This window comes from Lycorma delicatula, chromosome 1, assembly GCF_047948215.1.
Source record: "Lycorma delicatula isolate Av1 chromosome 1, ASM4794821v1, whole genome shotgun sequence".
Taxonomy (NCBI): domain Eukaryota; kingdom Metazoa; phylum Arthropoda; class Insecta; order Hemiptera; family Fulgoridae; genus Lycorma; species Lycorma delicatula.
In genome coordinates this window covers 107,547,492-107,619,580 of record NC_134455.1, presented here as the reverse complement: position 1 = coordinate 107,619,580, position 72,089 = coordinate 107,547,492, and the positions used below count along the sequence as shown (strand labels likewise).

At 33.0% G+C, this 72,089-nt stretch overlaps 1 long non-coding RNA gene across 1 annotated transcript; it reads right to left on the bottom strand.

Annotated features, from left to right (window-relative positions):
• Positions 1-19,584: 19,584 nt before the first annotated feature.
• Positions 19,585-56,449, bottom strand: LOC142318156 (uncharacterized). The gene is made up of 3 exons (XR_012754836.1): positions 56,334-56,449; positions 33,794-33,963; positions 19,585-19,872 (listed from the first exon to the last, which is right to left on the bottom strand). It is a non-coding gene; the product is annotated as an uncharacterized LOC142318156 (long non-coding RNA).
• Between the last annotated feature and the right edge of the window lie 15,640 nt (positions 56,450-72,089).

Here is a 72,089-nt window from a genome sequence, read left to right as displayed (position 1 = left end):
CCAGTGTTAAAATTGCTTCTCATTCAGGTATATGGGAGAAACAACATGAGAAGGTTTGGCATTCATCTGACGGAAAGAAGTCAGCAAGAGATGGCAAGAAGTTATGAATATACACATTTAAGGTAAGAACATTTCTGCAGGTGAAATGATAAACAAAATGAGCATAATTGGGGAAAGTAAAGTGATATGTCAAAAAAAGTGAGGTTAATAGTAGCGATGTTACAGTATATTATTTTGGATATAAAAAAGAAAAAAAGAGCATAGGAACTGTTATAAACCAAGAGGTAGAAAAATGTGAAAAAGCATGATTATTAGTAATGATAACTTAAGTGCTATTAAGACAGGACTGAATCCATAGGATTTGCTTTTATACAAGTTAAGTGTATATTATCATTATATTAGAGTAATATGTATATTAATGTAACATAATGTATATTAAAATATATAATACTCATGCCAATCAGTAACTGTGAAAATGATGAAATTAAAGTATTGTATCAACAGAGAGAAAATTATAGAAAAGAAGATTGCACTGTAAAATAATAATTGGAATTGGAATTTTGTGATCAGGAAAGGATTGAAAAACAATCAGTGGGAGAGTATGAACTGTGTTCACAGAATGTAAGGGGGAATGACATATTGAGTTTTCAAGAAAAATAAAATTTTTGTAGCATATGTTGGTTTAGTAATAATAAAAAAAATGTACACAAGGAAATCATCAGGAGATGAAAACAAAAATCAAATTGACTATATAATTACAAAACAAAGATTCAGAAGTGCAATAAAAAAATATATGTAGATTGAAAAGAGCTGGCATAAATTGTGATCATGTTCTTCTGGTGGAAGAAATAAAGGTAATATTAAAAATAGTTAAAAAGAGTAAAAAAGTAACTAAATGGAAAGTGGAAGAAATAATAAAATTAAAATTTGACAAGGAGCTAGTTGGAGGTAAGTCAGCAAATTTATGAAGGAAAGACATACACAAAGCTATAGTGCAAGAGAATTTTAGGTGAATATTAAAGATGCCATAAAAGCAGCAGCAGAACAAACAATTTTCTTCACTAATACAATAATAAAAAAATCCATGAATTGCTAGAGGTAAAATACTGGAAGGCAAAAGAAAATACAAATATAAGAGGCTTTTTTGAAACAAAAAGATTAAATAATGGATTAAGAAGTGTAACCCAAAAATCAAAGGGGAAATACTCAGATTAGCTTGCAGACAAATGCTCATAGAGAGCATTTAGAAAGAACAGTATGAACTAATCACTATCAAAATACACATTTCAATGTTCATTTCCTTCTTGGTTCTTCAGGTGTATTCTTCCTTATCAAGTTACTATTTAAATAATAAGCTGATTATATACCATGCATGGCTACAATGGCAACAATTATCTACAGAATAAAATGGGATACAAATGAGCTGAAGGGTTTTTTACTCAACTATAGACTGCGTATATTTTACTTTTTGTCTCCTACTCTTGGATTTTTCTTGTGAAATGGCAGTTATATTAATTTAGGAAAACTTTATAATCCTAGATTACAAAACCTTTCCTACTCCATATTAAATTATTAGTTATCTATGGGTATGTACAGCTGTCCCGTGAAAAACATTCCTGACTGGGAATAGCTATTACATTAACCACTGAATTAGTCAAAAATATAACAGTCTTTTATTTTATGAAAAGTGGCTACCTTTTAAAATAAAACCCAGATTGTTATATTGTGGAATATTCCTGCCAAGCTAGAATTTTATTTGATGATGTTTACTTTAAAAAACATTTAATATATTACTTTCTATTAATGCTCTAAGTAAATGATACATAATTTACTTCATTTTATTTTACTTAAAAATTGTGAATATTAATCTTGATAATTATATTTGTAAAAAATTAAAAAGATATTAAATTTTTTAATTATTCATTAATATAAAATATAGTATTTGCAAATAGTAAAACTGAAGTGAGAGGAATGTTCTAAAAGAGACTTCTGCAGTTTTAAATAAAAATTTATTACCTAAAATATTCTATTTTTCTTGTGATGTCATCAGTGACTCAGGTTATTGCCATTCAGCATATTTTTAAATATTCATTCCTTATTTATAAAAAAAAAGAATTAATGTATAAAGTCTAATAACATAACTTATTAATTTGGATTCCTTCACAAAACAGCCAATTCAATAACAAAATACAGTTTCAGCTGAAGTGCAATATTAACCTTCTTCTAATCCCTTTATTAGCTTCTTTTATTATCCATTCTACTAACTGATTGTTTCCTAAACTTATTTGGCCCAGTGCTGATTATTTTATAGATAAAAAATTACTCAGTTCCTCCTTAAATATCTACGTCTCTTTAAGTACACTAATGGACTGAGGTAGTGGTACATTTGTGTTATTTTATGTACATTTTTTCTACTTAAATCTTTCAAGATAGTAAAAAAAAGATGTTGCAAATAAGAGACATTTCAGTTTAAAATGATGTCTCACGCAGTATTTGAAACATGTACAACGATTTTTTTAAAAGTTTCTTATCTCTCCTCTTTCTTATTCTTTCACTTCCCCACCCAATGTCACCTGAGGCTACTATTACCTCCTTGCGTCATTTCAGTATCCATCAGGGATGATATAATATCACCCACTTTGGTTATTGCTGTTTAATACATTTGTTACAGTATTTTTTTCTAATTCACATCTCTTTCCTACTTAAATTCCCCATTATCTAGTTTAATGTTTTCACTACTGCTTTACAGGTTGCCTGTATCTTGTTAGCTTTCTCTGCTTCTATTGATTTTTGTCAGCCATTGACAGAACTATTTCTGAATTTTATATTCAATTGGTGGTGCTAGTCACCCAGATCTGATATAAATTTAATCCTTCTAACATCAGAATTTAATCTTTAGAATTATTCAATATAACATAAACAAAAAAAGGAGTGCAAAAAAAAATACGTCTGCTGCACAGAGAAATCAAAGGAGAATAGGATGGCTCACAGTATATGCTTATACAAGACATACATAACCAGTACCGCAGCGAACATATTAATCTATTTTTTCTTCTGTTTTCAACAGAAGAAATTATATTTTTAAATATTTTAGAAGAACTTATTTCAATGAAAAAACAATAATTACTTGTATAGTTAGGTGAAATTACAAATTTTTTCAATCTGATATTGTCCTGTAATTATAAAAAAATTGATGAACACTGAAATCTATCTATGCAATGCTTCATAAATAATTTGCAAGTATATTTGAAAAAATCACTGATGTTTATAGTTCACTACCCTGCCTAATCCAGACAATTAAACAGTTTACAGTGTTAGTGTAGTAATATATAAGGTCTCTGGAAGCATACAATGATAAATATCATTATGATTTAATGCATCTGTTGTTTGCAATATCAAAACAAATATCAAGTAGCTGAGCCTTTATCACTTTTGGAATTAAGCCCTTTCTACTCTATTAAATGAAGGTTTGTAGTATTATACAAATGCTAACTTTCAATACTGTTACTATAAAATTTTTTTTTTCTTCAGTCATTTGACTAGTTTTATGCAACTCTCTAAGATTCCTTATCTATCTACATACTCCTCCAACATCAAAGCGACTATTTCAGGATGCCGTAAGATGTGGCCTATCAGTATGTCTCTTCTTTTATCTGTGTTTTTCTAAATACTTATTTCTTCATCAATTTGCTGTAAAACCTCTTCATTTTTCACTTTATCCATCCATCCGATTTTTAACATTCTCCTGTAGCACCAAATTTCAAAAGCTTTTCTTCTTAGGTACTCCGATCGTCCAAAGTTTCACTTCCATATAAAGCTAGGCTCCTAACATATACGAGGGTTATTTTTTTTTCAAGGTCCGATCGGTCACGAAATTAAAACTACAGTGAAAATAAAAAAATATTTTATTTGTTACAATTAAGTACTTACTTGTAACAAATAAAAAATTTGCGTAACTATGTAAGTACATAGTTTCGCTATTTCTCTACATAGTCGCCACTCCGATTTAGACATTTGCCGTAGCGTGGTACCAAATTTCAAATACCCTCGTCATAGAACGGAGCCGCCTGTATTTTCAGCCATGTTTCTACGCTGGTCTGCAGCTTGATGTCTGTGCCAAAATGTTGTTCCTCCTAGCCAGTTTCTCCTACCCACGTTTCATGTGACCAAAGAGGTGAAAATCGGTTGGAGCCGAGTCCGGCCTGTATGGTGGGTGATCAAACACTTCCCAACGAAAACGCTGCAGGAGTTTCTTTATTACAGCTGCAGTGTGCGACCGAGCATTGTCATGTGGAGAAAGACAATGCCTGATGACAACATTCCTCACCGCTTATTCTGAATTGCCCTTCGTAGACGTTGAACAGTCACGCAGTAAGAGGCTGCAGTGATGGTCGTGCCACGTTCCATGAATTCCACCAAGAGAACTCCATTCCGGTCCCAGAACACAGTAGCCATACACTTTCTGTTGAAGGTTCGCTTGAACTTCTTTGGTTTACTGGGAGAATGAGAATGCATCCAATGTTTGGATTGTTCTTTTGTTTCTTCAGTTTCGAACTGGATCCATGTCTCGTCCCCTGTGACAGTTTTGATCAAAAAATCTTCTCCTTCATTGTGGTAGCGTTGGAGAAACGTTAGGAAGGCGTCCATTCTCATTGTTTTGTGATAGTCGGACAGCATCTTGGGGACCCATCTCGCAAACAGTTTGCGGTACTGAAGTCTCTCACTCACAATGGTGTGGAGAGCTGACCTAGAAATTTCAGGAAACAAATCACTCAATACAGAAATTGTGAACCGACGATTTTCTCGAATTGCCTCATCCACTCGCTCAACGAGATCATCGGTTCACACTCGCTTCCTTCCCTTACTGCCTGCATCATGAACATCTACATGTCCTCCTTTAAAGTTCCTGCACCATTGTCGCACTTTGCTGTCACTCATTGAAGTTTCACCGTACACATTACTTATTCGTCGATGAATTTCAGCTGCACATTACACACCTCAGCTTGAAGAAATCTGATTGCCGCACGCACTTCACAGTTGGCGGGAGATACTGTTGTTGTAGACATGTTTACGTGCTAGCTGCGTGTTTACAACTAAACGAAGTGACGCGGCGTTATTGAAGGCCATACTAGAGACGCTACGCAACACATATGCGCAAAGGTTCATACGATTATTGCGCGGGTTTTTATTTCGCAACCGATCTGACACTGAAAAAAATATTCCTCGTACTTTTAAAAACGTTTTCCTGATGTTTAAATTAATTTTTGATGTAAACAAATTATATTTCTGACTTAAAGCTCATTTGGCTTTTTAATGGTTTTCCAACTTTGAGATATCTTTGTGGAAATGTTCGCCTTGTTTATGATTTACTGCCCCAAGGTTTGTCAGAATGAATTCCTGATGAGAAAGCAGGAAATGTACCTTTAGTAACATATTATATCCCATAGCTCTGTATGAATTTATCAGTTTATGTACATATTCTGGTAATTTTGTAATTTTTGGACACCTAGAAAATTTTTACAAGTATCTTTAAACATGGCCCAAACAGTGAATTCTACATCAGCCAACACAAAATTAAACATTTCATCTCTGACCAGTTTCCTTATTTGTGGACCAAAAAAATTCTCTTCAGTGATCAAGAATCCTTGACTGTCCTTAACAGCTTTTTCAAAAAAAATTTGTAAATTCCAGTTTGATAAGAAGGACGGTAAAAATATCTTGTCTGATGTAAATAGAGACTCAATTCATGTTTTTTTTCATCAAGAGTTAAGTTCTAACATTGTTCCACTGTTTTACTACATAATTCTGATCCTTAACTCAGCTGCTCCATTCACAAATAAGTTGGCAGTTAGGATATATAAAATACCCAAATGCAGGCTTAACAAAAAAGCTATTACTTTTAAATTCCCACACACATTCCAAAATGTTTTTTATTATTTACCTTCTCAATATCAGTTTTCATAACATCAAATGTTTTTCATATTAATTCCATAATAGATTGGTACAGAAAGATATTTGTTACTATTGTAAATCAGAAATGCTTTAATTTACACTTGAAGGGATCAACGAAAAGGCACCACTCCTGAGGTTATGAACTTGTCCTGATTTTAACATAATTTCATCAATATTTGTACAGTAAACTTAAGTAATTTTCTTCAGCAAGTATTGAGAAAAATCTTTCTGTTGGCATTGATAGCTTAAGATTTTTGTATTTTTTTAAAGTAAACTCCAACCTTGCAATCTTACCATAAAAGTTCAGCTTGATTTTTTTATAAGTTTAGATCTCTTGTCAAGTAATTTAACTCACTTTGTGTTATAAGATGTGGCTCACTGAATTGTAATTCAAAGTCTGAATCACGATTGTCTTCTTCCATAATGTCCACTTCTTCATCACTATTTTCACAAAATAAATTTTTAGGAACCTTGGGAACTGGAATGGATTCACTGTGAGGTACTGGTCTGAGTGCAGATGGCAATGAAGTATGAAGTATAGTCTGTTTAGACTTTTTAGAAACTCCAGACACATTAGTTAAACAGAAATAACAAATCAGTTAACTGATTTTCAATTTTGGTTCATGCCAAACCATAGGCCACCATATGGCCTTTCGTATGCCTTTTAGCCATCCTCTTAAGTTGACTGCACAGTTACAATAAATGTTATATGAGGAGCCGATGTCACATCCTGATCACTGATCACTAATTTTATAGTCAAAATACAATTTATATGCTTTTCTAATTAAATGTGTAATAATATTTTTCTTATGTGATTTTATAATGAACTCATCACACATATAAAAGAAACCGTCCGAATCATTTATGCACTGTCAAGGCATTATGAGACTTCACTGTTCACTCACTTAATACAGTTATCACTCTGACTGAAGGGATTATACTATTAAAAGCAGTAGGCTAGCAAGGCCAACAAGCTTTCTGTTGTTTCAAATTGTACATTCATGATGAATCTTGTTCAATAGAGAGGTTTGCTTCAACAGAGAGAGCTGATATCATGATATGTGATGTTTGTGTTACAACTTCAAGTTACTGTTTCACAATCAATAACTGATTAATGGAGTTAAATATATACTGAGTATATAAATATAAAGTAATCATATAAAATATAAAACATATTTTATCATCATGCATCATATAATATCACCTAATATTCCAAATCTAAATTTTGGAATTTTTCAGAAATATAGTGATGAAAAATTCTGACTTTAGATTTGTTTTCAGCATTAAAAAACAGATTGTTTTCCCGTATCACATGTTAAGAATAAAAAAATTGTGTATGTCAGTGTAAGTAATATAAAAAAAGTAAAATAAGAAAGTTTAATTTATGTAGCTGTCTAGAAAATGCATGGTTAATGTGCATTTGTATATTACCTAGTTAGAACATCAGTTCTTAGATATTACCTAAATATAAAATGTAAAAACATAAATTATGTTATAAATTTCATCTTGTCACAAGAAATTAAATAAATTATTTGTAAGTTTAAAAAAAGTATTTGCTTTATGAACATATGCCTGCACAGTGAGAAAGAGGTATGGTAGTATTGAATTTGATCAAATATCTAATGCCCTTGGTATCCTATAATTTAATTAATAACTACACAGCAATATTTTGTAAACTTCATCCCAAGAATTATTCCTCTCTCAGTTAGTTGTACAACATAGTAAAACAAAACTTATTGAATTATAACTTATAATTGGTCAGAATAATAGTTTTACATTTTATACATTATAGTTTATTTGTCAGAACATAAGGTCTTTTTATCTTTTTCCTGTTTAGTCTCTGGTAATTACCGTTCAGATAATACTCAGAGGATGAATGAGGATGATATGTATGAGTGTAAATGAAGTGTCTTGTACAGTCTCAGTTCAACCATTCCTGAGATGGGTGGTTAATTGAAAACCCAACCACCAAAGAACACCGGTATCCACGATCTAGTATTCAAATCCGTGTAAAAATAACTGACTTTACTAGGACTTGAACGCTGGAATTTTTGACTTCCAAATCAGCTGATTTGGGAAGATGTGTACCACTAGACCAACTCGGGGTTAGAAAATAAGTGCCTATCATGTTCCATATCTGAGTTTTAGGCAACCAGATATAAAATGCAAATTACAACTAAAAATACCATTGGAATTCTTATAAATAGGAAACATTCAATGCGTAATACTGTACTAAAGAATCGGCTAGAGTATTCTAACTGACAGCAATAAACTGTGTTCGTCAACTTTCATAAACCAGAAAATCAGTACATAACTGGCATTGCAGTCTCTTAATCATATGAAAGTATGTATGAGATGTTATTGCTGTCAGACCAATTTCTGCTATTATCCATACTTACTCTTAAATGTCAGAGGTAATTCATGAATGTTAGATTCTTTACATAAACATCAGTTATATAAGAGATGGTAGAGATAATATTAGATTCAATAACTGAAAGATATATATATTCTTTTTATTAAACCTGTAAAACATGTTAGTCATAAATTAGAAAAAAGTGATGTAACTATCCTCCCAACTGGTTTTTTCTTTGATGGTTTCTCATGTTGTCCTTTGATAATGTCATCATTATCCTTCTCTTATCTGTTATGTAGTCATATTTATTTATTTTCAAGCATTATGCTGTTTGCTTACATGTTGCAGGCTGGTTTTAATTTTCTAGGCTAAGCATTCCATTCTAGTTTTATATATAAGGAGTTTTTATTTTTAGAAGTAAATCAAGATATAAAATAAAGCATCACTCTGGTTCAAAACATTTCATGTACTAAAAGAAGTGGTAATTCACTCTCAATCTTTATTCTTGCTCTTGAGACCTGAGCATAAACTTTTATAAGTTTTCAGAAAATCCAAAGATTCTCACAATATCTTGTAGACTGTCAAAATATGCTACACAATCCTACTTAGAATTTTACTAAAAAGAAAAAGAGATTTGATAATTAAGTGTTTTGCAAGAAACCATAATTTCCTCTCAGAAGTCAGAGTCTCTGGGAGAAATGAAGGGTGACCAGAAACCATCAGTAAAACATAAACTAAAGGAATCCTATAGCATTTACAATTTTGTAGATGTAAAACAACTGAAAATTAAAAATATAAAATTTGTATTGTTTTCATTTAAAATATCAGGAATTATCTCTTGGTATATCAACAGCAAAGAAGATTGATACCAGTAATCTTAGAAATTTATTGGTAGCTGGAGAAATTAAGAACAGTTATTGTGGCATTAAAAAATAATTTATGTAATAATATGTGAGATCAAAATAACACAAAAATGAACAGCAACTGTATTGTGTTTGGAAAACGACTTAGCGTATCATGAAAATAAAGTAATCAATTAAGTGATAATTTAGATTGAACATTAAAGTATTCATTAAGTATAAGAATACATTAACATCAGTATATTATTCCTTTTTTATCATTTAATTTTAATTCAAAATTAAAAACTTTTCTTTTGATTTATTTGCTTGTTTTTATTTTTACTTTCCCATCTAGTGCTAAAACAGAGCTATAGCTTTAGAAGGGAAAGTACTGTAATCTGTCCAATTTGGGCATATGCAGTTTTCGCCGGATCTTGACATTTTGACAACTAAGGAACCCAAAATACCAGATGGAAATTTTGTTGATGTTTGTGTGTGTGTGTGTGTATGTGTTCAGTGTTGTACATTATAGCTCCAGAACTACTGGACTGATTTTGATCAAACTTGGTCAGATTACTTCTATATATTGATGGCACTAAATTTTTAACTTAAAAAGTCAAGGAGATGAGGCTATAGAGCAAGGTCACCCTCAGTATCTTGAAATTTACCTAATTAAGGTTTTATTTTTCTTAGGCACATTTGTTAAAAATTTAAAAAAAATAATATTTGCAAAAATTTTTTGCAAAACCGCAACTCCACCCTAAAAAATGCTCTAAACTAGTGGCTAAGTTGGTATACTGTATCAATAGTCCTGTCACAACAATGAGTGTAGCACTCCTTGTGCTACAGATGTACTAGTGTAGCACTTGCTTGTGCTACACTTGTATTAGTGTAGCACTGACATGCTAAATTAAGTTTTGTGTGTGTGCATGTGTAAGCCATGTGATGGGAATGTTCTAAAACTGTGTTGTCAATTTTTTATAAATCATTTTGTATGTATTTAATTTTTTTGTTATATAAATGTAACTGTGCTTGGAATATTCACACACTTTTAATATGTTTTTAAAAATAATTTTTTATCAAAGTAAAATAATTTAGTTAATAGTAAGATTTTGTTGGTCAGTTGAAAGGAAACACAATCAAATCCAACCCAAAGCATCTAGACAGAACCAAACATGTTCATTACTTCCCAGCAAAATCAAATATGTAATACCAAATTACAGGTGAACTAAAAAATAAAGCTATCTCTTAACTTTGATTAACAGTGATGAATCACAAATAAAATAAAAAAGTATTTTTTGTAGTTTTTCCCTATAAGTGTTCAAGCACCTTTCACCATTGACACTTATCCAACTGATTGGAGACTTTATTCCATACTTTAACCCACATGTTTGGAGTAATGGAAGTGACAGCTGCTTCAAACTTATAGCTCAAACCAGAGAGATCAGTAGGTAGCAGAGGCACATACCTCAGGTACCTCGCACTACTTTGTATATGAATACAAGATCCTTTATAAAACCCTAAAGAAAAAATCACATAGGATCAGACTGAGTCAATATCTAAGTTGTGCCAATCTTATTGCATTCATTTCTACCTAAACAAAGAACTGGGGTAAGATTTGCATTTTTAGTGAAGTTGTCTAACCTTTATTATTCCGCTTTCTTTCATTCCCAAAATAGTTTTAAATTTATAATTTGGATTAGATATTAAATTATCATAATACAACCAGCTTCTTTGCTACCTTACTTAACATTTTTTATATCCCAGCAACATCCTGAAAAGACTGTATCAAAAAAAAGATTTAGACACTAAATTTAATTTGTCTGATGGTAATACTGCAATTTTTTAGACTCAACCTAGTAGGGAAATAATGAGTTTCTGGATGTTTTTGTCCAAATCTGCATGAATGCTAAAACAAAGAAATGACTACTGCAAGTTATTTCTTGATTCCACAATGATGGTAAGGTGCTATTTTGACAATGAGGTAAAAGATCTACTACTTTTTGCATAGAAAAGATCCAGAGAAGATTATAACCTCTAGATAAAGAGAACAGGAGTCAGGAATTTAAGTGAAGAATCTTCAGTTAACAAGAGATTAAAAGAGCTTGGGCCTACATTTTCTTGAAGGTCAAATTTTTTCTTACACTGAAAGTAAAAGTAGGTTTCTCCCAATAATGATTCTTCTTTACTAACAAACAGTTCATGAAGGGCATCGGCATTGCAGCTAAGTAAGCCTTATTCTACTATGAAGCCAAGAATTGATTCAGCTTTCTGATGTAGGGGAGATTGTAAGACAAACAGCTGAGATCAACAAGAATACATGATGCTACACTTAATATTTAGTGTTTTCTTGTTGATATCCAACTTACATGTTCACATATTAGTAGTAATATTCCTTTATAGTAAATTTGCATTAATTTCTAAATGAGACCACATCAATCAGAATAATGTACCTGTACAGTAATAAATTTTTATACCTACAGGTGAAACAGAAATTGAGAGATATAATAAAGGACAAGGAACATTACATGTTAGGTATAAATAGAACTATAGGAAGAAGAACAGGCGCAGAAAGAGTTAAACTGGCACAACTGATATGGAAGAATAACTGGAAAGTGAAAATGAAGAGGTCATATGATAAGGTGTAAAGAAGACAAGCAATGTAGAAAAATATTGGAGCGTTACCTACATTTCATGTATTATCTACATCAAAAGAAAGAGATATACCAACAAAACAATGGGAAATTATAATATAAGAAATAGGTTGAAGATTTACTGGATGAAGGCAGCTCTTTAGATTAATGTTTGTAAACTGTTTTAACTTATTACTACTGTTTATGGCTCATCTTTTAATATACTTATAAGCTGAAAGTATTAAAAATTTGTTTCAATTTTTAAAATTAAAAAATTTCAATTTATAAAAAATCTACAAATAAAGTGATTCTTTTTTGATCTGACTTATTTTTTTGTACAGTTTCTTTGTGGTTATAACTTGAAATACAAATAAATCTTGTTTTAACATTACTAAATTTTCTAATGTCTTTTTTCTTTACAAAAATTTACCTTAAACATTCAGTATTTAAAAAAAAAACAACAATTCTTTCCATTCCTCTACAACACTGTCAGACCACTAAAATTTAAAACTAACTGTAAACCTAACTCATAAGTCTACACTATTGTGATTATAAGCTGCTGATTTCTTAACATAATTCATATATTATCGTTCTTTGTCTGACTTGTACAATTAGTTAGGAAAAGATTACTTGTTAGTTGAATTAAGCTACTACAATAAGTTTGTTTTCTGTTCCTATTTTATACGAAGAATTATCTTTAAAGTTTTTAATCATACAATTTAGTTCAAGGATCATATATGATATCCAAACAGTATTATGCACACTAATTAATACAACTAATTAAAATCACTAATTAATATCCAGCCACTGCAATTTTACCATTTACATACCTCTTGGTATGTGATAAATACCCACCAGGTTGGTCTAGTGGTTATGACATCGCAAATCAGCTGATTTCAAAGTCGAGAGTTCTAAGGTTCTAAGGTTCCTAGTAAAAGGTAAAAGTAGCCACTTTTATATGGATTTGAATAGTAGATAATGGATGTCAGTGCTCTTTGATGGTTGAGCTTTCAATTAATCTCAGGAATGGTTGACCTGAAACTGTACAAGACTACATTTCATTTATATTGATACACATCATCCTCATTCGTCTTCTGAAGTAATACCTTATGGTGGTTCTGGAGGCTAAACATAAAAAGAGAGTGGTATGTGATAAATGTCATTTCTCTATCACAGTTACTGCAGTTCTGCCATTAAGAACTAGCAGGTCAAAAAAAAAATCCTAGTATATTTGTGATTACTTGTATTTACTATTTTGTACTTTGAAATTCTATCTATGGACATGAATTTTTTCAAGTCAGAAACTGGTTATTGTGAATGATCTACTATTCCTCAATCCTTACGTTTGTAACACTGATTAATACTGAAACAATAGCTGTATGTTTCCAGAATAACATTTTAGATTTACAAAATCTTAATACCATGAGCTACAATTTAAGTACATTGGTAGTAAAAAAACAAATTATCAGAATTATTTTTATTACAATCAAAGTAAAATTATCAACTGACTTATTCAATCTTGATGTAATATTTACTTTACTGATTGCATCCAAAGTAAGTATACCACTTCCAGCTCTTCCAAAGTGGAAGGTTTTAGTAACAAAACTCCTGCATAAATTAAAATACTTTATTACTTTATCTTCTACAATAAACTTTTCTGCCAGGCCAAGTATTTCAAAATCTTGAATAAAATTACTAAAATTCTTATCAAAAAAATCCCGATTTTAAACCTCAAACGTTGTAATAAACAATGTTAAGATTACATTCTACAATAAACTTCACACTATATTTTGAATACGTGTTGCTGATAAGTTTATGATGCCATCAGTAGGATATTCTTGATTTGGTGAATGGCATTGCATTGATTTTCTGGTTGAAGATCCTTCTACCATCCTGTTCAGAATCATATTATTAGTATCCAAAACTTAACAAAATTGTGGCTTTCCATTCTTCCAATTTTAAATTTCAAATAGTAAATCAATACCATTCAGTCATTGGGCAATAATGGCACCGTTATCTTCAAACACCCAGTGGATATACTTGATTAATCTGTATGTTGGGTCTGTGGGCCTGGTATCTAATAATTTATACAAAATTAATTTGCTAATAATAATAATAAAGTCTGATAATAATTCAAGTAAAGTTTGCAATTTGTACTTTATATTCCGAACACTAAAAAATCATTGTATGTCTAATTTTACAATCTGATTTAATGACAATTTATTTAGTACTCTTTTTCAAAGATTCAATTTTATATTTTTTATAATTAAATATTTTCTAGTCATACTTATAAATTTATTGAATACTTCATGGCAAAGTGATTAAACATTTTTTTTCAATTCATCTTTCACAATTTTACAATCTCCTGTCTATTCTTTGATCCAACAAGTTTGTCAGGTGAGCTTCACATCCAACTATGTGCTGGTCCCCATCACTCATAAGATAATCATATCAATTTTTTCCTCATAAATCACATTGAGAAAACATAAAAATAAATAAATGATAAATTAAATTTATATTTGGTAGTTCAAATCTAACCATGCACAGCTATATTCCATTAATAACTTTTGTTTATGCAGTTATTCCTGAAAAAAATCACATAAATTATATTACATGTAATACTTTGGATACAAGGATACAATAAACTAGATAATCATAATTATGTTTTTAAAAAATATTAAAATATTAAATTAATAAATAACAAAATATGAAAATACTTGACATTTATATGAACATTATTTATTCATCATAAAATCTATCTTGCAACCAATGAAGCAGTAAGTATAAATTAACAACCTTCTTAGAATGCAGATGGAGTTGTGAAGGGATATTTACAAATACCATTCTTCTGTCTTTTATCACATACTTGTGTAGGCAATGTAGACAGAATATTTCATTTAAAATGATCCAGTATGCAATGAAAATTTTTGTTCTTCAAAAATAAGGAAGGTATTATACACCAGGGAGTTTAATATGTGAGTAAATACAACATTATTTATAATTATTATGATGAAATAATAAAAAATAAAGTTTTCTCTTATTTATGGAAACTGTAAATAAATTACACTTTCATGAAATATATTAATAAAGTCAAAAATAGAAAATGGCCAGAAACTGTTAATAAAAAAAAAAATTAATTTAATCCTAAATTTAACCAACTACTTAATTATTAATTAATTTTTATAAGTAGCTAATTAGGAGTTGATAAAAAAAAAACTTATACTATGCAGAATAATCTAAGAGAATCTTACCAATTTTCAATTCAGACTACCTACCATTGACTAATATGAGTAATGTAGGGTAGAATAAAATACAAATTTATTTCAAGAAAAAATACTAACATTATAAAGTAATGTAATGTCAACTAGGAATATAAAATAATCAAATTTCTTTATCATTTGTAATAATTATTTAGAAACATTGTATTAAGTCCTTGTGAGCAATCTGATTTGGGAAATTTAATGCTCCACTTTTTAATTGTTTTAACAATATTTAATAATTTGTAAATATAGGTACAAATACTCTTTATTTAATGTCTTGTAAGTATTGCTTATTAATTATTATTATTATTTTATCACTGTCAGTTCTTCTTTTATTTAGGCAAGGCATATAGTTTCTTTTATACCAATTTCTCAGCATCAACTGATGATAGATTCTTAACCATTTCTGTATTATCGTTTGTTTTCAAGACAGAAGAGATTAATAAAAAATTGTTTATATAATGGATTATTACTCAAAGTACTGCTCAATGAAGATCAGTGTTTGTGACCTAAAATATCCTGTGAAAGTATTGCAACAGATTACAAACAGGATTGAGGAGCTGACTTATTTCAAGGAACTTGCTAATGGAGCATTACCTGCCATTCAGAGAGACTGCAATAAGCCCTCCTATGATTCTATCTTACTTGCGGCCTGCAAGTAAGTGGTCTTGACACTACCATTTTAAAGTGAATCAAGTTCACTTTATTCTGGAGGGCTGTTTAGTTAAATCAATCTGGAGTGAAGGTTTTGGTGGAGTGAAGGTTTGAATGGTTAGAGAGAGATTGCAGTTTGGAATGCTATCTCCCTCTTATGGAACCTTGTTGTGGATCATTTTTGTCAAAATGAACAAATGGTGATGTACAATTCCTACAAATTATACACACAAAATGATACTGCTTATGTTGCCATTTCATTTAAAAATAAATTCTTCTAGTACAACAAAGAAAGAAGCTTTAAAATTTATTATTGATTGGGGATAGACAAATAGAATAATTTGAGAAATTAACCTATTGATTAATTTTGAGATAACTGTTCTGGTATCATCCCCCCTGAAAAAGACTATGATGATATTTATATTACCATTCAGTTCACAAAGACAAGAGCCTTTGAGAGATCAGGTATTAAGTATCAGTTATATATGTATTTGTGTTACATACTGATCACTACATTTGGAGCACTTGTTTCGACAAATGTATCAAAAAGGTGAGATGGTTTTTTTTTTGGAGGTTAATGCAGCATTGGTAAATACTGGGCTTGAAGCTACCAATCAGTATTACTTTATAATAGTTGATGTCTACTTGCTATTTGCAGAGGCTTAAGTGTTAAAAAGTAAAAAACATAAAAATTGTGTAGTGAAGTAAAAAGTTAATGGTGAATTCAAAAGGTACTTTTTTTTTATAAAAGAGTAGTTTTTGTCATATGTAGTGTTAATTTGGGAAGTTTTATTCATATTAATAAAAAGTAAAAGAATAATTAATGTAAAAGAAGGGAATTAAAAAATAGAATATATTATTTATTTGATATATAATTTTTTTTTATTCATCCACAAGAAAGTTTATGTAATTATTAAGCAGATTAAGTAGTAAAAAAATCAGTATAACCTCATTTGGACTATAAGCAGTGAGATGAAAACCAAAATTCCTATTATGTATTCTAGGATCATTTAAATGTAATAACAAAATATAAAAAAATAATTTAGTCACTAGATAAATAAATCTTTAGTAATTTCATATTTCATAATAAATAAGATTTCTAAAAAAATAATGTCTTGTATATTCTAACAAATGAAATTGTGCATTATGCAGGTTCCTTAATAATTAATGAATATATTAAAAAAAATATGTTCATCCAAAGAAATTAAATTTCAAAAATTAATATTATATTATTTGTCTTATTTTATAATTAAAAACACTGTATTTCTGGCACTTAGAGACATAATATATTTTTTAATATTATCTCCCTAATTTAATATTTTTTCTTGATATTAATTTCATTAAGTGCTTCAAAATGTTACAAACAATTGAGTTGCAAATATTTAAAAATTATTTCAATGCCAAAAAAATAAAAAAGTTGTATTAGTACAGGTGTTAGCTTTGTGTAGCAGATTGTGGTTATTTGTGAGGATCAGAGATTTCAAGAAAAAATATTAGGTTGAAATTAAATATAAATAAGTAATTAAATAAATTAAAATAAATATAAATAAAAACATAAACAAATATTTTCTCATTCAATATGTGTACTTCAGTGTACAGCAGAGTTGAAGACCAGCGATTATTAAATCTGTTCTGTGATCCTCAAAGATTCATTGTGGAGTAGAAAGGATTAAGGATAAGGGAAGAAGATTGATATGGAGACTGCTCACATGAAATAAGAAAAACAAACAAATCCACCTAAAAGAGTGGTTCTTTCTAGGTAGTGGTTACCAACACCCCCATGATTCCTTGGGAGATGGAGATCTTTATGCAGGAAGTGTGAAACACATTCTTAGGTATCAATTATTTTGAGTTGATCGGCTAAAATATATCTGAATTAAGATGCTTTTCCTTTCACATACCAAAGAGATACCCATGGATAGCTCATGGTTTCTTCAATAAAACCCTCATCCATTCCTAGAATTGAGGCATCTGGAAGAATCAGACCCTTTAGAAACTTTATTATAGAAAGGGAATAATAAAAATCGGGTTTGCCAAAGAAAAATACCAGTAACAGTGTCACAGTTTTTATTATAAAAATTAACTGCATTGTATTTATAATATTATATTTTTTAATTTGATATTTTCAAATATGTTGGTATACTTAATTTTAATAAATTAAAATTTAAAGTTTGTGTTTGAAATTGTTAAGAAGGTAAGAAAATTAATTCTTGAAAATATATTTCATAGCAAACTGAATCCTGAAGTACTAGCAGCATGGAAGTCATTCGAAGATGTTGTTACTGGTTTTCTTGGAGATAAAAAAGCTGAAAACCATGATCAGCTTATAAATGAACTCTTAGTGAACTACAAAAATTTAAGCTGCAGAATGTCATTGAAAATTCATTTTTTACATTCTCATTTGAATTTTTTCCCTTTAAACTTGGGTGACATCAGCGATGAAGAAGGAGAAAAGTTCCACCAAGATATACTGCAGATGGAATAATATTGTCAAGGTAGATGGGATGAATCTATGATGAGTGATTGATTACTGGTGGATGATAAAAAGAGAACTTCACTGAACACAAAAGGAAAATGGGAAGAAAGAAATTAATGTAAATGTCTGAAAAATAAAGGTAGGAATTTTAATTGTAATTATTATTATTTTTGTATTCTATTATTTAAGACTTTTCTCAATATTTTAAAGGGACATAATTAAAAATCTGAGGGTGATGAAGAAAAACTGACTTCATAAGATTCAGCATAAAAAATATAATTTACCTACTTTTATCTCAGGTCCAAATTATTATTATTTTTTTTTGTTGACCTGTGTTTATTAATAACTATAACTGCAGCTATATTAATACTAAAATTAACTGAATTAAAACAGTCATTGTCTTGTTCAGCTTTCTAGTTTCACTATTGGTACCTGACTAATCATAAATTTATAAACAAATTTATCATTACACATTTTCAAAAATCTTTCATAGGGAAGAATTAGGTTGCTAATTCTTATAGACATTTTTCAGTTGCTACAGAAAAAACTTTCTCTCTTATAATAAAAAAAAAAAATGCAGTGAACATAATTGAATATGGTTACTTACTTGAATAAAATTCACTACCATACTCAAGAATAAGTGTTTTCTTTTCCAGATTTTCTTTCCTCCAATTTAATCTGTTCCAACTTGACAGTCTTATTACTATCACCTACTTATTTTGAATAAAATAACATTTAAACCATATCACAAGTACAAACATAAACCAGCACCATACACTCTCCAACACCCTCTACCCAATGATAACTTAACCTGTCTGTTTATCTTAATGTATTTTATTGATGATACTTATTATCTGTTTTAGAATTTATTATTAAAAAATTTTTGCTAGTTTCTTGTTTTATTATAGTAAGTGAATCGATCCAACTAAACTTATTAATTTAACTTCTAGATTTTCCCATTAAATGTAGATAAATGACAAATGATAAAATATGATTTTTACATATGTACAGATACAAATTATACAACTAATGTATTATTCTTATTATTATTAAGTAAAAGAATTTTTATCAGTTTTGTGATGTGTAAACTAAAACTGCCTGAATTTATACATTTCATTCATTTTCATAAAGTATATTTACAAGTATGCATTCCATACCATTGGTTTATTATTTTGCCTTATTACAATTAATAATGTTTTTTAAAACCACTTTGGTTTATTTATCCAGTTGTATTCATATAAGCATTTCTTATTTTTCCCACTATAAAAAAAAAAGTAGATGAATATTTCATAATAATAACAATAATACTTATAAATAATTGATATTGGATTGAAAATGAGGTAGAACGGCTGTGAAAATTTTAATTACTTACTACTATTTTCAGTTTTAATTTTTCCAGAAGTTTGAAATAAATAAAACAAAATATTAAGAAAAAAGAGAATTAATATCAGATTATCATATATTTATCAGCAAAATATTGTCTGTATCTGTGTCTGATTATCAACAAAATTTATCATAGTTATCTGTAATTTTATATTATAATTCCAAAGGAGGCATTTCTCCATTGTTTTCTACCATTACAGAATATTATCCTTTCTTCTAGCAGAACACTGGATAGTTCATTTGTATACTTCCAAGAACTACACAATCCCTGGGATGGGAGTTATAGTTCCTCTACAAATGTTTTTTTGTGGCTTTTCAATTCCTAAAAAAAAGAGAAAATTCTGTTTTAGTGTAAATTTGAAGCAGCATGATATAATCAATACAAGATCATTGATGAAAATGTACAGCTTCCATTTGAGTAAAAGTGCATTAACCTTCCAAGGTGGAAGCCCATTGTCTTTGATTGTGTTTTTCCAAGAATATATAATATATAATACATAATATATAATATATAATACTTTTCTCTCCATTCTTGATCTGTGGGGGCTTGTGCATAATCAACCCCTATTCTACCCTTGATTCTAAACTTCAATGTTATCAGGCCTCTGGAGGCCTGATAACATGAAATTGGTGTGATCCTAATAAGTCCTCCTAGTTGAAAACACTAGAAGCTTTAGTTAGTATTACTTAATAGGAAACTGGGGCTTGCACATGACCGGGGCAGTCGCTTCCTGTCTGGTGACTGCTGAATACTATTAATGATGAAATGCTATTAGATTATGCTGGTTCTCTAATCCGTTCTTAAATTAAATCAATTTGTAACTAGAATAGTTTTGAATTATCTCCTACATTATACATACATTATTTATCACATAAAACAGTTTTAGTTTTATTTTCAATAATTTAACTCTTAAAAAGTATGTTTCATTCACATATTTTATTAATATTAATTCTATTTTATATGTTGTGGAGCAGAGGAGTTCTGTTTTCAGTTCATCCTTGCCAGGCATTCTAGATTTGTAACAATTTATACCATCATCAACTGAAGGATGGACGAAGTTACAATAGGAAAGTTAGAGACTTTTTCCATGTTGCTCTGTAATTCTCTATAATTACAGTGATTAGTACAGAAAGGAGGAAAATTATTACTAATCTTTCTTTAATCCTAAGAACCAAGTCAAAAATTCTGAATACATATGTATGAAAATATAGATAAGGTTAAAAATGTAAAAAACTGTTTTATTTTTTATAATTAAACTATTGTACCATTTTTTCACAAATTTACAAATAATGTCTCAGTCTAACAACATAAATCATTATCAGTAATAAAGGTTTATGTACCTGTTCATATCTACTAACCATATACAACCCTCAAATCCAATCAACTGTCAATTTTTTAGTCATAGTCTTCTTGTCTTATTTGAGAACAAAATTGGGGAGGAAATGAAGCCATAGTTATAAATGTGAGCTATATCTTAAGACATGAAAAATTTGTGTAAAGCCCCATGTGGAGTTTCATATGGATATTTTTTTGTCATCCAATCTAGATATATAAAAATTCTACACCTATTTTTGTCCATCCCTATGCTCTGAACGCAAGCTTCTTATCGCTAGTAAATTAAGTGCTAAGCATAAATAAAGCCAAAATGTACAGAAGATGCTGAATTTTTACATGTCTATTACTCTAAAATTGTTTTTGTTTTGTCTAACCATATTAACAATGAAAACTTACTTTACATTTACTTTCAATGTTATCAATCTGTTTTTATTTAAATTTATTTTGAAAAATGTCATCATCACCATAATCATACAGTTACTTGCACTGAGGCAGGTCTCTAGCAACATCCCAACTCCGTAGCAGAAGACACCCACCTAGTGACATTCCGGTCGCCACCCCCCCCCAGGTCCCTAGCAACAGGTTCATCTTTATTTCCAGCTAAACTCTTGAGTTCCTGATAAGTCCCATTTCCTTTAGATCATCTTTAAACTTTTCTTTTTTTAGGCCCCTTCTTTGCAATTTGTTTTAAACAACTCCTAATATTTCTCAGACACTTTGTACAATGAATTAATTGTTCTAATTAAGCTTTTATTCTCATTATTTCTTCATTATTATTCAGTTTGCCTGTTTAATTTTTACCCGTCTACTGCATACCTATATTTCAAATGCCATGAGATTTTTTTCCAGCTTTATATTAGCATCCAGGTTTCCCATACGTAGAGTTTTTTGCTGATACTTTCATTCTGTTCTCTAGTATTTTTTTTAATCATATCTCTAACATACAGAGAGGCTGGGAAGTCACCGTACTGCATTAAGTTAGAAATAAAAGTTTGTGATGATTTATAAATGAAAAATGTGATATAATAAAGAATTATTTTATTTACTCACTTGATGCATAGTATTAAATTTAATCGTTCAGTGGATCTGTGTGTTCGTCTTCATGTTGCACGCACAATTCTATACGTCGCCACGTCCTCTATGACATGCGAGGGACATTTCTGGTATTACGTTATAGAAGTCGTCCTCAAAGCGGCACGCATTCTTCATTTATTGTGTAGGGAGGTGCAGATACGTGTGCCTTGATAATTCCCCATTTCGAATTGTCTGGTGTGGTGAGATAAGGACTTCGTCATGGCCATGATAACGGAGTTGGTGACACTGGAGTACCGCGTCCAGTTCAATGTCCTGGAAAGTTTTCATTCAGAAACGCGCGGACTGATAGAGCAAAATGTGTAAGAGCTCCACCCTACTGCAACCATACTCGTTCCGTGAGATCCTTCTCTTGAAGCAGTGGTATTAACCATGCCTCCAACATCTCTAAATAAGTTTGTGCATTCACTGGCCCGTCAAAAAAATAGGATTAAACAAATGACGAGCTGTCATTTCAGCCCATATCATTACGTGTGGTGGGTATTTTTCCAACTCTGTCGCGTAATAAGGATTTTCTTTCGCCCAAAATAACAGATTTCTAGCACGCGAACTGCGATATATTACACATTCGTCAGTAAAAACCACCTTTCCAAGGTGCAGTGCAGTGGGAAAGTTTTTTAATAAAGCCGGGTAGGATGCAGCACGACGTTCCATATCTGCATCTGACGGTTTATTGATAAATATCAGACGAAATAGCCTAACTTCCAAGTTCTTTTTCATATGGTTATTTTTCATTGTCTTCTGCGGTATACAAAGTTCAGCTGATCGTTTACGAGTTGATTTCATTGGGAATTATTCAATGGGTGCTGCAACAGCAGTTTCCATTGATAACATTGCAGTTTCCAACAATGTTTCTAGGCACGTAAACTTTCGTCCATTCCGCGACCTAAATAACACTGCTTAATTCAAACGCTCGTTTTTTCCAAGCTAACATTGCTGCTTTTCGTGGTGGCGGCTTATTAAAGCATGCTGAAACATACCATTAATTAGCTTCATTGTTTGATTTGTATGTTGTCATTCATGAACCCATACATATGACACTAACCGATCCTTGATGCTGTAACTACTCTTGTCAGCCATTTTAGCAGAGTTTGTCTTTTACTCAGAGTGTGTGACGTAAAGAACTGTTGCCAACCAACAACCCCAGCGAAAATACTGTATGTTCTAAAGACGTATCCTGACTCATATTTTTCGTTAACTTTAGGGGTACAGTGACTTCCCGGCTGCTGTATATATCAAAAAAGGTCGGGGACAAGCACCACCCTAGTCGTATTCCTAATCCTAGTTCAAATATTCACTTTGTACGTCCTCTACAGGATTACCAAAATTTGGTAATGAAGAAGGGAATAAAATTTTAAGGAAAGTTGGGCTGATACAGAAGGAAAAAATAGATATTTACAATCTGTACAAGAATCAGATAGCAGAGATAAGAACAGAGAATGGAGAAAACAAGCTCTGACACATACGAATGAGTTAAGAATGTAATCTTTTCCTGACGTTTTTCAGTTTGAATATTGAAGAATCAATGCAGGATGATATGGAAAAATTTGGGAAGTAGAGAAACTAGCCAATCAGAAAAATTAATAATTTTTTACTATTCATGATTTGGCTATTTCAAAAATGAGATGACAAATATTGAATCTTGTTGGGTTTATTTCTGGGCGAGAAGGTGCATTACTATAATGAAAATATATGATAAAAGTTTAAAAGATTCAACAAGAGATAAATATTAAAAAACAAGACTGCCAAAAAAAAAAACTTTTTCTGACAAACATTATGTAGGATAATTACTAACACAGGATAATTAAAGAGCATGCGGGTGGCCATTTTATAGGCAATATTATTTTTAAGATGAAAGTAAGAGAAAGAAGGAAAAACATGCTTACATGATCGAATGTACTGGCGGTCAAAAAATCATATGATTTTTTAAACATATTTATATAGCCTATGACACTCCCGGTAATGTAAGGATTCCAAACCAGGATCATACATCTGAATCGGTTCAGCCGTTGAGCTGCTGCGGTGGAACAAACATACATACATACACCCTAAATACATTATACTCCTTTTTGATCAGTTGTGTAAAAAATCGATATTTTAATATTTGATCGGCTCCCCCCGCACCCAATATTGCTTCCAAACTATCTTATTTTTTCTGGGGGAGGAGTGGAATCGACAATTGCACTACTGCTGTGTTCAGTAAGGCATAAAAAAATCTCGGTTAAAAAATATGCACTAAATAAAGATAGTTTTTTCGAAAAAACTTCCTTAACATAGAATTGTATGGGATAGTCAACAAGAACAACCCGCGGACATTGGAAGAGTTGAAAGACAACTACGACAAGAGATTGCCAGGATTCCAGTTGGAGAATTGTAGAAAGTGTTTCTGAACATGATTCGCCGCGCTAAACTTTGCACAGCGGCTAGTGGTGAGTATTTTGAACGGATACTGTAAAATTACATTGCAACATTGTAAATATTTCTTTTTTCAAAATCACTGCAATCGAGAATCAATAAATGTACGTAATTAATTATTAATTTTTGTTTTTCATTTTTAAACCTTTTTTCCTGGGGCTGGTTTTATTTGGCCCATCTGTATAAAATATTATCGTCGAATAACTCATTAGTTTATTAGTTTTTAAGATTTCTTTGGAAATGAATTTTTTAAATTTCTTTCTGTCATTTTTTATTTAATATGAATATATATCGTCAACCTTCTGAAAAATTACATTACACACTCAAAAATATTTTCCCGTATTAGATATATAACATTCATAAAAAAATCCCGTAATAATTATTTATTTTATAGATTTTATTTTGCTTTCCATATCATTACAATTAGTTCTTAAATATAATGTACTGCATGAGAGAAGAATAATTATTAGTATTCAATATTATAATTCTTAAACTATATTTCCCAGAATTCAAAGAATTTAAACCTAAAGAATGTATTACATTTGTTATTGTAACAGAAAGTTCCATTTTCATTCCGGTTTTACACGATTGGCCTAAAAGGAGTGTAATGTTTTTAGGGTGCATGAATGTATGTTTATATGTATATTCCACCATTGCAGCTTGACAACTGAACCGATTTATATGTATGACCCTGGGTTGGAACTTACATTTTTTTAAATAAATTTAAAAACTTTCTGGTTAATAATAATGGGCTTCTCGTGGGAATTGCGTGTGAGGCTAGAATGGGGAGGTGGTGCGAGCACCTTGTGCGAGGCTAGAGCAATCGTCACCATCAACTGGTAAAAAACAGGGTACTCCTTGGGCGCTGTTTTAGGAGGTGCAATGTGGTGCTCTTATAATATTTCTGCAAACAATCATACAATTTTCAAAATTCAAACGGGGTATTTGTTAGTAGGTTAAAAGCTAATTTTTGCATGCATCAGATACACTCTCGATCTAACAGATCACAGTTATTCGGAAATGCTGTTATATCTTCCCAACCAATCTTCCGATTTTCACAATTCAAACCGGATATTTGCTTATTAATAAAAAATCACGATGAAACCAAACCAGAACAAAGAGAAATGTTTTTCAGAAATTTTTTTTCGTTAGTTTTGTTTTTTAATTTATAACGTTTACCTCTTGTTCTTTATACTATGAAATATATTTTATATCACTGACATTATTACATAATAACTGCCCTTATTATAATATATTCTTTTTATTTATTTACCTACAATGATCTTAATCCTTCCTCAGTGAACAGAATAGCCACGTTGAAGAATGTTTTGGGAAAATGAGAATTTGAATGCATCAAGGCAGTTTAAATTGAATATTAAACAGTATCACGCTTTTATTATTAATAAAAACCACACAAAAAAGAACTGTAATATCCTAAGTAATTAATAATGGTATTAAATTATGTTAAAAGTTTTAATTTTTTTTATTGTGATATTGATTGATAAGAACAAGTCAGTTTTAAAGTCAATAGAAATAAAATGAACATCAAAAAGTCATACACGAGAAGCAGATTTCTTAATAGATTTTCTCTTTCGAAATTCTGATTATTGTTTCTGTAATATAAACTTGATATCTCATTACGACGTCTATGCATCTTAAAGAAGATCTAACTATGTCTCTTCGTGATTTTATAAAATCATTAAGATTTATTTACAGTTGATCAGTACGTAAATACCCATTGTGGTTATATATTTCTGTATACAATTACGCTAAAGTTGAAATAATCGTACATAAACTAACTTATTCATAACATGAATCCGTGTTTATCATTATACGAGTACTCACTCCAGCAATCGATTACGGCTCGGTTCATGTAGTAGTTAATCTTCGGATATAATTGTACAATTAGTAACGTTATTTCTTTCTTAAACATAGACACAATATATCTCCAACTGAACATGTATGAAATTTAATGAACATAATTTAAAACCATTCTTCAGTTATATATTAAAATGTATTTAGCTTGCGGTAATAGATCAAAATAAAACCGATATTATATTAGTGTTTTGAGATGATCTGATGGTCTGAATTGGGTAGTGATTACGAAAAAAAATAAGACACTAACACATCAAGACTATTTAAAGTTTGATAAGTTTATAATTACACCAGAATCGCAAGAAAAGTTGATGCATCAGCTATTGACATTCATTCTACAAGAGCAGAAAACTAAACTAAAAATAATACAGTCTGCATTAAATAAGAATTACATTCACAAATAAAAAGTACAGGAATTAATACACATAATTAATGTGTAATTTTAATGTGTGTAGGGGCCTGGAGTCAGTGCAGAGACTGCACATCCGCTTTCTGCCAAGACATATGCCGGTTCCACCGGAGTACCGGAACGGACCTCCAGGGTTGGTAGCCCTGGAGTGGGGTTGTACCCCGGCGGCTAGCCTTACTACAGTACAGAAGGGATTTAAAGTCATGCAAATTGAACAACAACCAAACGTGGCAAAGGGTTCACGTAAACCAGCCGTTTCGTCTCAGGCGAAACGGAGAAAGAGTGCAGAATCTCGAAGAATAGAAGTTGAGGCTAGAAAGAGCTTGCAAAAACCTTTTTTCAAGAGCAACGTTCCGAAGCCAAAATGTTTAGTAATTACAAAGGAAGATGGTAATTTCTCGAAGGTGAGTCCCTTTCTCATTGCTCGAGAAATATATAAATGTGCTGGAGACCCTGTTAAGGAAATAAGGAAGACTTTCACTGGACTTCATGTGAAGACTGTAAATGATGCTCAGTCTCAGAAGATCCTAGGGCTCAAAAAGATTGGAGATTTGGTTGTACACGTTGATCCCCACGGCACGCTCAACAACTCAAGGGGTGTTGTGGTCTGTCGGGATCTTCTAAACTGCACGGAGCAGAAAATTGTCGAAGAGTTAGCAGGGAGTACTAGAGTGTCGCCGATTGAACATGAGAAGGAATGGCGAGGTCCTACCTTCAGCCTCTCATGTCCTCACATTTAACCATCCTACTTTGCCGGAGAAAGTTAGAGCGGGAATACATCGATTGGATGTGCGGGGATTTTTCCCGCAGCCAATGAGATGCTTCAAGTGCCAGCGCTTTGGCCATACCACTGTTAGATGTGAAAGACCGCAAATATGCGTGTGCGGTGATGAGGTGCATGAAGGAGAGCCGTGTAAGAAACCTCCTACATGTACTAATTGCAAAGGAAAGCATTCATGTAGATCCAGGAACTGTCCTGTCTACAAAGACGAGGTAGCTGTTCAGGAAGTAAAACCCCTGCAGAAAGTCAGCTACCTCGAAGCTAAAAAGATAGTAAACGTCCGCAAACCTAGAGCAACAACAACTTATGCTCAGGCTGCGGCTGCTGTTCCTGCTCCTGCTCCAGTTGCTGTTGATGAAAATCAGATTATCAACAAACTTACGCCCACTTTGGCTGGTTTGATTGAAAGGATCATCGAAAACAAAATGAAGCCTTTCAGTGGTAAAGAACCAGTCAAGCCAAAGATATTAGTACAGCTTCCTGAAGATACATCTCCGAAACCGAAAGTTTCTCTTGTTCAGAAGAAAACGGACGCCAAACCAGAAGCCCATGTCCGTCTTAGAGAGATTTTAGATGATGATCAGAAGAAAGTGACTGTTTCGCAGTCTGTTATGGAGGCTCCCAAGCCTCCTGCAAATGAGGTGGCCCCTAAACCACAGAGGCCACAAAACACAAAGACAGAGGGGGAGAGTGTCCCCCTTCCGGGAGAGGTGACTGGTGCGATTCCCGTGTCGGGTCGGTCAGGTTTCCGCCTCTGAATCGGCGCCGATCCATGGCTTTCGTCTTCTGCGGCTTCGGTGGTCTCCCATTCGGAGGCCGGAAGCTATACAGGTGATGACGTTCTCCGCGAACACGAAGCTGTTAGCAATATGGAGAAAAAAAGGAAAAAAAGGGTTGCCGAAAGGTAAACCAAGGCCATAAGTTAATTTAAAATTAGCGAGTTGATTTTACAGTGGAACATTAATGGATGTTTTTCAAACATCGATGAGCTCTAACGCTTGGTACATGATGTAGACCCAATTAGTGTATGTCTGCAATAAACACATTTCTGCCGAATTGAAAATTTTCAATTAACAGGATATGATGTATTTCGTCAAGATCAACCGCCAAATATAAGAGTTAGAGGTGGAGTAGCCATATTAACATCGACTAGAGCTACCACTGAAGCTGTTGATCTAAATACAAACCTACAAGCGGTCGCCATTAAAATGAAGCGTCCGCTCCAGGTCACTGTCTGCAGCATATAATTGCCGAATTTTGATTGGAATGAGGATGACATAGCACACTTAATTTCTCAGTTTCCCCCACCTATTTTACTGGTGGGTGATTTTAATGCTCATAATTCTCTTTGGGGATCGGATCGAGTAGATCACCGCGGAAGAGAATTGGAAAGGTTCCTGATGAACCCTCTCTCTCTTTTCCTGTTTAGCCTCCGGTAACTATCGTTCAGATAATTCTTCAGAGGATGAATGAGGATGATATGTAATGAGTGTAAATGAAGTGTAGTCTTGTACATTCTCAGTTCGACCATTCCTGAGATGTGTGGTTAATTGAAACCCAACCACCAAAGAACACCGGTATCCACGATCTAGTATTCAAATCCGTGTAAAAATATCTGGCTTTACTAGGATTTGAACGCTGGAACTCTCGACTTCCAAATCAGCTGATTTGGGAAGACGCGTTCACCACTAGACCAACCCGGTGGGTTTCCTGATGAGCCCTGATCTTAATCTTTTAAACGATTGGTCAGCAACCTTTTTCAATGCCAGAGATGGACCGACGTCCTGTATATATCTTGCACTCATAAGCGGATCGATAGCACTGAGGTACACCTTCCATGTTTTAGACGATTTACATGGAAGCGATCATTTCCCGGTGCAAATTGTAACTGATGTTACAAGAAAAACATACCCCATCTCTAAAAGATGGTTGTTTGATAACGCAGATTGGACGAGTTTCACAGCTAGGACGATACTTCCCCTAAACAACTGGAGTTATCGGAGCCGATGTCGACGCTATAACTAATGCCATACTTGACTCGGCATCGAGATATATTCCCAAAACATCTGGGAAACTTACGAAGCGACCCGTTCCATGGTGGAACGATGAAATAAGTGAAGCTATAAAAAGAAAGAAAAGAGCGTATAATGCCTTTAAGAAACGTCCTACGATAGATAATCTTATTGCCTTTAAAAAATACAGGGCATATGCAAAACGACTCATGATAGATTCAAAGAAACTGTCTTGGCAGCAATACGTGTCATCCATTGACAGAACAACTATGCATCAGACGTTTGGAGGAAAGTGAAGGCGGTTTGTGGGCTTAAAAACTTTGCTCCCATAATTAGCCTTCAAGATGAAGATGTAATTAAGGACACTCCAAACGAAATTGCAGTTACTATCCAACAACTTCGAAAAGGCCAACAAAACGGCTAACTACGATGAAGATTTTCGGACGAAAAAAGAGGAACTGGAAGGTCTACTAAATTTCAGAACTGAGTATAATTACTCATACAATGTACCCTTTAAAATGGAAGAATTCGTGAAAGCATTGGAGAAAGCCGGTGACACAGCTGCTGGTAGGGATGAAATCCATTATAACATAATCAGGCAGCTGAATAATACCACTGCAAATCGCAGATTACTAGAGCTATATAATCAAATATAGCGGGATAGAATGTACCCGCAGCAGTGAAAAAAAGCACATGTTCTTCCAGTACCAAAGAAAAATAAAAATTTAACAGATCCCAATAGCTACCGTCCTATTTCTTTGACGTGCGCTATGGGAAAAATACTTGAAAAAATGATTAATTGCTTTTAGAAAAAGAAAACCTGATTTCACCATATCAAACAGGTTTTCAACAATACCATTCTAGCACTGATCAAATGATCAACTTAGAGAACATTATATAAAACAGCTATATTACAAGGAAACATTGTGTCAGAGTCTTCTTTGATCTTCAGAAGGCTTTCGATATGACATGACCTGGCGACATGGAATAATGCTCCAGATACATGAATGGGGCATCTTGGAAATCTGCCAGTTTTACTTAGCAACTATATGAATGACCGTACTTTCCAAGTGCGCGTCAACAATGAATATTCATCTGAAAGAAGCTTGGAAAATGGCATACCACAAGGTTCGTCGTTGAGCGGTACCTTTTTTACAAAACCTGAAATAAATTAACCTAATAAATTAATATTAGCCATTCCAGTAGAAATCAGCAAAAGCGTCTATGTTGATGATTTGGCAATTGTGTATGCCAGCAACAAGACTGCTATGGTGAAATACAAATTACAACGAGCGATTGACGCTCTAAACGAAGTTGCGAGGAATAATGGATTCCAATTTTCACTAGAAAAAACGTGCTGTGTACACTTCTGTAGGAAGAGAATTCCTCACCAAAGTCTTACGTTGACAATTGACAATAATACAATACAATATAAGGACAATGTGAGATTTTTAGGACTGGTGTTGGATAAATCCCTTACGTGGGGATTACATACATAGGACTTGAGTGATAGATGCAAAAAAGCCCTAAACATCATCAAATGTTTATCGAACATCAATTGGGGCTCAGAAAAAGAAATATTATTGAGACTATATAAGGCATTGGTACAATCGAAACTAGACTACGGATGTATTGTATATTCATCCGCTAGGAAGTCGCATTTAAGAAAGTTAGACGTAATTCACAATAGCGGAATAAGATATGCGACAGGCGCTTTCCGCACAAGTCCGGGGATTAGTCTAATGTCTGAAGCCGGAATAATGCCACTACATTATAGAGGAGAGATCCTTTTGCTAAGATATGCAGCAAACATATGGGCTTTTCCTGCTCATATAAATAATAAACTTTTTAACAACCATCCTTTGGCTGCATTATATGAACATCGTGCTACCTATTCTAGACCAGCCGGAATTAGGTACCACGAATTAAGAAGAAAACACGAAATTGCTATTCCAGAGACTTTAGGAATTTCTACGAGAGAAATACCGCCATGGCTCTTGCCAGCGGTAGATACAAGGTTGGATCTGTCTCAGGAAGAAATAAAAAACAAGGCAGCAGTGATCATCCAACAGGAATTTTTATCAACCGTCAGCAGCTACGAAGAACATATTAGAATTTATATTGACGGTTCTAAAACCGAACATGGTGTTGGATGCTCCATTTATGTAAATGGAGAAGCCCACTTTTGGAAACTGCCAGATATGGCCAGTGTCTCACGGCAGAACTTACTGCCATACAGCAAGCTCTTCGGTATACAGAACACTATTGCGAAGAGAGAGTGCTAATATGTTCCGATTCTCTAAGTACACTTGTTTCAATTCGGAAAAAGAACATTAAGGATGTCCTAATTGCAAACATCCTGTCCATTGTGTATGTTCTAAATCAACGAGGGCAGCGATGCGTATTTGTATGGACTCCAGGGCACGCTGGTATTGCAGGTAATGAAAGCGCAGACGAAGCTGCCAGAAAGACAACAGTCTGCGATGTTTTGGATGCAATTTCTGTAAGGGTGGCAGATGTTAAAAAATGACTAACTACCATAATAAGAAATAAGTGGAATACTGATTGGAGAAGTTTAAATACGAAATTAAACTCAATCAAAACTTCTCCGTATAAATGGAAAAGTGACGTGAAGTTGACTCGCCGAGAACAAGTGGCTGTGACCGGACTTAGAATCGGTCACACGCGAATAAGAAATTCATATTTGTTAACCGGTGAAGAGAGACCAATGTGCGGTGTTTGTAATAAAACACTTACAATTAAGCATCTAATGGAAGAGTGTACCATATATGAGAACCTCAGAAATAGGTTCCGGCTAAGAAACGATATTACTGCTGATTTGGATAACGGAAAGGAAGGAAAAATAGTTGCCTATTTACACGCCAGTGGACTTCTTAAAAGTCTGTAAAAGTGAAAAATTTAATGCTCTGTTAAACAAACTCTAAGGGGTAGTTTTATATATATAAGAGAGTCTCGAAGCGTCGCACGTATAGTGACGGGAGGTAGCCCTCTTGCCTAGGCCGCCCTGGCTCGCCTGCATGCAAAAGCAGGGAGTCTAGGTGTGTTCAATGATGGCATGGGGGAGCATCCTGAGGCGACTGATATGCTGTTTAACGGCGGTTGTGGTCGTTCCGGGGGTGCTTAAATAAATAAATAAACGAGACAGGTTGAAGGAGATAATGGTATTGTAAAGACTTGTATTTTCCATTTATGTTCTTTGTGAGATTTTTACTAAAATTTTAAGATTGGGGCCCTTTACCACCCATAAGTGTTGTCTGTTTATTGTTTTAGATTAATGTTTTGTGTACTTTGTGCTTTTAAATAAAAATGTAAGGACCCTTTACACCCTAACATATGACGACCCTGATGGTAATACTAACCGATTTTTATGAATGTGACGATGGCTAATGACCTTAGCAGTTGATGCCCGTAAAACAGAAAAAAAAATAATAAAGAGAGCTGCATAAGAGATATAGGCACCGTCTAGAACAGGAAGGAGTCGACAAAGCAGCTTCAAATAATTGGCTTGTACATTCTGAGACGGAGGGATTTATATCTAGCATACAGGATCAAGTAGCACCAACAAGAAATTATAAGAGAGTTATTCTTAAAGAAAATATCAACAACAAATGTAGGCTATGTATGCAACACAATGAAATAATAGGCCATATAATCACTGGCTGTCCGATTCTAGCTCCGACGGAGTACACCAGGAGGCATAACAACGTGGCAAAAATTGTACACATAGAACTCTGCAGTAGATACAAGTTAGAGTTTCAAAAAGGGCCCTACTATACTTATGAGCCAGCCTCCTTTTTAGAGAACAACAACGTAAAAGTTTTCTGGAACCAGGGAATTGTAACAGCAAACCCCATCAACTGTAGTAAGCCAGATATAGTAGTAGTTGATAAAATGGAAAAAAGTAACTTACCTAATAGACGTAGCCATCCCATCAAGTAATAACAACACTAAACACAATGAGAAGTTGCAGAAATATACAGATCTTGCTTTTGAAATTAAAGAAATGTGGAATCAAAATGAATTTTATATAATCCCGATAATTATATCTGCGGAGGAAATAATACCATCTACTTTGCACAACAGTCTTGAAAAACTGAAGATCCAGTGGAAGACCCACGCGCTAATGCAAAGGAGCGTGATAATTGACACCTGCCATGTTGCCCGGAAGGCACTTAGTCAACAATAGCAAGCCTAATCTCGTTGGTATAAATTACTCCGAGTTTAAGGAATATCACCGGCAAAAGAAAAAGCTGTGAAAGTGTGGGATAATAATAATAATAATAATAAATAATGTTGTGTTACCTTAATGATAATGTAATTTTGCTGGTATGTTGTTGATAACACCGCTCACTGATTTGTTTATAAAAGATAACACATTTATGCTTGATAACGCTTGGACTGTTGACAAATTCTAGCCCGGTATTGCGCAGTCGACTAAATTGTTGCTTCTCGAATAACGTTGTGTCTGCAACCTTGACCAAAAACTGAACAATTAGATTAATTATTTCAAGTTTCCAAAAGGATTTTATCATTCAGTATTAAGTAAAGTAGTTTTTGAAAAATCATTTTATCAGAATTTTCGTAAACTTAAGAAAATTATAAATTTTTGTTTTTTAGTGAAATAAGGTCGTACTGAAATTTTTAGGACGTTAATTAAAGAACAGAATTAGTGATGTCTTACGGCTTTTGACTTAAAAAATCGAATAAAATAGGTTCATAGGAAACATATAGGTTCCTTCACTATTACAGATAGTTTTTGATTCTCAAGTACTATCAGCAATAGTTTTTGAGAAATCTGGAGTGAAAACCAATATATTGGGGTAAACCCTATGTTTTATGTTTGATATGCAATAATTTTGTTAAATGGGTAATAAACACATAAAACTTTAAAAGAAAACTCGTAGAGAACTTAATTTTGAACAAAATAATGTAAGATAAGTTGAATAAAACAAAGAAATTTTAGAAAAATTCGAATTTTCTTTAGAAACTGCATTATACGTACCAGTAATTTTATTGAAAGTGCATTATACGTATCAATTTATAATAAATATTAAAAAATGATCCCGCCATTTTCAACACATTTCTTGGCACGGTTCTATTTTTTTTTGTAACCGGAATGCAGCTTAGCCGCGTGATGGGAGAGTTCTACAACTGTGTTGTCAGCTTTTTTGTAAGATTATCTATAAAAGGCTTATTCAGAACTACACAAAACCTAAAACTACGAAGTCATACCATCATCAGCTATTATAAACAAAATCCGTGTTTAGGGTTTTACTTCTGATATCAAATTTTCGGTCAATTGACCCCTTAAATCCATTAATATTAACATGGATTGCTGTCTTCTAAGATTTAAATCTTTGGAACAGACTTTTTAAGCCAATCTTTGACCAAAAATTCATCCATCCAACCGTTTACATTTACTTGCATAATAATATTTTTCGTAATTTTCTTTTTTTTTTGCAACATTTTTCTGTGTAAATTCTCAAATGACGGCAATTTTGATTCATCAGCTTACACAGCAGCAGTTATGCTGCTGTGCACGGGTAACTGTTAAGTTACCCGTGCTTTTTCATTTGTACTTATTTTATAGGCATGTCAAAAAAAACTAAAAAACACGGGAGTTTGATAAGTATTACTAGTTCTATGTAGTGAATAATAGCGTATTTTTCTTAAATTAATAACGTGTTTCTGGAAAGCAGTAAATTTCTCTTCCTAATCTACTGATTATTGACATTGAGCTAGTGTTGTACGACGTTTAAAGGCTAACCCATTCATTTTCATATTGCGTCTACACCAACCTTAACTTCCTTTAAAATTTTCTACACCTTTCAGCAATTTCAAGGCCTTTAATCACAATTTTACATCTTGTAATACAAAAATTTTTACTTCTATTTTCTTTAATGATTTTCTTTAATAAATCATCTTTTTTCTTGAAAACAGACTTCCTGTGGTCCTCTGATCATTTTCTTAAAGATACTGTGGTCAGTAAGGAGTCTTACCTTTTCCTCCAACGACGTACGTTTTTTTTCGTTAACACCATATTTTCTGGCTGCATTACAATTATTAGACGTTTCGGCTTTACTTATTACTTGTAATTTAAATTTTTTTTTCCAAATTTTAGCGAAAACCTTTTACATTTTTACTTATTTCTGGGGGAAAAAACTACAATAAATAATAATTTTAAAATGGAATGATACTATCTAGCCAAGTAGCTTTAAACTGAGAGTTGAGAACGAAAACTAAGTTTATGTACAATCAAAACAATAAACTGTTATAAATTACAGTGAAACCTGTTTAATGGACACCTATATTTATCTTGCACATTCTAATCCTAACTGTTCACAACTCTTAACTGTTCAAACAGGTAGATAATAAGTCGGAGAGAGGAGATAAGCCTTATATTGAATCACTACATCGTGGTAAAGAAGAAATTGTCAAATACCCACCAAAAATAAATGTTTAACTAACTCTTATTTGAAGATAAATTTCAATAAATGAAATTTAAAAAAATGATTTCACGGAAATGGGAAAATTAAAAATCTTTACTGATTACGTAGACTCATTTAATGATCCCTTTCTTTAAAAGATTTTTAAAACTTTTATTATTTTTTTTAAATAAAATTCTATGTTTTAAATTTACCTGTATTCTAATATAAAGTTTTATATCAAATTAAAGTGTTAATATGAAGTCAACATCTTTGGAAAAATATGAAATACTTAATTAGACACCTTTATTAATAATAATAGTGTCGCATGTTCACAGTTCGATAAGGATACTGAGAGATTAACAAACGTAAAAATTTCTTATAGATAAAATTTATTACCCTAAATATATTTGAACAAAGCAAATAATATTAAAAAAAAAAAAAAAAACAATAACAACAATAATAATAATAGTAATAATAATAACAATAATTTATGTTTTGTTTGTGCAATAGAGCAGCTACATAAAGCCTTTGTATATTACACAGTAGTACATAAAAACATATACAATAATTATAAGTTAACAATCTACATATAAATAAAAAAACACAAAATTCAAAATATATAAAGTTCGGAATGCCATTTTAATAATAATTGATTTTAATACTAATAATAATTATAAATTCATAAAATAATAATAATAATAATAATAATAATAATAATAATAATAATAATAATAATAATAATAATAATAATAATAATAATAATAATAATAATAATAATAATAATAATAATAATAATAATAATAACCCAGGGGGGGATCCTGTCCCCCTACTGGGCGAGTCGTGAAGGTGGCGGATAGAGGAAGGCCTTGTAGATATACAGGGTAGGTGGTGTTCTTCAAAGGCCCACCCGCGGACCATAACAGGTACTTTAAATCCAACGCGTCTGTTCCATATTGGGCGGCGTTTGGTCGGCGTCTGTTTCCCATGTTAGGGACGGCCGTTTCTAGAGGTGTCGGAGCCTTGCCCGCAGGAGCTTATCCTGTTATCTACCCATTTGTTTTGATAATTAATGGAGCACAACGATGTGAATAAATGCCGGGGCGGTAGGGTGTTGCGGGCTGACACCCTTCGGAGCCGTCGTGATGTTCAGTCTGGGGTGAGGAGTGCTGGAGCGAGTGGCGGCGCCTCACCTAATGGTACCACAAGGCCTAGAACGTCTTCTGTGGCTTCTGTTGTGGCTGAAGTTCAGTCACCCAGTGCTGTAGAACCCCGAGGTAGGAAGCGGTTTAAATGGACAGATGAACATAATGCCTTCCTTTACCGTACCTACCTAACTATAACAAAAATGGAATCGGACATGAAACCGTATAGTGTTCCGCTGCGCCAAGCGATGGTTGAGAAGTTCCCTGACCTACGATGTAAGTCTGTCCAGAACATCCTGGATCAGCGCAGATCCCTTTTTAAGTCTAATAGGGTTCCTGCGGATGTGGTGGCGTTAATCCGAGCTGATGTTTCTAGGGAGTTAGGGTTGTTGTCCAGCCCATCTTCAGATGAAAGTACTGTAGAAGAAACCATAAGAGCCGACAATCCCCTCTCCGATCAATTTGCTGAGAACGAGATGCTGTATGGTGGTATGGATCCGTCGGCCAGACAGCGTATACCAAGGCTGAGGGTTAATTGCGGAACGGGGAACATAGTGAGCCTTATTAATGAGATCATTGAAGAAAAAGTAAGATTAGTACCCTCCATAACTGAGCTCCGTGAGTTAGTGTACATCAGTGCGATTACGGCAGTCAAAGCGAATGGCCAGCGAATCGTCGCTCCTGAAATGCGTAAGAGTCCCCAGCGTCCACCTTGAGAGGAGAGACTGTAGAAAAGTCTTTCAAAAGTTAAAAGAGAAGAATAGAGCTTTAAAATATATACATATATATTTATATAAAATTATTGCATAATGTGTTCTACTTATTTGCAGTTTAATATACAAAGAAAAACCGACAGTTAAATACCATTACTTTTATAAACTTTACGATGGAAAAAGAAATGAGATTATTGAATGTGGAAAATGCCCGACTTGATCAGATTCCAAAAAATCTTTTACCTGACTTGAATTGAATCTAGTGTGATATTTATCAATTTCTTGTTATTTAACAAGAAAATAAATATTAATTTTTTTTTTACTTTAGAATATAAATTTACAAACGGTTTCTCCTGACGAAACCACAAGTAAATAATATGTAAAATATCACATGAGAGAGGGCCATCCAATGATAACCCCCCCGTGAAAACCAAGAGAAAAAGATTATAATAAAAGAAACTTCCATGTTAATTAACATACTTATACTAACAACTAAGATGCAATAAAATTTCATTATATCAAAAGCACAATTATCACTTCGTTCTATAACTTGTCCAATTTATGGGCCACATGCGTCCAACACATTCAGTTCAAACGCGATGTTATTTTATCAAACGGAAAGTAATCACAGGTGATAAACGAACGAATTAAAACAGCGTTAAACAGTAATAACGTTAAAATAACAAAATAAGCGTTAAAATAGTAATAAGCAGAAATTAACACAGCAGAGTAACAAGAAATTGTACCGAAAAAACCTAGGAAAATAGTGTACCTTCAACGACCAAGGTCCAGCACATGAACCCTTTTCAATCGTTTGTCATCGCCCAGCAGACAAAGCAAGCGGATTTACATGTCTGATCTCATCATGAACAAACGGGATCCCGAGGAATTTATGTTTTTTCAGAATTCTTAACGAACCAAGGCGGTTGGGTGTCATTCCTCAAAATATTACTGTGTGACCAATGGATCACTTTAATATTTTCACAGCTGAATTCAATAGTCCATATCGGTTTCAAGACGTTGTAATACAGAAGGACCTTATTAGAGAGAACCACTACCCATTAACCAATACATACGCATGAATTTCTTGTTCATCTATTTCTTCTTCTCCAATATATAACCTTTTCACGTCATACATCGATCTACGTGTAAGCCAAGGTATCTCATACTAGTTGTGTGAGGAATTTTAATGTTATCCAAGTAGACTGGAGAACAATCTCCTCTATTAGTCGTATAAGGTAACAAAGATACTTTTGCCGGATTGATTTTAAATCTACCATTTGTGCAGCCGCGTACTGCTAGCATCCAACGCCGACTGAAGCTTCTCCGAGGCTACAATCCAGTTATCGTCAATGGCTAAGATCATCGTATCATCCGCATACGATGCGATTATAAAAAAAATCCTGAATAAGAAAGATCAGCAGTATACAATAGGAATAAAACCGGTCCGAATACTGAGCCTTGAGGCACTCCTAAGGCATTTACAAAGAAGCTAGATAAATCTTGATTGTAACTAACCTGTGAGAAGCGACGAAGCGACCAGTAAAATGTTTGCCTAAGAGTAACGTGTCAAGAGTCCATTCAAAGATAGCCAACCTCAAATACAATATTAATAATATTACCTCACATTACACAAACAAATTAATAATAAAAACAGAGATTACAAACACCAAAGTTAACAAATAAGAAAAAATAAAGTCGCATAACATTAAAGTAATTCTAGTAAAATTACAAATATTAATGTCAGATAAAGGCGGATAAAACAGTAGTCACAAAAGCAAAAAGACACAGATTTCTCAGCAAAGCATCAGACCGCCGACTCAGACTCAACTACCAGCTTCAACATATGACAAATTCAAATATAGATTCATAAAGTTGTTCATCTATCTTTGAAACTATCTTTGACATAATAACCACTGTATCATCCCACGGGCCACGCACTCCAATGAACTAACATGTTTTCAAAGATCAGCGAGGTTCAGTACATATAGTCTCGTCAATCGTTTATTTACTCACTGTTGTCAAGTAAGTTCAGTGCCAGATGATTAACATGCTTGTCCAGCTTAGATACATAGTCCCTATTAGTCCTTTGTATCTCCTTACGAACACGTGGCACTTCATCGTTCCTAGGGAACAATGGAAACCCACCAGGTTGGTCTAGTGGTGAACGCGTCTTCCCAAATCAGCTGATTTGGAAGTCGAGAGTTCCAGCGTTCAAGTCCTAGTAAAGCCAGTTATTTTTATGCGGACTTGAATACTAGATCATGGATATCGGTGTTCTTTGGTGGTTGGGTTTCAATTAACCACACATCTCAGAAATGGTCGAACTGAGAATGTACAAGACTACACTTCATTTACACTCATACATATCATCCTCATTCATCCTCTGAAGTATTATCTGAACGGTAGTTACCTGAGGCTAAACAGGAAAAAGAAAAGAAAAGGGAACAATGGAGTCTCTGATACAATCCTGAGCGCCTTGTTTTAAAACCGTTGAATGATTTCAATGATACTATTACAGGTATTTTCCTATACTTATTCACTGTGCATCGGTATGTTCAAACAAGTTAGGATATTATAATTATAAGTTGTTAGGTATTATAAGTTAGGGTATTATAAGTTGTTATACTTAATGTGGATAATGTACTTTCAAATCATCTTTTCGACATAACTGTTGTTACATTTATACGTGTTTTTAAATAAAACTTTCTGAAAACACTCTGTTTTTTATAAATACAGAGAAAAACCTAGAATTTCACACTAATCGTCAAATAAGTGTGTTGTCAAGCAGTTCAGGAAAAATCATAAGGATGGCTTGATAAATTTAGAAAAAGCTTGTAATCTAATGAGAAAACGTAGTGTCCGTAAAACATGGAAAGTAATGTTTGATACAAGCTTGTACAATCCGAGTTCGCCTATCCCTCTTTTGCCCCGGTAAAATCTACCTCCGCTTTCCGACGTGCCGAAAGAAATTTTTTTATTTTCTTTCTCTTTTTATAAAAAAAATTTATTTTTTATATATATATGCTACCGAAGCCACTAGTTGTTTAACACAATATAAAATGATGTTTATGCATGAGTAAATATCTACTTCACCGTAGATCTTTTCATCTTCGATCAATCTTTGCGTAATAACTGATAAGACGTATTTGTATAATAGTTAGATATAAGTTTGGTTTAAATTTGAGTTTAGCGGATTACTATTTGTTAAATCCTTTTAATTGGAGGCTATAAAACAGCAACAACAACTGTAAATGATTATTAAACGTCTGAGCACTTATCAATCGAATATTGTTTTATTTTCTATAAAAAAAGTTATTTTGTGAACTATTTTCTATAAAATAATTAGAATTTCATTAGTGATGATCCGAGAGATTACTGTCAGGAAAATCGATTGTTAGAAAATATATATTTATCATTAGGTTCCTTTATCATAGTTCATAAATCTAGGAATTTACCTAATAACAAAATATATATAAGCATTCGTGTACAAACGGCCTATATTTATGTTTATTATATTAATTTACAGTTCTGTGATATTTACATACTTAATCAATAAATGATGCCACATTTTGGCCTCAATTGACATTTTATCATTACTTATTGTTAATATGTAATATTTGTATAGTACGTTAAATAAACTTATCATTATAGCGTGCAGTCATCCATTTACATTATGTATTTGAACAGTAAATTAGTAGTGATTATTTCCATCAATCACTCTAAATTTATACAGTAATATTTCCATTACATTATTTCAAGCAGCAGAGATTTATTTTACGTAATAGAAACAGTTCTAATGCGTTTAAAAACACAAACTTGAATGGTTATAAAGAAATTCTGTTATTTTTTTAAATAAATTAATTTTGTAGCAGTATAAAGCTTAAAAATTATTTAAACTATCATTAAATATTATACAATGTTTTAAACATGATGTACTACTATTTTACAAAGCCTAACCGGCGGTTCGGTGAACTAAACTCTTACGAAAAACAAATTACAAAACTAGTAGAGCACGTATTTGTGATAAGTACACCACGAATGAAGTTTCTATACAGATATCATTTCTACTATCACTATTCGGTCATTATAAATATCAACTGCTCACTAATTTCAATAAACAACACCAATTAAAACATAAGATTAAATAAATACATTTTTTTAAACTAATTAAATTTAATATTTTATGTAATAATAAAAAAGCTATCATTACAACAATATACAATTAGAGATAAATGTTTTCAGTCTGTTATTTTAATTTAAAAAGAAATCAATAATTTTTTATTTAAAGCATTCAATGTTAAATTTATAATATGTTCATTAATTAATAAATAATAATAATAATAATAATAATAATAATAATAATAATAATAATAATAATAATAATAATAATAATAATAATAATAATAATAATAATAATAATAATAATAATAATGCATCTCTCTCAGGCAGAAATTAAAAAGAAGCCAGCAGTTATCATTCAACAGGAATTTTTGGCAACCTCAGTAGTTACGAAGAACATATTAGAATATTTACTGACGGTTCTAAAACCGAACATGGTGTTGGATGCTCCATATATATAAATGGAGAAGCCCATTGTTGGAAACTGCCAGATATGGCCAGTGTTTATACGGCAGAACTTACTGCCATTCAGCAAGCTCTTCGCTTCACAGAACACTATTGCGAAGAGAGAGTGCTAATTTGTTCCGATTCTCTAAGTGCACTTGTTGCAATTCGGAACAAAAACATTCAGGATGTCCTAATTTCAAACATACTGTCTATTTTATACGTTTTAAATCAACGAGGACAGCGATGCGTATTTGTGTGGACTCCAGGGCATAGTGGTATTGCAGGTAATGAAAACGCAGACGAAGCTGCCAGAAAGGCAACAGTCTGCGATAATTTGGATGCATTTCCTGTAAGAGTGGCAGATGTTAAAAACTGTCTAACTAACGTAGTTAAAAACAAGTGGAATACTGAATGGAGGAGTTTAAATACAAAATTAAACTCAGTAAAACTTCTACATATAAATGGAAAAGCGACGTGAAGTTGACTCACCGTGAACAAGTAGCGGTGACCCGACTTAGAATCGGTCACACGCGATTAACAAATTTATATTTGTTAACCGGCGAAGAGAGACCAATGTGCGGTGTGTGTAATAAAACACTGACAGTCAAGCATCTAATAGAAGAGTGTACCATATATGAGGACCTCAGAAAGAGGTTCCGTCTTAGCAATGATATTACTGCTGATCTGGATAATGGAAATGAAGAAAACATAGTTGCATTTTTACACGCCAGTGGACATCTTAGAAGTCTGTAAAAGTGGAAAATTTAGCTGTGAATAAGAGTCTCTAAGAGGTAGTTTCATTTATTTATATATGGGAGTCTCGAAGCGTGGCACGTGTAGTAGCGGGAGGTAGCCCTCTTGCCTAGGCCATTTTGGCTTACCTGCATTCAAGGGCAATGAGTCGGGGTGTGTCCGATGATGGCATGGGGGACCCTCAAGGGTGGACTGAGGGCGCGAGGCTATGGGTAAGCACAATGGCTGCTGTAGCCTGTTTATAAGGAGTCAACTGACACGGCATCCTGGGGCGACTAATATACTGCTTCACGGCGGTTCTTGCCGCCCCGACGGTGCTAAAATTAACAACTAAACGAGACGGGTATAAGAAAATAAATGGAATGGTATGGTATTGTTTTTATAGTTTTTACTTTTATCTTCTTTGAGAATTTTATCTCAAATTTTAATTTTGGTGCCCTTGTTTTTGTGGTGTTTTAATGTTTCTGTGTAGTTTGTGTTTTTAAATAAAATGTAAGGGCCCTTTACACCCTTACATATGACGATCCTCATGGTGATACTAATTTCCTTTAAGAATGTGACGAGGACTAATGACCTTAGCAGTCGATGCCCATAAAAAATACCAAAAAAAAAAAAAATAAAAAAAAAATAAATAATAATAATAAAGTTGATAAAATGGAAAAATATTAACTTACCTAATAAACTTAGCCATCCCATCAAGTAACAACATCAATGCAGAAATATACAGATCTTGCTTTTGAAATTAAAGAAATGTGGAATCAAAAAGAAATTTATATAATCCCGATAATTATATCTGCGGAGGGAATAATACCGTCTACTTTGCACAACAGTCTTGAAAAACTGAAAATCCAGTGGATGACCCACGCGCTAATGCAAAGGTGCGTGATAATTGACACCTGCCATGTTGCCCGGAAGGCACTTAGTCAACAATAGCAAGCCTAATCTCGTTAGTATAAATTACTCCGAGTTTAGGAATGTCACCGGCAAAAGTAAAAGCTGTGAAAGTGTGGGATAATAATAATAATAATAATAATGACGCGAAGCTGACTCGCCGAGAAGGGACGGTGATCAGACTCAAAATCGGTCAGACGCGAATAACAAATTCATATTTGTTAACCGGCGAAGAAAGACCAATATGCGTATTTCTAATAAAGCACTTGCAGTCAAGCATCTAGTGGAAAACTGTATATATATGAGGACCTCAGAAAGAGGTTCGGGCTAAGAAATAATATTGATACTGATTTGGAAAACGGAAATAAAGAAAAAATAGTTGAGTATCTGCTCACCAGTGGACTGTTAACAAGACGACAAGTAAGTTCAAGTTGTGTAAAGAATCTCAAAGTGAGTAGTCTAATTCTATGTATACAATGGAAGTCTTGAATCGTGGTTCGTGAAAGGATCGGGAGGTAGCCCTCTTGCCTAGGACTCCCGGGCTCACCTACATGCAAGAATGGCGGAGTCGGGGCGTATCCGATGATGGAATGGGGGACCCTCAAGGGTGGACTGAGGGCGAGGGGAAAAGGGTATGCGCAAGGCACGCCTAGAGCCAGATAAGTCAGGACCGAGAGGGGCAGCCTCCCGGTTCTGACCGGGAGGCTGCTCCTCCGGGTCAGTATTTTTAAATACTTAGAAAAGAAAGAAGGAAAAGAATTCTATGTATACAGACTCTCTGGATATGGATATGTGTAATGTTGGTATTGTAAAAACATTCTCTTTATTTTGTTTTGTGTTTTATTTATTGTTTTCTTTTTAATATCTGGGCCCTTTACATTCTGTAAGTGTTCTCAGTTTTGTGATTAATACTCCGTATTGATAATTTTGGTTTTTTTAAATAAAATGTAAGAGCCCTTTACACCCTTATGGTGATTCAAATCTTTTTTAAGAATGTGACGAGGGCTAATGACCGTAGAAGTCGATGTCCATATATCTCCCCCAAAAAAAAAATATTTTTATCTAAAATAAAGATATTCAGAAAAAAGTAAATTCCTGCAAACTTTAATCAGAAGTACTTTGTCAAGCCTCTTTTACTTGTGACTGAAAATTAGAGAATAAGCCCCATAATTTTATCATTTTTCCGTTTTTAGAAAACTTAGAAAATCACTCTAATCTATCAAAAAAGTTATTAAAGTATTTTTTATATATTGACGCAAATGAAGAAGTAATGTACAAATTACGTATGAAGCACAAGAAAAACAACTGGTTTTCAGGTTTTGCTTTTTTGTGTTTTGCAGACTTTTAAAAATGCTCATTTAAAACTTTTAAATTTATGATGTGGATAAAATTAAAAATAAAATATTATTAGTCTATTTAAAAATGGGTTATACATTATATTCTATACGCAGATTTACATAACTAAGTATGCTAGATAAATAAAAAGAATTTAAACAGGAAAAAAGGTTGGTAATAAAAACGTAGTACTAATGGTTATACTGATTGTAATGTAATACTAGTTATTAATTCTATTATAGTGGAAAAATAGTGATACATAAAAAAGTTACCTATGATTCCTCTTTTTAGACGGGGGTAATTTGTAATAACTTCTATTGTAAAATTATCATTATATGTCTACTAATAAACCAAACAACGTTTAAAAGATTAAAAAAATTGCTATTTTTAAAATTTTTTCTACTTTCCCACCTCCACAAATACCATCAAGAAATACATTTTTTTTCTCCATTTCCTATGTAAAATGGAAGAGACTAAAAAAATTCCACTGAAAAATATACAACCAATAAAAAGTTATTTGAGATTCTGTTTTGGTGGTGAGGGGAATTATTATGATAATTTATTGTAATATTATTATTAAAAGTTTAAATATACTAAAAGAAGTTTTAAACTTTCAAAAAATTGACATCTTTAAACTTTGATCGGCTTCCCACCCCCAACAATGCCCCCAAAGTATTTTTTTGCAGGTGACTTGTTCTACTGCTATGCCTAGGAAGACATGAAAAATTGTGATTAAAGAAATACAAACAAGAAAAGAATAGTTTTTTCGATTTTTGGAAAAGTGGGAATTTTGGGACCAAATTTTAAAAAAATGCTAAGATAAGCATGTACGCAAGTACTGAACTTAATGTAAAATGCGGTTATCTTTGTAAATTTTTTATAAAATTGATTACAAAGAAACTCTACCTTCCCCACCACTTGGAGATATTGACTTCAAACGCTTACTAATACAAAAGTTACTGTGCCAAATTTCATCAAATTCTGTTTATCTAGTCAAAGGTTATTACGCTTTAAACATGACAACTCACGTACGAACATTACTTCCCACTTTTTTTGGGTCCCTCGGTTACAAAACATCGAGAAATGAAAAAAGCCATACCCCAATTTTGACTGATTACCAAACTTTCCTTCTTCCAGCATAGCTCTAAGAGCTATGATGACCGGAAATAAAAATTAATGAAATATCAGTGTAAAGTGGAATTCAATTTTACTCGTTCTAAGTTTTTAAAAAATGGAAAAAACACTTTAAAGTTAACTTATAACTCTAAATATATAGCTATAATTTGATGTAATGCAACAAAGCATTTTATAATCTGAAATAAAACCTTGCACGGTAAGGAAGAAGGTAAATTACTATAATGAAGTCTGTGAACGGTTAAACAGTTACAATATTATATGGATCTTATACATGCTTGTACTGTTTTGTGTCACACGTTTGTATTAATAATTTTATATTTAAAATATCCTAAGTCATAAATTAAATAATTTAAAGAAAAATAAACGATATGATGTTCCAATAAATATATGTAGACTTGTTCACATTTTACTTAAATTTAACTTATAATATAATTAATTTAGTAATGATACGTGTTGTTTAATGTATAATTAAGTATGTTTACTTAATATTACTAACTGTCGCCAAGATTTTACCAGCAAATTGCCTCACATTCCTGTGTCTCTGTGCCAAATTTCCTCAAAATAGGTTCATCCAGTAAAAAGTTATTAAGCTTCAAACTCGACAACACACGTACCTACAGGAGTACATTACCTCTCACTTTATTTTGTTTTTTTGGGATCCCTGGATCATGAAACTTTGAGAAATGAAAAACCCATACCCTATTATTTGATTGATTACCATATTTTCTTTCTTTCAAAATAACTCTAAGAGTTACAATGCCAGGAAAGTAAAAAGGTGAAAAATGTTTGCAAGCAACAATTTGAAACAAAAAAAAAACAGCTTTAAAAATTATAGGGATCCTAAGAAACGAAACTCACAAATGAAAATGAACAAAAACTTTATTTTTCAGAAAATTTATTAGTAATAATATTGAATAAGTTGAACTGTACTGAAAACAAACAAACAAGTGAAAATGGTATAAGTTATTTTTAAAATCCCGGAAATAAAAAATAAAAAAATAAGGATAGCAATAAGTAAATGAAGTAAATATTTGTAACAGTGCCAATGCCAAATAACAGATTAAGCAAATAACTTACTATCTGTTATTCTAAATAATAAAGTTACTGTGACAAAAAAAAAGAAATCCCAAGGCAGAAATTAATCATTTCCGTTCAATTCCTTGATCGAATTAAAATTTTCCTTCAGTGACAATTGCATTACATTAGCAAGAAAGAAAGCTTATAAAGGGTAAAAAACTATTTAAGGCTATTTTGGGTTAAAAATAGAATTTCTGGATGAAATTTTCTTTTAATTACTAAATAATCAAATAATGAACCGTTTAAAATAAAATACAGAAAATAGATATTTCCGAGTTATTTAAATTGATAGTTTATTAAGTAAGCAAAAAGTTTATTAAAGCTACATAAGTAATTAATTATGTTGTTTTTGTTTGTATAGGATCTCACATGAGGCAAAAGTCACTTCTGAAAACGACATGCCACTCTCCAAAACAACTTGTCTAACTTAGAAACTAAGAATTAAAGTAGTTTTCCGTTGGTTTTTTCCACAAAGAAGAATATACTGCTACAAATTATCATTGCTACGATATTCATGCCTACAAAACACACTTCATTCTGTTAACTACAGAGCGTAGCTGAGTAGTGAACTTCATAATCTCAGTAGAAGTAACTTTGACTTGAGCCTCTTGTTATTCGTGCACATGCATTGACCTATACCTATTTTTCGGTTCAAAATAATTAATCCAGTTCCATAAAAAAATTATAGTGGGATCTACAAAATTACGTTTCGCTAAAAACCATTAAGTTCCTTACATATGTGAATTCCAGTTTGCAACTGGATAGTCTGCAACTGTCTCGGACTTCCCTTTCAAAAAGTGTTGCGGTAATTAATTATCATGGAATTTAATGGGCAGTGTCGATATTTGCAGTATAAATTTCAGCAATTTCCCAAATCTTTATACGTCTACCTGTAATGATCTTATTCATAAGATCATTATTGCGATTTTACTAAGTGTCAGAAACTTTCATCGCTACGATGGAAATCGTTCAAGCTACTTATAAAATTCTCACGGTAAATACAGTCTACCGTAAATTTGTTACATCCATGAGCGAATTTAGGCCGATTTTACATCTGTGAAGAATAAATTCACAGCACGCTGTTCTTCCACGGTACAAGTCTTCTACGGAGCCGACATTTAAAAAAAGAAAAAAAAGTAGGTAATAGTAATGGATATTCTTTACGAACATTTGATATTTTCTATGTCAGGGATACCAACTTGAATATCAGGCAGTTTCACTAATACTGAAGAGTGAGCCTTCAAGAACAAGATTAATCAGGTCTGTGCAGGTCAAAACATGTAGCTGAAAATACAGCTATATTGTTTGTATTAAGTACTGGATTTAGGAATGAATTAATTTTGTCCAGTCTTATTGCTGTCTTAAGTTTGTTAACAGTGCTGTGTCATAATGCCTCGAAATTTTGTAAATCATGTGGATGCCTTTTGTTATGTATGTGGTGAATTTACCGTAAAGTCAATTAGAAAAAAACATTACACCTTTAATTAAAAAAGCATATCATTTGTACTTTCAGTGTATAATTGGTGATCAGGATAAGATATGGGCTTCTCATATAATATGCACTAATTGTTCTGTGTATTTAATGGATAACTGAAAGCTACACGGAAGGCTTTGCCATTTGGTGTATCTACGGTTTGGCGTGAATCATAAATTGTTTAACAAGTGTGTCTGGAATCTATAAAAAATCGAAACATACTGTAAAATATCCTTCATTGCAATTTGCAATCAGGCCTGTACCTCACAGTGAAATTATTCCAATTCTGAGCCACCTGTGAATGTATGTTTTGAAAGCAGCGATGAAGAATATAAGGCAATATAAGACTGAAGAAGACAACAAAGATTTTGATTTTGATTTATCTTCCAATAAGCCACATCTTATATCACAAAGTGAGTTAAATGACTTGGTTAGGGATTTAAATTTATCAAAAAATCAAGCTGGACTGTTAGGACTAAGGCTGCAAGATTGGAATTTACTTCAAAAAATTTCGGGCTTTTGAAGCCGACAAAAATAACTTTCTCAGTACTTTATTGATGAAAATAATTTGGTTTATTACACAAATATTGATAAGCTTAGTTACACTTAGGACAAGTTCATAAACCTGAGGACTGGCGCCTTTTCATAGATTCGTCCAAGTTTAGTTTAAAAGTGGTTCTACTACACAACGGGTAACAAATACCCTTCAATACCAATCACTTATGGTATTAATTTGAAAAAGACATATGATGTGATGAAAGACATTCTTGAAAAAATAAATTATAACAAACATAGCTGGGAACATATGTGGTGATTTGAAAGTTACAGCTATATTATAAGTCATGTAGTTAGGCTATACTAAGTACATGTGTTTTCTTTGCAAATGGGACAGTCGAGCTAGGAATAAAAATTATGTTACCAAAGAGTGGAAGAAACGAGACAACTCCAAATGGGAAAAATATTATTCATGAGCCCTTAGTTGAACCCAAAAAAATATTTTTACTTCTCCAAATCAAGCTAGGACCAATGAAAATTTTTGTAAAAGCAGTGAAGAATGATAATCCCGGATTTTAGTGCATCAGGCAGAGATTTGCAAGTATAAGTGAAGTAAAAATTAAAGAAGGAATATTTATTGGTCTTCAAATAAGAATTTGGTCAAAGATATGTATTTAATTCAATGTTAAATAATGTAGAAAGTGCAGCTAGGGCTTCATTTAAAGATGTTTGCAAAACGTTTCTCGGCAAACAAAAATCCGACAATTACCACGATATCATACAGAGCTATGGGATGTAATATGTCTTTTAAAATACATTTCCTCCACTCACATGGAGTTTTTCCCGGACAACCTCGGAGACGTAAGTGAAGAACACGGTGAACGTTTCCACCAAGACATTTCGGAGATGGAAAACCGTTATAAAGGGAAATACAATACTAATATGTTAGCCGATTACTGTTGGACATTAATTCGGGATGTGCCTGATGCTATTTATAAAAGAAAAGGATCAGCAAATTCATTTTAACACAGGTGTGGTCATGCAAACTTATAAATTTTACAGATTTTAACTATATCTTCCCTTAATTTTTTTTGAAGCGTAATTCATTTAAAACTAAGGATGATAGAAAAATTGTATTTACAGATCTGTAATGTACGCAAAAAAAACAATACAAGAAATGGATCACACTTAGAGAAATATTAAAAAATTGTTTTTGTCTATCAGTATTATTTGAACGATCTTCCTACAAGAATGTATGTAATGAAGGTTTCTCTTGTCCTTTTTTTCGGTATATTCCGATATATTTTTTCGGTTGTTTCAATATGTGAGATGTTTTTCTATGCACATATTTATTATATTTTTAATTTCTTAAACATTCCGAATTTGTAATTATATTATTTCTTTATTTTAGTAGTCATGAGATTTCTAAAACGTATTACATACCCGTAACATTTTTGAAATTAGTATTTTATTACATAATTCTTAGATATAAAGGCATGATCAAAGATAAACGCTATAGTAGAAAAGTTATGACGTTAATGATACAAAAATAGTACATGTATCATAAACTACAATATTAGTATTACCTGTATGATATCCTGCTGTTAATATTTTATTGTTATGAGTTTCACTACTTGGAAGGAAACTACTTAACAATTGCAAGTTGACTGTAACCAGGAAGGAGAGAACGACGTACGTATGAGACGAAGTACGTACGAGGTAGCAATATGTAATAAATTATTCATTTATAAATTTTATAAGCTTCAATACATTTCCTTCTTATCAATAGAAGACATCAAGCCACCGCCTGTGTTTGTATTCCTGCATTATTATTCTTCGATGTCGTCCTTCATTTATTTTAAAAATACAATTTATTTTTTTCCTTTATACATTAAAATGTTAGTTCAGGATCAATTTATTTTTTTACATATTATAAAATAAATAATAATAATAATAGTAATAATATTATTATTATTATTATTAATAATAGCCCAAGCAGATAACGATATCACCCCATTTATTCTGGCCAATCCACACGACAGAAATAGAGATAATTCTGAACCAACCACCCACGCCGAAAAACTAAAAAGACGGTCAGAAAAGGCGCTACATGGTAAACACATTAACATCATCCAACAAGCCCACACAGACACAGAATTATCCTACAAAAATATTTGCAAACGGGAGAACTCTTTCCTGTAACAGAAGGATTTCTAATACCAATTCAGGACAAAGTCATCTCCACAAGAAATTACCAGAAACACATTCTCTAGGATTCCACAATCCAGACCGACAAATGCAGGAAATGTCACATAGTCATTGAAACAATAAACCATATTACCGGTGGATATAAAATTCACACACTACACAGAAAGACATGATATAGGTGCAAAAATTATTCACCAGCAAATCTCGACAAACTATAATTTAGTTATAACAGAAACCTCATTTTACAAATACACCCCAGAATCAATCCTAGAGAATGAAACAGCAAAACTAATCTGGAACAGGACACTACTCACCAAAAAACTGTTACTAGCAACAGACCGGACATTATTTTAGTAGAAAAGAAGAATAAAAGTACGTATTTTATAGAAGTATCTTCACCCAACGACTCCAACCTACAGCAAAAGGAAACGAAAAAATGTCAAAATATTAGTTTGGAAGAATAAAGGAAATTTGGAAATAAATCTAATCACTATAGAATCAAAAGTTACATCTGCATCAGGATGAGAAACAAAAAACTTTAAAGGCTACCTAAATAAACTGAGAATTCTAGAAAATACTCATGCTATAATCCAAAAAGCCAGAACTTATTCATACTATCCAGAAATAGTGTTAAATACATGCAGAATAGTCACACAGTTTCTAAACAATCAGAGAACCAATCATGACTTGGCTAGTCCCGTCATATTGAATACCTTTCGGGTATGAGACCAAGAATGGAAATAATAATAATAAAACGGAGAAATGTTGCTATTGTGGTATTGGTATATGTTCAAATGTTGGTATTGTGAAGACGTTCTTTTTAATTTATATTTGTGTTTTATTTATTTTTTAATTTTAATATCGGGATCCTTTACAGCCTGTAAGTATTCTTAGTGTATGTGAGTGCTAAATGCTTTGTGTTGTTTTTAAATAAAATATAAGGGTCCTTTACACCCTTACATATGACGAACATGATGGTAATTTAAACCTCTTTTAAAGAATGTGACAAGGACACATCAAACCCTGGACCTTCGCACGAAGTGTCGAGACGCTACCTACACAGCCACGGAGGTCAGCGGAAATCAGCAACGTAATTTTTTTTTATTATCTTCTGATATTATCGATAAGAGATACAACCAAACAAACATTACCAGAAGAATTTCTTACACAATATATAACCATTTTATATTTATTTATTAAAACCAAATTACAAAACATGTACGTTGCAATCTGTTCAACTAGCGAAAAATAAGCACCCCCTGGCTCAATGAGATGTATAACATGCAAATTTCATTAACATATCTCAATCTAAAAATATACATTTTTATTGAAAAAATAAAAAATAAATAATGGTGGACAAAGAGCAAATAAAGCGAGCTAGAGGATTATTTGACATAAAATTTTTGGTTTATTTTGACGTCCTGAGTCAGTCCCTTACGTTTGGGCAACACCATCCCTCAGTGCACTTGAGTATGTGTCTGCTTTCGCGCGCGGGCTTGTATTTATATATTTTTTGTAAATGTGTACGTTGCAATCTGTTCAACTAGTGACTTGTAATCAACCCCACAAGGCAAAATGACTTGAGGATGATATGTAAATGAAATGTAGTCTTGCGCAGAAGTAGTACGGAAATGGGAATACTAGCGTCAAATCCAAGATGGCGGACAGTACGCCATTACTGACACTAGTAGCCCGTCAGTGTTGCCAACTTGATTTATTTTGTGTTAACGTAGCCAACCTGGTTATATATTTTAACTATTGAAGTAATATTTAAAAGATTGGTAGCACTGTTGAACAGCTGTTGTGTAGCGGTCGGTTTGAATTAAATAAATAATATATGAAGTGAAAAAAAACTTGGTCGGCTAGGACTCGAACCGTGTCATGACGGGACGCGACCGACTGACGCTTTAAACCAGTCGGCTACAGCCCCCTCCCTGATGTATTGAGTGAAAAATGTACTACATAAGCGGTGAAATGATGAATTGTAAATTTTAACGTCACATCAGTTTGCACATACACACACAAACACAAACACACACACACACATACATATATATATATATATATATACACGCACACAGTCGTACGAAAATAGGAGTACTGCGCCAAATTCCAAGATAGCTGATAGTCCGCTAACTTGGATTCCAATATGGAGCCGTCCGCCATTTTGGACTTTCCCTTTTCCCTGTGAGAAGTCCCTTTTCTTTGTGTTAAATTCCCTTTTTCCCTATGGGAATTACCCTTTTCCCCGTTGGAATTTGCCGTTTTTTTCTGTATTCAGTGAAAAATGAAATATATTATCTCTCTCTCTCTCTGCATGTGTGAATAAAAATTTAGACGTACCTCGAGGATGATCCTGGTCGTCGTGGCCGTTGTACCGGGAGGCGTCACCCGCTACTCTAGGACCCGGGCTTGGCTCGTTCACCAGGAGCCAGCGGCTGCGTGTGTGTTTGCTTGTGTGCGTTGACGTAGCGGCGCGGGTTGTTGACAGTGCGAGGTGTGGCGCGTGACTGATGAACAGCTGACGAACATGGCCTAAGGTTGAGCGTCCTATTTTGAACAGTCGTTACAGTGGTAGACGCAAAAGCGCCAAACCCTACCGACCAATCACAGCGCCGGATTCAAAGCGGTTGCACATGCGCAAACGTAGACCGTTACTGCTACCACCACCACCGCTGAAGACAGGAGCCTACATGTAAATTAAAACTTAACACTAATCACAATCATAGGAATGGGCTAAATTGCCGTAATGCAAAGCTCTCTCCTTCTCTCTCTCTCTCTCTCTCTCTCTCTCTTTGTATGTGTGTGTGTGTTCGTAAACTTCCCCTAATATATCGCGTAAACATTCATTCAGCATTAAGACATTGTTTATATGATGCCTGTATATAAAATATGTAGGTGTGTGTGTGTTAAAAGATTCCCACGGTCGACAGTAGCGTCACCCAACATACATACACACATACAAACACACACACACACACACACACACACACACACACACACACACACACACGCACACACACACACACACACACAACTATACTATCTAACTTTGTATTATTACAAATAAAGTAGTAAATTTAAAAGCAGGAAATAATATAAATGATGAACACAAAGTTTTCAACAATTAATTGATATCTGTTATGCAAAAACAAAAAATGTCTCTTAACGACCACCCACATCTAATATAAACGTGATATATATCATATATCATTGTAACAGAAGAAAATTGTATAATTTATACTCTTTTTTAATTTTATTTTATCGAATAAGAAATAAAAACCTCCATTTTATGCAGTATTAATAAATTTATTTAAATAATTGTATGAAAAGTAAACTTATATATATAATAAAATTATCTTACAAATTTGCAGTAAATAAAATTATTTCTTTAAATTTTATAGATCGTAAAAATAATTAGAAGTATAAATAAATACCAGGCCGGATTCCAAGCGACCGCAAATGCGCATCACGTAGACCGTTACTGCTGCCACCACTATTAAGTAAGTATGGACGTACCTTCAGGATAATCCTGGTCGTTGTGGCCGTTGCACTGAGAGGCGTCACCCGCTACTCCAGCACCCGGATGTGGCTCGTTCACCAGGAGGTGGCTGCGGCTGCGTGTGTGTTCGCGTGCGTGCGTTGACGTAGCTGCGCGAAGTTGTTGCCAGTGCTGAAGAACAGCTAACGAACATGACCTAAGGTTGAGCTGGCGGCTGCGACACTAGTGCTCCTAGCAACCACCAGTAGAATTAGTGGCGCAGTACCAGCTATATGTGTGTACAGACTGACACCCTACCGACCAATCGCAACGTCGGATTCAAAGCAGTCACGCATACGCAACACAGATACAAGGCCTTCGTATCCTCTCCTACAATGCCTACGCATTCGGTCGACCTCGAACATGTTTGAACAGGAAAACTACTATACACAAACAACGACTAATTTGACCTTGACGTCACATACACACACACACACACATCACCACCAATAGGAACACAACCGTCTAAAGTGCCACACCCAAACCGACGTAAGCCACGTGCCTGATGTCATTTTACGAGTAACCTTGAACAATGTTAATCGTGTAATTCTAAGGAACGACTACGTATTTTCTCACCAGTTTAACAGCGTAAGTAACCTGAAACGACATATCATGTTACACAAACTGAAATTCTAAGAAACGACTACTATCGTATAATTCTAAGAAACCGGAAACGGCATATCATGTTACACAAAGTTTAAATCTAAGAAACGACTACTATCGTGCAATTCTAAGAAATGTCCATGCATTCTCTCACCAGTTAAATAGCTTAAGTAATCGGAAATGGCCTATTTTTTTACGATTCTGTTTACCCCGAAACAAAAAACAAACTAATCTATTAAATACTCTCCTCACCATTTGTCACATAACCTGATAGTAGATAACTCTATTACCACATCATGTTACGGACCTTGGAACCACTACATATGGCAATTGTAAAAACTATCATTTTAAATAAAACAATAGTTCGTACACATTTGCTGTATGGGGGTTTAAAGTGGTTTTTGTTTTGTGTGTGTGTGTGTGTGTGTGTGTGTGTGTGTGTGTGTGTGTGTGTGTGAATAAAAATTTAGACGTACCTCGAGGATGATCCTGGTCGTCGTAGATCCGGCACTGAGAGGCGGCGTCTGCGCGTATGTTCGCGTACGTACGTCAACGGAGTGACGCGGGGTGTTTACCGTGCAGCTGGCGGCGCTCGACTGAAGAATCGACCGACCGACGCGGTTCGAGGTCGGCGCGGTGTTTCACGCCAAAAGTGCCTCGCCCTGTCGCGACTTTGGAATTCGTGTCGGCGTATGCGCACTGGAGTGCGAATACGAATTCTAAGAAAACATTAATCAACTGTTTTTTTTTATTTTGTCAACGGTTAAGACCGTATCTACCGAGAAAAAACTCACCAAGTCAGTTTTAACCGGTTAAATTCAGTTTTTTAGGGGGAATAAGTAAGTGGAAAACCTCCTACCATACACAAACAACGAATACTTATAGTTTGATCTCTACGTCACACACATACACGTCACGACCAATAGGAACACAACCGCCTAAAGTGCCACACCCAAACCGATGTTGAAGCCACGAGCCTGGTGTCTACAATAAAGTGGTATCAGTTACGAGCAACCTTGAACAGAAATCAAAAAATTCCCTATTTTTAAAGATTGTGTATTCCCCCTACCCAAAAAATAAACTAATTTATTAAACACTCTCCTCAGCATTTATCACATAACCTAATAGTAGATAAATCTATTACCAGATCATGTAACGGGCCTTGGAACCATTGCATTCAATACATATAATTAAATATTGCTTTTTTAAAAACAATAGTTAGTTACATTATGTAATGGGGATTTAGAGTGTTTGTTTTGTGTAATGTAATGTTGCAGTCCTGAAAAGGACTGTTTATTTATACTCTTAATGAAATATCCTCCTTCTACTCGACGAAAGTGAATGTACTTCATGTTTTAAATAATCTTTTTACATTATGAAATAAATCGATTCTAAAAACCGTCCCCTTTAAAACCGATCACTCTCGTGGTAATTTATTTGTGAATCTTCTTCCGTATCGTATGCAACAAGCAGCGGTTGTTTCTGTTGAGGTTGATGTTGTACATTATCGGTAACATAATCAGTTTCATCAGAAGCAGCTCTCCATCAATCGGTTGCAATACAAGAAGTGGTGAATAGTGTTCGGTCCTTTGCAGTATTTATGTTAACGGCAACAACATTATTTTTTAGACAAGACGTAGATAATCGGTTTAAAGTGATCGTATCCAACTGCATATTCAAGGAATCATTTAACTTAAAAGCTTTTACCAGTTTATTTTTTTCACCACCACCGTAGAAACCAGAAAATACTATTTCGTTGCTACCGATAAGACCAATTGAATTGTCCCCACATTCAAAGTCACAATAAAAACTCTCAACATTATCATTTATCAGATCGAAGAACATCTTTATAATTGCATTATCACCATCTTTATCAAAAAAATGACGGCTAACATCAACAATGTATACATAACTGTATTTTAATTTGAAACATAGGCGATAAATGTCGTTTACCAACCACAACATCTACCTTCTTAATTAGCTCCATAACACTACCGCTGCTGTCACAGCGATGTTAACACTTCAACGCCTTAACTAGTAATGAGATAAATTTACAATAAAGTGGTATCAGTTACGAATTACCTTGAACAGTGCAATTCTAAGAAACGACTATGCATTCTCTCACCAGTTTAATAGCGTAAGTTACCGGAAACGGCACTTCATGTTACACAAAGTGTTTATCGTGTAATTCCAAGAAAGTACTATCATGTAATTCTAAGAAACGACTACGCATTTTCTCACCAGTTTAATACCGTAAGTAACCGGAAACGGCATATCATGTTACAAAGTGTTTATCGTTTAATTCTAAGAAATGACTACTATTGTTTAATTCTAAGAAACGACTATGTATATTCTCAGCAGTTTAATAGCGTAAGTAACCTGAAACGGCATATCATGTTACAAAGTGTAATTCTAAGAAACGACTACGAATTTTCTCACCAGTCTAAGAGCATAAGTATCATGTAACGGCATATCATGTTACAAAGTGCATCAAATAATACCATGTCTTATAACTTAATTTTAAATCTTCAGTGACACCACCACCACCTCCACCGTTGTCGTCATGGTCATCTTTTATACCGTAATAAGTTACCTTCATCGAATAACGTCGTACAATAATCATTTCGTCTTCAGCTCTATAGCTCCTTGGTAATAATAGCTGAAAAAATACGATTCGTTGTCAGAATCGGTGTCGTATACGATGACACAAACGCGAACCTCACCATATGATGTATATATCTTTCTCATGTCCAGTAATACATAGTCGATACCGATGAAGTTCGGTCAACCTCTTCAATGGTAACCGTTTGAGAAAACAGTCTTGATCGTTTTAAACGTTAATAAACGATAAAGCATCCATCATTACACGGGCAGAGCTCACACACGAATGATCAACAGCAGTGTAGATACTTGTGTCATCTACCTTTCCCCCACCACCACCACACGTTTCGGTAAATTTTTTGTAGAAAATAACCGGTAGAGTTCGTTTTCATCCATGACTCGGCAAGCTAACGACGACGACGTTGGGTTTTCCCTTAGTAATTCAAAATTGTTTTTTGCGTAATGGCGCTTTAACTTTCATCATATGTTCAATAACCAATTTGAAGGAGCACAGGTATTGGGGTAACCCTCGACCGATATAGTTGAATCTATAACACTCGATTGCATGACCGATATAATTGTCATCATCACAGTGTTCGACAAGCATCATACAACAATGTTTACACATGTATCGTGTAACCGATTCCAATTCGGTAAACGTCTTCCTGATTATCATTACTATAAATCCGATAACCTTTTGCACAGAATCAGTACGTCTTTGTAATCGTCCAATGTGCGATTCTATCGTCTAACTTGTTTAACTTTTTATCAAAAAATTTACGGATATCACACTCGCTGACGACAATCAAATCAATGATGCCCGGTACATCGCATTCGATACCCTCCACGTTAGTCCTGTATGGTAAACCTAATAGTAATGTATTTGGTAAATTATCAGTCACAGTGATTATTGATGTCGGGAACACTACGTCTAGAATATTCTTTATATAAGTTAGGTCCGCTATCGGTTCACCTGGTAAGAAAGACACCAACCATTTGGACACTTCCGTCATCTAGCCTTGGATGAAGGTCTGTTGCATAACCGTCTTTTAACATACCTTATCACCACCACAACCAATACGACGTCTACACATACCATCAACAGTGTTTATCTTCAAACTATCGAGTTATTCTTGCAACCGGCTGTGAATTTCATCATAGGTCGCGTTATACGGGAACACCACTCTAACCGTATTGAAACGATCTAAATCAATAGTCGTACTCAAAGCGTGCGGGAACACGAAATCGTTTACGATTTTAATCAGATGTCGCAACGTCCTTACATGACGATAAGAGAAATAACGAACTAACCACACAGATACGGCTATATCAACATCCATCTTGAGACTGTACCTATTTACCAGTTGAATTTCCGCACCACTCTGGAGGTAGCAACCGCGGCGCGTTGAGATTTTTTTTACATGAGTGAAATCTCTCCGCTATAAAAAACTCGAACCGGTTTTTACCTTTTTTCTTGCGAATAATTGTATGTGATCCACAAAGCAAGCATAAATAATATTCCCGGCATTAAGCTAAGATGTAAGGCTACAACCAAATATGTGGTTTCGTCAGCAGACTGAGCTCTACAGCGACAGCCCTCTTCGAGTTACGATAGACTCTAATGACAGCGGGATGGTTTCCTTGACGCAATTCCTACACTGTGGTGAATTATGTGAGTTAATCGGTTCGTTGCACCAACAAAATCTTATGCACAAATCGTTGAAGGAATAGTAAAAACCGTTCTTGGCCAATTCTTTGTTGTGTACGTTTTGTATTTTCAAACGCTATCAAATGATCCGCTTCTCTGACCAGATCCAACGTCTTTTTACACAATTTCAACCATTCCATGTAGAAACATCCCGTTTGTAACGCACATTTTCCGCTTGGATGTAGTTTATCGTACGGATAGGTTACGACGTAATTCGAATTCGGCTTTGTGCGTCCTCTTGTATCATTCGAACATCGGCATGATATCTACGCAAAAATTCAGATTTCTCCAACCGCATTGTGTATATTGTAGAGAACTGTGAACAAAGTTTCTTCATAACATCCTCGCTGTATACAGCGTCACCGTACTCCCAATCTATTTTGTGAAAGTTACTTTCTAACTAAGCGGCCATCCGCCTGTATTTCGAACCACACAACCAACTAACTACTTCGAACCACTTTCTAACTAAGCGGCCATCCGCCTGTATTCGATTTCAATTCAGCGCGCGGGTACGGTGAACGAAAATGTATGATCATGTAGCATCCGATGTCACTGACAACAGCGAGTTCTTTAACTACTCAACTGCGAATGCGAGGTCAAAGATAACTTTCTTAGTCCCCTTTATTATATCATTGTAGATGTGGTGGGGGTAACCCCCTCCACTATTTCTTCAAAAATCCATCATCATCATAATTATGTACATGTAATTATGTTATGTTAGGTAATCATATACTGGTAGTAGTGGCGTTTACTATTTGTACCACTGCTGCCGTCGCTAAAGGTATTGATGATGATGTAACATTCACTACTGTTTTCTTCAATGCGGTTTTGTCAATATCATCATTTAATGTTACGGTAGGTAATGAAACAATCCTATTAGCGAAGTTAACCATTGCTTTTTCTGAAGGTAACGATGCTGTGATGTTGCTAACATTGTCAGCAGACTTATTTTTTGATGATGATGTCTATAACTCCTTCCATGATCGTTGCTCAACTGCGAATGCATGGTCAAAGATAACTTCCTTGGTCCCCTTTCTTATATCACCGTAGACGTGGTGGGGGTAATCCCTCCATTTCTTCTTCTACAAATCCATCATCATTATGTACATGTAATGTTATGTTAACGTTAACGTTATGAAAGTAGTAACATCAGTCATCATGTATTTGTAATGTTATGTTAACATTAACGTAGATACATCATCATCATAATTATGTACATGTAATGTTTTGTTAACGTTAACGTAGTAAAATCAGTCATCATCATCATCATCATCAACATGTATAAGTAACGTTATGTTAACATAGTAATGATGTAACATTCACTACGGTTTTCTTCAATATTATCATTTAAAGTTACGTTAGGTAACGAGAAAATCGTATTAGCGACGTTAACCATTGCTTTTTCTGAAGGTTACGATGCTGTGATGTTGCTAACAGTGTCAGCAGACTTATTTTTTGATGATGATGATACGGTAGTGTAAAAAATTGGCAACGCTTCCACCGTTGAAGAATTACACTATATTAACGGAATGTTAGCCGGCAATGGTGCAGAAAAAAACCACACTACATCGTATCGGTTTCGTAAGGGTAGAGCTTATGGTATAATCCCTGCCCTGCAGTGCCGGCTTTTCTTTCCCTCATTTCAACCAGACGCTTTATATTATTCCTTTTTGATCGGCTTCTTCTTACTCTTCCTTTGCCGAACTTTGCTTTTAACTTCATTGCGTTTGTAACCGCCAATGCAGTAGCCTTTTCTGCAATACTGGAATCCTTCGCTCTATCTCTTTCCCAAGTGCTGCCTGCTAATTTACGATGTGCAGCCTCTCGTTTTCGTTATCGTAGCGTATGCGATATCGTGTTCTTTACAAGCTGCGTCCAACTTGTTTACATCGGGATCGTTTCTCTTTAATCGTTTTTCTAAATTCGTTGTTGGTACGCAATACTATATATCCAGGAATATGTAACTCTACCGGCAATAAATCGATTCCTTTGTTTACAATTTTACCCATTACATTTTTGACACCTTTAATGCTTTATCACCGATATAAGATCCTAAAACACTTGCAGATCCTACTCTTAGAGTTGTTAACAGTCCTCCGCCTCGTTTAAGACTGGCAATTCGTTTATATCTTCTCACCTTACCCTTTCGAACAGGAGGACGTTTTAACCTCCTCACTCTTTTCATGTTGGACGGACAATGAACCTGTTTACACGGGGAGAAAAAACAATTTATACGGAGAAAAAGGGAAATTCCCACAGAGAAAAGGGAAATTCCAAGATGGAGGACGGCGCCATATTGGAATTTTGGCGCAGTACTCCTATTTTCGCGCTCTCTCTCTCTCTCTCTCTCTCTCTCTCTCTCTCTCTCTCTCTCTCTCTGTGTGTGTGTGTGTGTGTGTGTGTGTGTGTGTGTGTGTGTGTGTGTGTGTGTGTGTGTGTGTGTGTGTGTGTGTGTGTGTGTGTGTGTGTGTGTGTGTGTGTGTGTGTGTGTACAGACTGATGTGACGTTAAAATTCACAATTCATCATTTTACCGCTTATGTAGAACATGTTTCACTCAATACATCAGGGAGCCGCTGTAGCCGATTGGTTTAAGGCGTCAGTGGCTTTAAATTCGGCTAAAAGTGAAAATACAGTTTTTGGCACATTTGTAAACCTACAATTACGAGAATTTAATTAATAATTTAATGCATAAATCTATCATTAAAATTTAGTTAATATTTAATCGTTGATACTTTGAGTTTAGAAGTTTTAATGTGGTAGATAATTTTATAGTTGATCACCATTAATCATTTATGTTGAATGCTCTTTATAAAATAAAAACCAATTTGCCAAATCTCATGTTTATTAACATTCTACTGATTTACTTGTTAAAAAAAAATTGCTAAATGATCAAAATAGAGTTATTAAAATAATTATCACAATTGGCTAGGGGAATGCTAAAATTTTACTTTCACATTTTATGAAAAAGTTTTCTTGTACGTTTTTAACTTAAATTGAACGTTTTTTTTTTTTTTTAATACTAGCTCTCAGATTATAATTAATCATTGAAAATGAATTAGAGCAAACCATTATTTTATACTGTTAATCTAAATTTATTTTTTTAAATATTTATCTCTAAATTAAAAATAAACAAAAACAATAAATAAATCTTTCATTACACAACCTTAATCCAACTTAGATAAAAGTACTTTCCATTGCCCTAATCAGTAATCTCTGATAAAATCTGTGTGTTGGGAGAAATTAAAAAAAAATTAAACAAAGATGTTAGAATTCAAAAAGGTTTACTGAATAGGTTAAAAAAAGGACATTATAATTTGGTTAACAGAAAGAACAGAGTTTTAGCTAACATAATCTTGAGAAAAAAAAAATTGGAATAATTCATATTATAAATAAATCCATCATCTGAAACTGTTTTAATTTTTAACAAAATCCCTTTCGGCCCGCCGAAGGGCGGAGGTAGTTTTCACCGGTGCTAAGTAGAGAATAAAAAACATTTCAATCTTAAAGTTAAGCAAAACTTCAAATTTACTCAATACGAAAATGGTTGCATGTGAAAAAGAAGTCTCAGATGTTCAGCGTACTACAAGCCCCATCTTCTTACAATTCCAGCAAAATTTTGCTCATCCCTTGCCGTAAGAGCTGGTTACATCAAAACTTTTTTCAGAAAAACGTTTTAGGCAATGTTTAGAGGACACTTTAAACCGATTCGATATTGTGCCTGTTGAGGGAAGTATGATTTTTTGTCTTCAAAACCCTATTCCCAGGGCCAATGGTTGGTGATATCAAAAAACTTTACTTAGATAAGTTTTAGGCCCTTGTCTAAAGAATAGTAGAAACTTTATAGGCACGAATCCGATATTTTACATAATAAGAAAGTTATAGCGGTATTTCGTTTTTTCGAAAAAGCCCCCCATTTCCACTCCCATGGTCCGATTTTCCCATTAACGAACTCGACTGAGATTTTGGGATGTATCAATTTGAAAGTGATTCTCGAAAAATTACAGCAGTTATCGTGTCTACAAGAAAGTGAAAATATATATATATATAAGCTTTTGAACTGACTGTGGGTTTTGGGGCCTGGTGGATTTGAAACGCAAATGTATGTTGAAATTTTCCGGAAGTCGAATCATGGTACCCATTACAGTAGGTAGCTTTCTTATGAAATCTACCTAAAATACGATACGTTCGTAAATTATTAAAGAATACAAAATTATTAAAGAATGCATTAATTATTACAAATTTAATAAGTAAAACAGACCACAGGTTTTCTCACTATTTTATTAATAGATTCGAAATATAAGCTCACTAATATATTTGCCTTAGTACTTTTTAGAATTTAGAATATATGTTACTTTATGAAATAATTAAAATAAGTAATTAACTGATAAAGAAATACGAAATTACATAAATATATTAGGTTATCTAAAACGTATTAAGCCTTTGGAGGCCAAAATTGGAAACACATTTATCGTGAAATAAAATTATGAGACCACATAGGCACAATTTTTTTCGAAGACTTTCTGCCGTTTTTCCGGCAACACCATAGTCCTGTCGCTATAGAACATCTGCGATTTCCGGTCAAAAAATTATATCAGGTGATTTTCGCAGGCCTCCTTGGAAACTAACTTAACACGATTCAGGGAGTTCTGCATGGACCGAAAAAATGATAGTTTGACGGTGCCAGGTCCCCGGTGCACGGTGCACCGTGTAGCCCGTACCTGTTTAATGCACCCACCGCGGTAAATGCATTAAAATCTCACATTCAAGTTCTTTCAATCTGTGATGGGTCGTTAAAGATGTATGCGGTCTGCATTGTCAGCGCGGTATACGACACCCTCTCTGTTGACCAGTTCAGGCCGCTTTTTTGTGAATTGCTAGATGCAGTCGTCGATAGTATAGATTTTGAGTTTATCTTTCTGCCTGGCGGCAAAAGCTTGTAATGCACGGTACCCTTCCAATCCCACCAAACGTGTAGCATAACCTTCCTGGGCGTCAGTGTGGGGTTTACTACAGAACTTGGAGCTTCGACAATGATCTTTTTCGTACACTGTTGTCATAAGTTATCCACTTTTCATCACTCGTGATCAACCGCTTCAAACAAGACTCGATTTCGTTACGTTTCAGTAGAGATTCGCAGATAGAAATTCGATCGAGTCAAATTTTTTGAGTCAGATCATGCGGCACCCAAATATTGAGCTTCATTTTGTAGTCAGCTTTCTCCAAATGGTTTAATGCTATTTGGTGATAGATATTTTGGTCATTGGCGATACTATGACTGCTTACATGCTGGTTTTCCTCAACTTTTTCAAGAATACGCTAACATTATCTCGTGAGCAAAAAGCTCAATACGTTTTAGACTACCTATTATTTAATTTATTTATATAATAGTTTCCACTTACCAACAATCTTTAATAGTATGTTCGAGCGTTTTCGGATTAGTAATCCATCCTCAGGAACATTGATGTGTTATAATTTTTGCTTTTAAAATTCAACTAGTATAATTAATGTTATGTGAAGTAAATAATTATAAATATAACAATTGATTGTCAAAAGGTAAAATAATGTTAACGATATCGTCATGTCAAAATGAAGCCTTAATTGTTATGATAACAATTGTATACGTGCTGCTTGCATATGTGCTGTGTATTGTTTGATAACAATTGAGACCTTCATACTGACATGACGGATAACGTTAACGTTATTTTATCTTTTGACGATCAGTTGTTATATTTATAATTTTTGGTTTTAAAATTCAACTTAGTATAAATTAATGATATTTGAAATAAATAATTATAACATCAATGTTCCTGAGGATAGATTACTAATCTGAAAGCGCTCGAACATACTGTTAAAGATTGTTTGTAAGTGGAAACTATTAGATAAATAAATTATATATCAATACCAACAACCATGATTTATAAAATTACCTATTATTTATTATAGTGGTATCTCTTGCCTCACTGAAAAACGTTTTGCACATTTATGAACAACTTTACAACAGAAATTCAAAGATGTAGTTGCCTATAAGATTGAATATCATTTATTTATTAAAAAAAAATAATATCTTTTGAAATTATAACAATGTAATATCATTACTGTGATCACAGAAGCTTTTGAATTTTTGTTGTAGCCGTAGGTTGTACAGATTACTTATCAACTAAAGACTATTCAAATTATAATTACAAAACAATATTAAAATACAGATAGATAAATAAATATATATAGAAACTGAATAGTACGTAAATAGAAGTAAATTAATCGACGTGAACAAAACCATTTTAGGCTATATTTATTTTATTAAACATTGGTCGCATTGTATGCAAAAAAATTATTAACCAATTATTGGATAGCAGTCAGTAGCTCATTCTCAAGGTTACTAGGAACATTTTTTGTTAATTTCAATCCTCCTGATTGTAGTGTGTAGTTTACTACAAAAATTTAAACACTGATAGGTCTGAAGGTTACTAGGGAAAACTTGTTGTATTTTCTATCTTCCTGACTGTAATGAGTAGTTAGTTCATTTTATTTAAACACTGATAGGAGGGGATTTTTTTTTAACAAATTAGGTAATGTTTTGAGACTAGAATATTATAGTTTTATGGAAAACTGTGTTGTGGTAATCAGTCTGAACTTTTATAATTACATATTTAATTTTATGTAAAAATATACATCACTCATAAATCAAAAGGCAATAGTAATACTTATAATTCTTAAAATGTATTCCTATAACAGAAAGATCAATTTGGAAAATCAAACCTACACAAACCTCAAAGACCATTCTATAATTTAAATATTCTTCCAAATTCAATGGTATTTAAAAAATATTATCTCACGTATCCATATACAATGAATTTATGCATAACATGCAGCTATGTCAGAGATTATGAATGGCTAGAAAACTGAAGAAATTTTTCTTCATACAAAATCGTTTGTAAAATTACTAAATATTCACGCCAATTAACATGGATCGACTACCAATCCCGAAAGCGCGAATGAAGAAGCCACTGTAGGATTCAATTGTGAGATAGGGTCTATTAATTTTAGGATCGATAATGATATTACGGGATACGGTTTTTACAAAAAAAAATTAAAATTAGTTTTACTTAAATTTAATTAAAAATTTATTGTAATGTTTAAAACCAATAATTCTGTACTTAATAAGTCAGTCGTTAATTGTAGTACCGCCTTTATATTAAGTCTAATATTTTGAAATTGTTAAAGAAAATTTGAGATTAAAACTTAAAAGTTGTGTTTTCTACAGTTATTGTAAAAACACAACAAACAAATTTATTTTATTCAAACTAATTTTTAGTAAAATAGTGCTGAAAAGATTAAGCATATGGAATTTTTTTTAATATGTTGTTAATTTACCCACATGTTCTTCTTTTACAGAATTATAACACCTCAAATTTTTATACTTTCTTCGTTATCAAGATTATAATTAGTTAAGATAGGAAAAGCAGAATTTTTGGCCAAAAGTTTATTTTGTATTTAACATCATACCAGAAGAAAACTCATAAGTAGGAATACATGAGACGATAAAATGAATTATGTACTATTAAATGCAAACAATAAGAGAAGATTTCGGAGAAGGTAGATTCAAACCACAAGCATACAATTATACTGCAGACATACTTGACAAAATCTAAAATAAAAGATGAAGATATACAAAGGAATAGATATATTTTTCTTTTAAATAACTTTTGTAAAAAATTATGAAAATATAATATTATATGATAGTTAACATGGATTGAAATGCCACAGTAAAGGAAATACTATGATTAAGGAAAAGGGCGACATTGGGTTGGTCAAAGAAACTAGGCTACCAGAATTTTGTGGAGTTGATAAATTATTATTAATTGCAAACATCATTTTTAAAAATCTTAAAATAAACTGAGAGATGTGGATAAAAATCTATAAATGGGTATTAAACTGATTTTGTAAATTTATTTTTTAATAAAATAATATTGAGCGTTAAAAATTATAAATTGCTATACAAATTTTATAGTCAAGAGGAGAAGCATTCTTGTAAAGTTAATTTTTAAGAAAAAACCCTAAGTGTGGGGAATAAATCTAGAAAAAGAACTTTTTAAAATTGTTTTAAAAACACAAAGTTACAGCCAAAATTCTAAATAAACAAAGTTCTAATTTTCTAGGACGGGAGTAAAAATTTCTGGTTAATCTTTTTTGTTCTACACGACTGCCCAAAAGGAGCGTAATGAAGGTGTGTATGTTTGTTTCACCGTAGCAGCTCAACGGCTGAACCGATTTAGATGTATGATCCAGCTTTGGAATCCTTACGTTACCAGAAGTGGCACAGGCTACATAAATAAATAAATATATATGTATATGTTTAAATAAATTTAAAACATTTGAAAAACATCATGCTTCACACAAAATTGTCACTCGCTAGTTCTTTAATTTTTCTATATTAAAGAACAATCTTTTTTTTGGCAGTCGTGTTTTTTAATATTTATCTCTGGTTACAAGAAATACTAAAATATTTCAAGAAATACTGATATGGTAAGAACTATCAAAAAATTAAGATCTTTTTACATTTTACATATTAAATGCAGTGGGTAACAGATAGATTTAAAGATAAAATAGAGATAGATATTTAGAGATAGATTTAAATTTAAAATAAATATTTAACAAATTTAAAAAAGTATGTATATTGGTTTGAAGGCTTATTAATGCAGACAATATAGATACAAAAAACTCTTATTAACTCCTTTTTTCTGAAGCAAGATAGAGCTAGAAACAAAAAAAATATATATATATATATATATAAAATGTTATTTTTTGGAGAGGGGTGAATTTTAAATAAATATTTTTGGCAATTTTATTTCGGCCAAAATACCAACATCCTTTTTTAAATTTTTGTAAAAACTTAATATGTTCTTTATCCCTGAAAGGTAGTAGTACCTGTCTATCAAGTGTGAAGAAAATCGGTCAACGGGGTCCAGAGTTATAAGACCAAATACTGGCCAACATGCGTGCATGCATACGTATGTAGATAAGCACAAAGGTCTGTCTGACAAAAATAAATTTTTGGACTTGGGAGCGTTGGAATAAATTATTTTATGTTGATTACTTATTATTTATTTAAATCTATTTCATTTTTGTTAATTTTTTCTAATATCTCCTTAAGCCATAAAACTTAAAATAGATGAATTATTATTTTAGATACTTTTTTCTGATCTATATACTTTTCCATTATAATTACAGTTACCATGCAGAATATTGCTATAGCTGGGAAAGTAAAAACTATGGTAAGGTTTGAAAATATATTATTGTATTATAAAATTTGTTACAAAACTACAGATAATAGGAACATTACCAGATTATATATGTACTAAATATATATATATATATATATATATATATATATATATATATATATATATATCATATGGAAAAGAATGAAAACATAAACTATCGATTTAAAAAAAAATAAGTAAAATTACCTGGTACTGACTGATAAGGTGAGTGATAAGGTATATATATATATATATATATATATAATATATATAATGAGATATGAATATTCTATGTAAAAAAAGAGACAAGTTTTAGAGAAACGAAACCAAAATTTAGTTGAATTAAATGAGGAAGAAAGATTATTAATAACAGAAACAAGAAGATTATAGGTTTAAGGAATAGTTTGAAAATTATAAAGGATTAAAAAAAAGGAGTAAATTATGATTTGTGAGAAAATATTTTTATAAAATTAGGGATAAACAAAGCTCAAAATTTTTAAATAGATGGCAGAAGGGATATACTGTATACAATCAAAACAACTACTTTGATGTTTAGGAGAAATAGAGAAGAATAGGCTTTTAATAATAAATATATGCAGATATATGTGGGTTTAAGATAAATTAGAATGAAGTTAGTGGTAGAATATTTAAAAAAAACTAGGATAGCCATCCTAATTTCATACAGTTCACTGAATATATCATAAGATAAGCTGGATTGATTACTTAATATAATAATGGAGTTAAAAAAGGCTGACAAAAAAGTTGTTATACTTTCCTAGCATTGCTTATTTATTCTTATATAGTGGAAAATAAAGGTAATTGAAAAAAGTTTAAAAAATTCAGAAAATTGATAATTTTAAACTTTGATCAGCTCTCGCTCCCACAATATTACACCCAAAGTATTTTCTTTTCTCTGGTCACTTGCACTACTATTATGCTCAAAAAGAAATAAAGAAAATTTGGTTAAAAATTATACAATAAATAAAAAGATAGTTATTTTTCAATTTTAGAGGAAGGAGGTGAATTTGGGGCAATTTTTTTTTTTAAATGATAGGTTAATCATGTACACATGTACTGAACTTAATATAAAGTGGAGCAATATTCAAAAATTTTGTGAAAATTGAGCCCAAAGCACCCCTCTGGAGTTACTTACCCCAAAATTTTACCAAAAAATTGCTCCGCATATACAAGTCTCTGTGCCAAATTTAATCAAACTCAGTTTATCCAAAGTTATTAAGTTAAATATGCCAGCACGTACATAGTGCTAATGTATGAATATTAACCTCCATTTTTTTTTTTGTTTTTGCATCTGTGGGTCATGAAACCTTGAGAAATGAAAAAACCCATAACCCATTTTTTGCCTGATTAGAATACATTTCTTCTTGCAGCATAACTCTACAGCTTTGATGCCAAGAAAGTCAAAATAAATATTTGGTTGGTTACAGATTAATAGATACATGAAGCAGACAGTTAAAGATTAGTAAATATCTAGAAAATATTTTTAAATTGAACCTTGTGGATGAATAACTGAGTTGAACTGAAAGAAACTGGGCTAAAATTATTTCATAGTGAAACCTTCCTTTAAATTCTCATTCATAAATATGATTCTTTGTAACTCTTTTTATTACAAACAGTATTCAAATCGTTGAAGGCGATATCTATATCTATCTAGTTCAAGTATATTATTTAGTGTTACTATATTCTCAAATGGTGTTGCACAATAATTATTTTTTAACTTCATTTTTTTTCATTCACCCCATTACTAGAATAAACAGAATATTTTGAATTTTTTCACAGTTTAACTGTTTGGGTTTAAGTTACATATTTATTTATTAATTTTTTTGTTATTCAAGTTGTTAATGATTTAGTTTTATTAGTGTTCTCTCTTCCAAAACAGAATGGGTTCTTAAACCAAAGAACCAAGAGGAATGTGAAAAAAGATTCATTAAAAAGTAAATATAGTCTTCATTATTAATACTGAATATATGTTTTTTTTTTTGCCTTCAATCATTTGACTGGTTTGATGCACCTCTCCAAGATTACCTATCTAGTGCAGTAATTTCATTTTGGTATATCCTCTGCATCCTACATCCCTAAAAATTTGTTTTATATATTCCAAACATTGCCTGCCTGCACAATTTTTCCCATCTACCTGTCACTCCAATATCAAAGTGACTATTCCAGGATGTCTTAATATGTGGCCTGTAAGTCTGCCTCTTCTTTAATTATTCCTAGGACTGCCCAACACAGAGCATTAATGGTATGTTTTTAAAACAACCTCCTATGAGGCTACCACCATGTTGGGAAAGGCTCTCCCAATTGATTAAGTGGTGGAAGTTCAGGCGGCCATGTGAAAGTTGTGAAGGGGCAGGGAGGCCGAGGTATTTGGAATGCGGTTTTGAGCCGGGCCTGTACCAGAGTGGAATGGTGATCACAATGCACTGGTTCTAAATTTCGTTCAGTTGCCCATCTCCCACCTAAGGAGGAGACTTTACAGCCTCGCGATGAATGCATGGCAGCAAGAATGGCACACCACGACTAAGGGAAGTTCCTTGTATAGATTTACACATAACTTGAGGGAATGGTATGCCTCTCCTTTGGTTTTAAGGGCAACAGATGTCCAGGTGCTCTCTAACCATGTGCAGTTGAACCAATATTTGT